The 72,089-nt window shown below is 42.9% G+C and overlaps 2 protein-coding genes across 4 annotated transcripts; one reads left to right on the top strand and one right to left on the bottom strand.

The window, feature by feature from the left end:
- Positions 1 to 5,132: 5,132 nt before the first annotated feature.
- On the bottom strand, positions 5,133 to 9,644 carry LOC117547939 (troponin I, slow skeletal muscle-like). The gene is made up of 8 exons (XM_034218851.1): positions 9,554 to 9,644; positions 8,981 to 8,990; positions 8,785 to 8,829; positions 8,387 to 8,428; positions 7,846 to 7,977; positions 7,659 to 7,748; positions 7,389 to 7,571; positions 5,133 to 5,493 (listed from the first exon to the last, which is right to left on the bottom strand). Exons 3-8 carry the CDS (start codon positions 8,806 to 8,808, stop codon positions 5,392 to 5,394), a joined length of 573 nt encoding a protein of 190 aa, XP_034074742.1. The 5' UTR covers positions 8,809 to 8,829; positions 8,981 to 8,990; positions 9,554 to 9,644; the 3' UTR covers positions 5,133 to 5,391.
- Positions 9,645 to 27,235: 17,591 nt separating this feature from the next.
- On the top strand, positions 27,236 to 60,391 carry st8sia1 (ST8 alpha-N-acetyl-neuraminide alpha-2,8-sialyltransferase 1). Of its 3 annotated transcripts, XM_034218840.1 has the most exons (7): positions 27,236 to 28,049; positions 31,576 to 31,720; positions 38,653 to 38,823; positions 38,944 to 39,121; positions 44,743 to 44,852; positions 54,760 to 54,852; positions 56,365 to 56,771. In XM_034218840.1, exons 1-7 carry the CDS (start codon positions 27,832 to 27,834, stop codon positions 56,467 to 56,469), a joined length of 1,020 nt encoding a protein of 339 aa, XP_034074731.1. In that variant the 5' UTR covers positions 27,236 to 27,831; the 3' UTR covers positions 56,470 to 56,771. The 3 variants fall into 3 exon arrangements, with proteins under 3 accessions (XP_034074731.1, XP_034074729.1, XP_034074730.1); XM_034218839.1 differs by lacking the exons at positions 38,653 to 38,823; positions 38,944 to 39,121 and having other exon boundaries at positions 27,242 to 28,049; positions 56,365 to 60,391; XM_034218838.1 differs by lacking the exons at positions 38,653 to 38,823; positions 38,944 to 39,121; positions 44,743 to 44,852; positions 54,760 to 54,852; positions 56,365 to 56,771 and adding an exon at positions 36,566 to 38,646.
- The last annotated feature ends 11,698 nt before the right edge of the window (positions 60,392 to 72,089 follow it).

Below are 72,089 nucleotides of genomic sequence, written 5' to 3'. Positions count from 1 at the left end.
GAGTGAAATGAACTGGCATTGCTTACAGCCACAGTGGTAATTATTTATTGTCAGGCTCCACTTGCTCCATCTTACAACTTGTGGAAGTAATGGTTTCTTTTCTCCTCCAAAACAGGAGAGTCACAGTTTTTAAACATGAAGGAAAAGAAGGAGAAAGTTTATTTAAATTTAGTCGAGAGATGTTTTTTCATAAAGCTCAACAACCTGGGCAAGATAACACTTCCAGCACTCTCTGGGTTTTGCTTAAAAATACAGTAATTGAGTCAACTTTACTCCAAAGATTATTTGATTGAAATCAGATTTTCCTATTTGAGATAGTGTTACATGTGTTTTCCTGTTTATAACAAAAATAAAATATACAAATTCATTATATTTAGAATTTGTCTCTTTATGAATAATTGTCTGTTGTCTGTGTTCTCAAGTTGAAATTGACCAAATAAAATAAATAACCCAGATTATTTCAGACACTTCATTTGTGTGTGTTGCACATCCAATCAAAATAAATTAAATGAGAATCTTAAAACTGACAGTTTTCTTGGATTTACCTGCATTTCCATAGCTTAACACGTTCTCTGGCAACCTTTCTAATATGTAAAATGGTACATGTTCTGTATTCCTCTTATTGTGGACTGCCACCAAGTGGTACTGACAATGAAGCACAGTGTGTTGCATCCCATAAACACACAAGTTTTGGCACTTCCAGCCACACCTGAATGTGCTTGTCATCCCCACTGGTTTGGTGGAAGACTCAGCGTCGTGACCTTTTGGCATTTTACGCTCGGCATGTGGCGATGACAGGAATGAACCCTGGAAGGCACATCTGGAACATGTGTTCAATGTGAAGGTCGCTCTTAGCTATTTATAGATCCTGAGTGTGTGTCAAGACCTGGGGCCTCATTTATAAAGCGTAGGATAAAGCAAATAAATACGCACAGACATTTTCCGATTCATAAAACACTGTCTATCATTGTAAATTGACAGTAAATTGCTGGCAACTCTTTTGCATTACTTTCACAGTACACATTGTAAATTTACAGTAAATTGCTGGCAACTCTTTTGCATTACTTTCACAATAGAAATGCTAAAGTACAGGCCCTTGTTGTAATGCATGTACAACAAAATGATGTAATTCCCCAGTAACATACTGTAATATCACAGTAATTCCTTAGTCATTGAAGCTGTGAAGTTACAGTATACAGTTTTACCTTTACAACAATGCATTGTAATATCATGGATGTGAAATTACAATACATTGCTGTGAAGACATTCAATGTATTGTAATATCATGGGTGTGAAATTACATACATTACCGTGAAGACATTCACAGTAAATTGCTGTGAATCTTACTGTGAAAGTCATGCAAAATGTGGCCAGGTATTTATTGTGAATTCATGGTGAATATTTTTACAGTGCAGAGTAGTAGCGTGGAGGTCGGATTGTCACCAAAATAAATAAATAAGTGGTCCGAAAAATGTAATGACAAAATACACATAACCTTCCTCGGCAGTGTGTCAGTGTGTTTGTGCCGGGGACAGGAGACCCCCCCATGATGAGAAACTGTAAGAAAGTATCGGGGAGTCCCTGAGGAGTGGAGTGGAGTGTTTTTTTTTTTCATTTGGTGGTTTGTGTTCCAGCTGTCGATCAGCTGTCGATCAGCTGTGTGCAGCGTCTCCACTGCAGCAACTCTATATCCACCATAAGGAAATACAACTAATGTGTTGAGTTATATCAGCTGCCAAATCTAACAAATATGGTGTTCTTAGTTTCCATACCTCCTGTGTTTTATGAGCGACTTATCAAGTCTTAGCAAACGGCATAAAACATGATTAAACATGATAGTATAAAACCATGCTCGTATACAACCATATAGAAATACAAAACGGCCTCTGTTTAGACGTAATTCTGTCCTTCTGCATACCGCATCATTTATGAGAATAGGTCATAACATTAAGACAACATATTTGAGGTGGTTTTCAATAACATATCCATTTATTTCTCCAAGTTATGTTTTTGTGTGCACTGAGGAGTCTCAAACAGGCGTTTGTTTAATCATTTTAAGATTGGCTTTAATCAATGTTTGAAAATGAATTCTTCATAGCCTATATGATAAATGAGAGGTATCATTTTATTTATGGTATTATTTCCACATATTTCTCTCCATTCTTCCTTCTGCCAACGGTGTCGCAGTTTCTCGTCTTTCCCGTGTTTGTGCTTAGTGCGTACGCATGGGTTGCAGGGGTAGGCAAGTAAGTTTGGCCGTGGGCCAATTTTTTGCTGAGCCGCAAGATGGCGGGCCAGAACATAATCAAAGCCTAATTCAAGGAATTGATTTTGGTAAGAGGGCGCAGCGCCCCTGTTCCCCGGTTCAGAAAAAACTCTGATATCGCTGATAAGCCTCCCCATCAACACTCTGATGCGCAGTCAGATCCGCTGATTGGTTCACTGATGATATAGGCGCCCAATCCAGAGCCTCTGGCTAGACCCGCCCAAAGGGAGGCTCGTCCTCTCTAGCCCCATTTCAGTCCCAAAGCCAGGGCTATTATCTGTATTTTAACAGACTTATCTTTTAAATTGAGATGTATTTATTGTTCTCTTCAAAGTTTATTTTTCTCTGAAATTGTAGGGAGGATGGTCCTCCCTTTCCTCAATGGACGAGCCTCCACTGAGTAAAGTAACTAGCAGTGTTATTTAACATACTTTTATTCTGATAAGTATTGTCAAGTTATCTGGGTTTTTGTCATTTATTTGAGTGTTTGCCCACATTTGAGAGGCTTGAGGGACAACTGGAATCCTTTTTCCTTTTCTTTATTTCAACTTTTCAAGGACACATTAGGATTCTTTCAGGTTGAAAACCTTTAAAAAATACCAAAGGACAAAATAAATCAAATACAGCAGTTTTGCTTTGCAATTTCATACATTATAGCCTAAATTAATCAATAACCAAGTATTTTACTCAAACTCAATGTATTTAATAGTTAAATAAGTACTTTAATTGACCTGGTTCCCCCCAACCACACATTTGCCATATGTGACCCGCTCTATCGAAATCAGTCGAAAGTCGCAACGGCTCATTTCAAAATAAACGTGGATTTGCGTAAAAAAATAGTTTTTTGGGGGATCGGGTGTTTTGTTTGATTTTAAAGAAACAAAGTCTTGGCTTTCAGAATATGACATTTTTATTTCCAAAATCACACGATAAATACATGTTTGAAGCTTGTAAAGGGAAGATGACAGCTCTCACTCCACTCTGCTCTTCCACAGCGCCGCTTCCCCTCCCTCCGCTGACATTATGAATGTAAGCGGATATGTCGGGACAGAATTGATTTTACCGGACACATTTGAAACTTACCGGTCATGTTTCAATAATAATAATAATAAGAATTGTGTAGCAGAGTTTCCGTTAGCAGGTAATCACCGGACTAGGACCGGATATGCTGATGTTTAAAACTCAGTTAATGGGGCTCATTTTTATATTGCTTCAGTTTATAATCGTTACAGATCAAAAAATTCAGATTTATTTTTCAATAAATGATTCCACAAACAACAAACAACATAATTATTACATTCAAACAAACTACTTGTAGTAGATGAAGTACATTATTCAAAAGTTTACATTAACTTTGAATAATAACACGGGAGAAACGGATGCTCTCTTTTGCAGCCCGTCAGTTTCTCATGCAGCTCGCTAAACAGTGGGCGGGGCTTCAGGTGATCATGCAGAGTTGCGTGTCTCCATCAGACTCAGCAGCTGATCTGATCTCTCTCTCGGGTCCGGTTACACTTCACTCGCGTTTATGTCCATATCGATCAGATCCAGCTCTCCTGATCTGCCTTTATAGAGAGCACCGATCAAACTATTAAGAGTGAATATCGGCCGATAATGACCGGCGGCCGATCGATCAGCGGCCAACGGAAACCCTGATGTGCGACTGTCGGGTTAGGGTTATGTTGTAAAAAATAAATAAAAATAAAAAAATAAAAAATATATTTTATTTTTGATTCTCAAAATTACGGGCCAAATATTATTGCTGGCGGGCCAACAATGGCCCGCGGGCCACCTGTTGCCGACCCATGGGTTAGAGTTTGCGTGGAGGACCGCACATTTTCCCGTCAAGTTTGTTTTTTATAAATCGCAAACATTGCTTAGAAACTGGCGTAAGCCATCTTTTGAGCCTACGCACCGTTTATAAATGAGGCCCCTGGGGTTGCTTTTGATTATCATCTTGCTAAGCCTGAGTGCTGAGAGGTCATGTATCAGCTTTTCATCTTGAATAAAAACACAGAGGAGGTTGATGCTGGGACAAAATGACAAAGGATGTCACTTTCACCATCAGGATTTCACACAGTCATCAGACATTGTTTGTGATTCCTATAGCATGTGTAAGGGATGTCTATCAGCTGTTTAAAACACAAACACACTGACACACACACACACACACACACACACTTATGCACACAATACACCATCTGAAGCTATTGTTGGGGTTGCGGTCATTCCTCAAATAGCAATGGCTGGACGCATCAGTCCCACACTGACAGAAGCATCGTGCCATATGGAGGACAGTAAGGCCTGTGGCTTTTGCTTTCCAAGGCTAGGAATAATGGAGGACAGTGTTATGGATTAAAATTCCTCGGTTGGGAGTTCCAGAGTCTAGGATTCAAGTCATGTGTCCTGTGGTTTAGTTCTATCATACTCTAAAAATATAATTTACCAAAAAGTGCTGAATCAGAAGTATCAGTCTATAATCAGTCTTTGCTTTTCTGTTTCTCATTATTTCAGAGGGTTTTTAGAGCCTGAAAAATAAGCAAAAATACAATTGTGTCGATGGCAGGTCCACTTTTTTCGAAGGTATTATCATGACAACAATTTTCCTTGTTCAAAATGTGTCTTGATTATTATTTGTGACTATGAAACATGGTCTTTCTTTTCTTTCATGGCTGCGTCACGATCTATTTTAACATTATGAGTATGAGTTTAGCTAGGTAACACCTGTTGTATCCCCCTCCCTAGATTTATCATCTCCCTTTTTTAATCCATCATGAGTTAAACTGCTTTCAATCCTCTTTACGTGCCTCGCATAAACCGACGGGTGCCAGTAAAATGAAACGTGATAAAGTCAAGTACGAATATGGAACATTGAAGACTGAAACTTTATTCATATCCACTTTAATTGTCTAAAGATGTCATATGAAAACTAAAATAATGTACTTTGGTAATATAAAAAACAACAATGGATGTCTCCCATTTTGAGTCATTGTACAGAAAATGGCTACAGCTTAGAGGTTGACCTTTGTGCTTCATTCAGCTTTCAGATAACTATTCCATATTTCTGTTTCAAGTACTTTCTTTCTCTTCTCATTTGACCAGCTTCATAATTTCCTCACAAGGTCTCACTGTGCCCCTCCAGCTGTGTCGAACATTTTCTTGCGGCCCTCCATGCCGGACATGGCCTCCACGTTCTTACGCCAGTCACCCACTTCACTGCCAGTCACCTGGGTCGAACAGAAACGAAACATCCAAGTTAAAAAACATCATATTCCTAAACAGATTGTAGTGTCTCTAACATTCCCGACATATCTTAAAGGGGACCTATCATGCAAAATGCACTTTTATACATAAATATGTGTCCCCGGTGTGTCAGGGAACTCACAAAGTGTCAGAAAATAAAACCCTCTCTCTTTTCCTCCGTACCCAAATCTCTAAAAACGGGGGTACAACGGAGCTGATCCAGAGTTGCGTCCAATATGACGTAATATCGGAAATGTGGGCTGGCTTTACACCCATGGCCCTATCAGAAACGTTGCGCAACGTGTTTTGGAAGTAATATGGTCTTTGTTTACATTAGCAAGCATCGCTAACACTCAGAGCTAACCTGTACTGGAGAGAATATGTGTAAAATAGCAGGAAATTAAAAAAGGAACTCACCTGCCAGAGAAAAAGAATTTGAGCTCCATCCTGTTTTAGAAATAATTCTTGGTGTGGTTTGGAACATGATATGGCGTTTCATCACGGCCAGGGCTGGTTCTAGACTGCCCTAGGCGAGATTTTAGCTGTTTATTCATATCTTATTTTACCTAGTTAACATTTATTTATTTATGCATATTTCTTTATCTCTCCAGTTTTAAACGATATTTTTGATTTACTTTCCTATACATTGAAATGGTTTCAAACCAGTTTATCCCAATAATTATAAAGGTGTGCCTTGGAAATATTTGTTTACATATAAATTGTGATCAAAACGTTTGAGACCAAGCGGATACAAGCGGCCGAGATGGGTTTTCTCCGCAGGGTGGCTGGTGTCTCCCTTAGGGATAAGGTGAGAAGTTCGGTCATCAGGGAGGGACTCGGAGTTGAGCCGCTCCTCCTTCGCGTCGAAAGGAGCCAGTTGAGGTGGTTCGGGCACCTAGTTAGGATGCCACCTGGGCGCCTCCCTAGGGAGGTGTTCCAGGCACGTCCAGCTGGGAAGAGACCAAGGGGTAGACCTAGGACCAGGTGGAGGGATTATATCTCTTCGCTGGCCTGGGAGCGCCTTGGGATCCCCCCAGTCAGAGCTGGTTGATGTCGCCAGGGAAAAGAAAGTTTGGGGCTCTCTGCTGGAACTGCTACCCCCGCGACCCGACCACGGATAAGCGGGAGAAGATGGATGGATGGATGGACGTTTGAGACCCACTGAGATAACTTAGACTAAAGTTAACTATCTGAACACTCAGAGTCATTTACCTCACTGAGCCTCTCAGTCTGTCAGGAGAGGACACTCCCTCCACCCTTGTTGTAGAAACATCTTCATCTTATATCAGTTAGCGCAGCTAGCACCAGATGCTAATAACAACAGCGCCGGTACCGGTGCGCCCTCTCTCCCTCGCTCGCTCGCTCCCACTCTCACTCTCACTCTCACTTTGGCTGTGAGCGGCGGACGCCTGATAAGCCAACATCCCCCACTTTCATCACTTACAGCGGCCATCATACAGGGCAAATGAAAAGTGTAACCGGGGTGAAAAGGGTGTTACATTTACTTAATTATGAATGTTGTCATGGCCGACAATTAGGATGAGCACCAACGGTCAAAAATGTTTTGTTACCTTCGAGAGCTACCAGCGCTGCGCCCCCCCCCAGATCTGTGCCAAAAACTGGCCCTGATAGCATTTAGCTGAGTATCTTGGTATAATTCTGAGCAGGCATAACTTCCCCCCTTTTTATTTTATTTTTTTTAATTTTTTTTATAAAGCTAAGGACCCAGAATCAGCCCTTTCCTAAGAGGGATATGAGGGATATCTAAAATGCATGATCTCTTTGGTATTTTGAGCATCAGACATGTTTTTTATATGTTGTTATATATCTGAGACCCATAAGCCTACAAATAACATGATAGGAGATCTTTAAGCAGTACCTTGTCCTGTTTGACGTCCTCCTTCTTCACAGACTTGAGGTTGGCTCTGAGGTCCATGGAGCCCTTGTGTTTGGAGCCCAGAAGAGCCCTCATCATCTCATCTGCAGACACCCTCACCTTCCTCAGGGCGGGCTTTTTGAACTTGCCTCCGAGATCCTGTATTTTCAGCTTCAGTTCATGGATCTGATCAATATGACAGAAAATGTATGAACATCTAATAAACGGATACAAAATGTGACTCAGCATTGAATAAGGTGTTCAGAGACTCACATCTTTGTTGTGTTTGCCCACTTTGAATTCGCAGTCGTATCTCTCTTCGTCTACAACGTCAACTTTTGAATAAAGCTCCTTGCATAAATTCTGAGGGAAAAGGAGGCTGTTAAACATATTACTGAAACATTGTCCTTTGTTTTCTGCTTTAGAAGTACATTTGCTGTTTTTGTTGTAGGACCCTTACTTGTAGTTCGTCCAGTGGTATTCCAGACAGCTGCAGAGGGGGCAACTTTTCTCCTAGATAGCGTGCCTTCTCCTCCTCCCTATCCTGCCTCTCCTTCTCCAAATCCTCACAGGCTCTTGTGAGGAGAAGCATCTGATTGGACAAAACAGATATCAATCAAAACTTGGCGAGTTGCTAATGAGTTTACTTCATTATTTGGTGTGTTTAAGTTGTACATAAGAACAGAAACTATACCCAAATGTCCTAATTTTCCATAATTTTCCTTATCTTAAAAGAAGTCATTCAAAATCAGGGGTAATTCCACAGTTGCCCCACATGGTAAAACCAACAAAAAAGTTCATGTTTGCATATTTCCTTACTTAGCCTACCTACGTGTTTGTGAAGTTAATTTAATTGATTTATGTTATTTAAGTGACTTGTAATGTACTTCATTTTGTTTATGTCTTGTGGATGTTTGTGTAATGTCTTGTATATTGTATATATATGCTAAATCAATAAAGAAAGTGTTTTAAAAAATTAAATAAAAAATGATATAACCCACCTTGAGGGAGAGCTTGCGAGAAGCCGTAATCTTCGACTTCGGCTGTGAAAAAAAAGAGTCTTATTATTATTTCACAATACAACACATTATTATATTTTATAGTCAAGGTTTTTCCAAAGAAGATGGACAAAATTCTAAGTACCCCAACTTTGCCATATACTGGACAGTACAGAATAGGCCTATGTATGGAAAGCCCCCAAACTCGCCCCCCCCCTGCTGCAGACGCATGTGAAAAGATAATGCTTTATTATTAGGATGGAGTCAAGGGGAAAGCTCTCAGTGATGCTGATAACAACTCCTGCCAGATAACCACTGCCAGATCTCTGCTTTGTGAACCAGGACAATGTGTCCCCTCTCCCTGCATGCTGGATTAACACTGTGGAATATAGATGGCTTACCTTTTCCCCCCCTTTGGGATTCATGGCTGTGGGTCTGTCGGGCTCCTAAAACCCACAAATTGTGCAAATGAGGGCGATGATTCTATAGGAAATGACATTTACTGTATAAGAGAGCTGAACAAATATATTTAAATTGTGAATAGAAACAGTCAACAACACAAATATCAACAGTAGCATAGAAGAATCATGTTCTTACCTCACTTGAACTGTAATCCCAGAAACAAACAACATGAGACAAACAGAAGTGTTTATTAGTACAGTCTAGGAGTAATGGCTTGGCCCAGTGAACCACAATGTAATTTGACACATTAAGCCGCCACATAGCAAACACTCCTCAACATCCCTTGACAACAGGATCAAAGCAAGGACAGGACAACAGCAGTTCCCTTCACTATATTCAGCATCATCTCAGTTTGGCTTTTTAGCAGTGCCTTTATATACTTTGACAAAACAGACAAAACCTTAACAGCAGTAGTCTCAATTAGAAGATTTGGCATATGTTATTTAGTAATCTCATCATATTTTTACAAAGATCTAGTCATTATTTCCATGAAGATACATATGCCATATAAAAGATTTGCCACTGTTAAACTGTGAAATATACTGTCTGTAATAACAGATATACTGGAAATACTCAGACTTTCAACCAGAACAAAAGAATAACAAACAAATACAATAAAATAGTAGATATAAAACTAAATAAAAGGTCACAACTGTACTGGAAGTTTTAAATACTTAACATGTAATAATAAATCAATGGTTGTTTTACCTGTACAAATGGTCGAGAGTCAAACAGCGGCTGCTGGAGACAATGGGCAGCTTTTATGTGAGCGCTGTGGCTCATGGACAGCAGATATAACGTCTGGCCCCAAGAATGTGCTGGCCCCGGACCGAGCATGGAATATCCCCCCCCCCCAGCCCCTGCCACTGTGACAACACCCGGGGAGGGATATAAAACATGGGTATTACCCTAATGGCATTGTTCACATTTTTCTAACTGTGGCTGTGAAATAACAGTAGCAAAAATAAATAAATCAATGTCTACAATATTGACAGAATACATTGTTCAAGCATAACTTCAAGGAAAACATTTAGATATATTTCCTATCTGACTAAGGAAACCTACGGAGCCCCCTAGGGGACATGGAGAAGAAAAAAAATATATTTAAAAAAATAAATAAAATGTTTTGCGAGATCTCGCAAAACCCCGTTGCAGTTTGTAGACGGTCCCTAAGCACTCCTCTCCCTCCTACAGCTGCAGATTGTGATCAATTCTTGATGTTTAGCTCGGATGACGGCGCGTATCGAACTGTTCTGATAAAAACGACTCTGTAGCTCGTTGTCTACCTTGGTATGATTGTAAAGTCATGTTGTTTGTATTTTTACAACGTTATGTTCATGAGTACTGCGGCATGGTGATGCTGGACCTACAAAAGGCTTTCGACACTGTCAATCACCCCATTCTGATTGACAAGCTAAAAGCAATTGGTTTTGATAAACTATCGGTGAGCTGGATGCAATCCTACCTGGAGGGGAGAGAACAGATGGTGGAGGTAAATGGTACTCTGTCCCCCCCCCTCCCAATGAGCTGTGGTGTTCCACAAGGAAGCATATTAGGTCCGTTACTGTTCCTAATTTATGTAAATGACATGTCATCAGCATGTGACTGCAACTTGTTCCTGTTCGCGGACGACTCAGCCCTGCTGGTCTCTGACAGGAACAGGTTGCAGGTTGAAAAAACCCTCAGCTCCGAGCTCGGCAGAATCTGCACCTGGCTCGCCGATAATAAATTATCATTACACCTGGGTAAAACAGAGTCCATTCTCTTCGGTTCGAAACATAATCTCAGCAAATCCGACGACTTCTCAGTTGCAGTGGGCGACATTATTGTCACAAGTAAGAAGGAAATTACATACCTAGGATCTATTCTTGAGGCAAACCTCTCCTGTGATAAAATGGCATCCAATGTAATAAAAAAAGTCAATCAAAGAACTAGATTCCTATACCGGATCTCCTCTCTGGTAAACAAAAACACCCTGAAAACTCTGGCAGGAGCACTCATTCAAGGGTACTATGACTATGCTTGCACGTCATGGTACCATAGCACCTCCAAGGCGCTAAAAATAAAACTTCAAACATCGCAAAATAAACTGGTCAGACTACTGCTTGACCTTTCATCTAGAACCCACCTCACCTCTGCCCACTTTGACAACCTAGGATGGCTTAGAGTAGATGACAGAGTACAGCTACTTGCAATGGGCCTGGTCTACAAGATCCACTACACCTCTATGGTACCCATGTACATGTCAAAATTCTTCCCAAAGGTCAAGGAATACCATGATCATAACACCAGAGGGAGCTCCACAAATCATGTGAAACCCAGATTTGGCACAAAAAAGGGGGAATACACGTTTCGCAATTATGCCACATCAAGGTGGAACGCTCTTCCCACAACTGTAAAGGAAAGTAAAACTATACTTACCTTCAAAACCTCTCTTAAAGAGCACCTTCGGGGGAGAGCATTGCAAAACTGGCCCCGGTAATGGTACAAATCTCAACCTGTCGTTCAATGGACAGCTTCCCCCCCCCCCCCATCTATGTATATACTCGCATTTTAGACTCTGTTACTAACTGTATATCTGTAGACTTGGTATGTCTTAAATGTCCGGTTAGGATGTATTAGAACGAAATCTAAAATGAAAATTGTAAATAAGCAATCTGTATGTAAAAAACCACCTGTATGTAAATTGTAAATAAGCCATCTGTATGTCAAATATGTCTTATATGTCTTAAATGATATGATGAATTGGAAATGGGGGACCCTGATGTAAACAAGACGAAAGTCTTTCTCTGGTCTGCATCCCCTTAACAATTGTATGTTTTGAGCTGTACTGTACTGTACCCAATATACAAGCTGTTAATAAACTTTTCAATCAATCAATCAATCAGTTATTGACCCGCCAAATTCGAATCTGTCAATAACTCAGCTCAGAGGGATGTGCATGTCCCCTCGCTCTGAGTGTTCTCTTGAGGTGTCTTCACTTATGTGAAACCCTTTATATATAGGCTACAGTCTATGTGTGAAACCCGTGCCTATCGCCAAGCACTGATGTTAGATCTTTATATTTAAGGCCAAGCTCAAAGTAAAATCGATGAACCGCTCCATTGTTGTGGTTTCTGTGTTGCCGTAGCAGCCGAACTGACCAGGAAGTACTAAATGAAAAGTATTGCGAGATCTCGCAAAGGTTTTGTGAGATCTTTTTTTTTTTCTTCTCCATGTCCCCTGGGGGCTCCGTAGAAACCAAATCTGCCACCAACACTCTTTGAAAGCAGAACTAAAGAACACGTGAAAACGAAAGCCGAGGAGCAAACTCATAGTTTTATGGAAGCTTATGTGTCTGAACCGTTTACATTACTTGTTAGTGCCAATTCAACAATTGAGATAAAACACGTTTATAAGTGAGCTTTAGAGATGCTGGTATTTGATTGTGTTACCTTTGAAATGATTTGTTTCCCCTTGTTTCCAGTTCTTAAGGCTAATGCTAAGCTAAACAAATATTCTCTATAAATTCATATTAAGCGTACAAACTATCTAATAAACAAGATAACTAATTAACTATGAAATGTACTATAAACTTAAAGGTGGGGGGTTGGTAATTTTGGAGAAACCAGCTCGAGTGCGCTAGGATTTGAAAATACACAGCTTAATACTAACTAAAATAACTGGATGGCCAACCTGCCTGTCAGCCTTCCATCTGTGCACAAACTTACCTCGTGCCCTCATTGGTCATGTGCGCGTTCGTGTGTGTTGGAGGAGGGGCTCTGTAAGGAAGTGGCAGATTTTTTTCCGGCTGTGTATTTTCAAATTCTAGAGCACTCGAGCTGGTTTCTCCAAAATTACCTACCCCACCTTTAAGGGTTAAGGTAAAAAAGAGTGAGGAACCAAAACAGGGCCAAGGGTTTAAATTATAGCTTAATCATAAAGCATTTGATGGGAAGAAGAATACACACCCAAAGAGCTGAGTCATAATATAAGAATATGTAAAGCTCCCTTTGCCATCAAAAGCTGTTTTTAACTTGTCAAAATCAATTTTCTGACTGTTTCTGACTACCTAGGACCTTTCTCATTTCTCTAACTCCCCTCCTCGACTCCTATCCTCGATACTTAGTCCCGCCCACAGGAGATGCGAGCCGAGGAGAGAGGAGGGGAAGCAGCAGGCGGTTAGAGAAATGAGAACTCCTCTCCTCTGAGCGGTCATTTTAAAGAGACGTCCATTAATGATGACAGGAGGCACAGCAGCCCTCTGTCTGATGGACAGATGTGTTCATGACCACTTATATATTTACTTTTAATTCATTCACAGTGCGGTATAATGAGACAATAACAGGCTACAGATGCAGACACACGCACACACACATATATATATATATATGTATATATTTATATAAATATATACAATTTCAGAATCAAACAGAGCACTCTCATAATAACGTAACACTATCAGAGACTGGATATATCCCCCCCCCCCCTCTCTGGTCGCTACAATGAGGAAATGAAATTACGGGCCAAAAGTTGTATTTACAAGTATTAAAAGTAAGCAGAGGACACCAAACCAACTGAGACCTGTCTGTCCGCTGCATCTACGCACACAATGTATCACACACACCTACACCACACACACGCACATACAGTTCCTAAAACAGGCTACAGCCGTTGTGTATTTTATTATGTGAAGCACTAAATGATTTTAGAAAAATATCGACTCTTTGTAGATTTACTAAACTAAAGCAAATAAAGAGAGTAGGCCTGTTATACTGAGTGATATATATATTATACACACTGCTCTGCTTTCTGCACGGACCTCACAGCTGTTCTCTACGGTGGCCCTGAAGTGCAAGACACCACAGCATTTCACAAAACGCCACAGCATTTTAGAAAACACCACAGCATTTCACAAAACGCCACAGCATTTCACAAAACACAACAGCATTTCACATTGGACGGAAAGGGTATTCCTTAGGGAGAACACTTCTTGTTTGTGATTGGACAGAGCCAGCCAGAGAAGCACTTGGTTGTTTTTGCTGCCAGTCAAGAAATGACCTTCGTGATTGACCCAACACATCAGTCCATCAGTCCAGTTTCTGAACAGATATGAGGAGCTGTGAGCTCTGAGTTTGTGCTAACGGCTAATGTGTTGGGACATATTGCGCTGTCAGGCGTTGACCAATCGCGAAGCGTCATTTCTTGACTGGCAGCAAAAACAACCAATCACAGTAGTGCTTCTCTGGCTGGCTCTGTCCAATCACAAACAAGAAGTGTTCTCCCTAAAGGCCCTGTCACACTGTCCCGAAATTGACACCCGATGGACACACGAATATGGAATTGTGAATTTTGCACGATGATGGCCCCGAACCACACACGAAGGCAACATTTACATTACATTTAAGACATACAACTGCAATGAAAGTACCAAAAACAATTATGTTACAGTACTATGATACTGTACTGATATCTTCAGACTTTGTTCTTTACTTTATCCGTCGTTATATGTAGAAAATATTACGTTTTCTCCGTAATGTTGTTTCCATAACAACAACAACTTCCTGTCAACTGTCCTTCAAAATAATATATTATATCCTTTTTAGTTTCACAGAACACAAATTGGGTTATTTACATAATATATTTACATGATTTTGTTGTGCAATAAAACAACCCGATGGACACACGATAAAGGAAATGTTCAAATTCGGCTGTGATCGTAGCAACATCGGGCCATTCGTGAGGGCATCTTAAGCCTTCGTATGACCGCCGGTGGAGTTTCTCAGGCTCCGGCAGCAACTTCGTGAGCGGTGGCAAAATCTTTGGCATGCCAAAAAATTGCCGAAGGACCTTGCGAAGGTTCATTTTCGTGTTGAATTCGTGTGTCAATGTTGCCCTTCGTAAGGCCATCGTGAGGGCATCTTGTTATCATCGGTGCCAACGGGCATTCGCCACGATCAGAGTGAGGGTGAATGCACCGATGATAACACGAAGATGACACGATTTGACAAGATGCCCTCACGAGTACCTTACGAAGTTGCCGCTCACGAAGTTGCTGCCGGAGCCTGAGAAACTCCACCGGCGGTCATACGATGGCTTAAGATGCCCTCACGAATGGCCCGATGTTGCTACGATCACAGCCGAATTTGAACATTTCCTTTATCGTGTGTCCATCGGGTGTCAATTTCGGGACAGTGTGACAGGGCCTTTAAGGAATACCCTTTCCGTCCAATGTGAAATGCTGCAGCGTTTCCTGAAATGCTGCCGTTTTGTGAAATGCTGTGGCGTTTTGTGAAACGCTGTGGCGTTTTGTGAAATGCTGTGGCGTTTTGTGAAAAGCTGTTGTGTTTTGTGAAACGCTGTTGTATTTTGTGAAACGCTGTGGCGTTTTGTGAAATGCTGCGGCGTCTTGTGAAATGCTGCGGCGTTTTGTGAAACGCTGTTGTGTTTTGTGAAACGCTGTGGCGTTTTGTGAAACGCTGTGGCGTTTTGTGAAACGCTGCGGCGTTTTGTGAAATGCTGTTGTGTTTTGTGAAATGCTGTGGCGTTTTCTGAAATGCTGTGGCGTTTTGTGAAATGCTGTTGTGTTTTGTGAAATGCTGTTGTGTTTTGTGAAATGCTGTGGCGTTTTGTGAAATGCTGTGGCGTTTTGTGAAACGCTGCAGCGTTTTGTGAAATGCTGCGGCGTTTTCTGAAATGCTGTGGTGTCTTGTACTTCAGGGCCACCGTAGTTCTCACTGTAAACATCGCGTCGCGATGAGAGCAGTTAATAAAATAATATCCAGGGGATGCATGCAGAGCTGTCATTGGCTGAGATAAGTCCGGCCGTGCGTCACGACTCTTTGAAACATCTCTGTTCCCGGAAATGCATCCACGAAGGAGCCGTGGAGGACCCATCAGTGTATCCTCGGTTATAGCTCCTCCAGAGAGCCTCCTCGATGCTCGATCCTCGGTCCTCGAAGTGCATTTAGAGAAATGAGATGTCCTTCAACATGGTGCGCTGAAATTCATTTCCGGGTCACTACCGGAGGACCGAGGAGTCGAGGAGGGGGATTTGATGAAATGAGAAAGGGCCCTAGTCAAACATGTAATCCGGTATAAAGTTAATAACATGCTGGCCGTAACAAAGTGTGTGTGTATTGCAGCCATGCAGAGACTGTTAGCTCTTGTCATTACCTCTGAGTTATTCAAGGGGCAAGTGCAGAGTGATCAAGGTTGAATAACAGAAATTATTACTGTGACATTTAATCTTCTCTAACCACAGTTATTATGATAAAAATGACTGGTTGGAGTAATTATATATTGGCCTAAAATAAGAAGAGGTTTTTTCACGTTGGCTCTGTTTCATTGGAAGAGATAAAGAAGTTAGTGGAACTGCAGGTTGTGAATAACTAGTGAAAATGTTTAATATATTGTATACACAGTCTCATTAGGAAAAGAAAAGTCAGAACACAGATCTGTATATTATTACTAATAACGGTATGAAATTAAATATGTCCTTTGTGAAATAAGCAGCAGGCCAAGCTATTCATCAAGATTGTAAAGTACAGATTTCAAAATGTAGAGATTCTGCCTTTGAACTGGGGGACAACATTCATTGTGTGAAAAAAACTACACACACATCTGTCAAAATCATGGAAACAGACACAGCACAAAATGAACAATGTGAAAAGGTTGAACTTGCCTTAGCTGCACTAAGTATTAAAGGTAGGGTAGGTAAGAATGGAGAAACCAGCTCGAGTGCGCTAGAATTTGAAAATACACAGCCGGAACAAATCTGCCCCTTCCTTCAGACTTCCTTACAGAGCCCCTCCTCCAACACACACAAACGCGCACATGACCAATGAGGGCACGAGATAAGTTTGTGCACATATGGAAGGCTGACAGGCAGGTAGGCCATCCAGTTACTTTAGCCAAATTGGAATATTTTAGCAATAGCACGTCCACATGCTAAACTCAGACAATAAACATAGTTATACCTGCTAAACATTGACATGATTGCAATGCATTGTGAGTGAGCATGATAGCATGTTCTCTATGTGGTACAGATACAGTGCATTATAAAGGAAAACATGTTCATTTAAAGGCCTGTGTTGTCTCTGAGCCTCACTTCACTTGACTTTGACTCTTGACCTGCTGCATGTGTGTTATTGTAGTAACTGCTGTCAACAATGACTTGGCCTGACTTTATCGAGATGTCAGAGCTGGAGAGCTAATCTCGGCCTGAGCTGCAGCACTTCATGCAAATCACCCCCCAGCATCAAGTTTCTCTTCTTTCCACTGGCTTATCCTGGAATAAAGCTGATGCAAGTGCTAAGGTGTTTTTGGTAAACAGAGCATTAGCTACAAGGACATCCTCTGAGGAGCAACAGGGAGGAGTTTACGTTGAGCCTTTGGCTCTATGTGAGCTGTGACGGCTTCTCAGTGATTAGAAACCAGATGAAGATGAACGAGACGATTTTCTGCAACAGGAATATCTCGTTCAAAGGTTTGGTCATTTCTTTCTGATTCTATAATGTATCCATGATTTGTTTCCTTGAATATTAAATCAGAAGTTGTACATGTACATTTCATAAAGTTTATTTGTGTCCGTCAACAAATATGTGACATCTTACATAAAAAGGTTATTTTCATATCATTTTACACATAGAGCCATTTGACCATGTAACATAAAGCAACAGTTTAAATGTTCTATTTATGAACACAAAACTTTTTGGACGCTGCATTCAAAAGTGATGTCATAGTCTCTATGGAAACGATCCCATTATGTGCTATACTGTATGTAATTATTAATGAATTGGTGCGATCCAAGCCATTGAAAAATGCTTATTTCCATCGTTTTACAGGCTAACAAAATATCTTTTGATGTAATCACAGTTCCTTATTAAGCATGTTAGTGTCAAACAGTGTCTGTAGGCTCCTGCCACTAATGCCACAGGGGGCAGGAGCTGAAGAGGCAACGCTTCTGTGAGCACTGAGAGGCAATAAAAAGAGGAAGACACAGGGGACAACAAATGTTCTGTCATCATTTTATTTTTTCGCTGATCCTCAGCAGGTGGGAGCACTATTTCTGCTGCAACCCAACTCCCCTCCATCTCCACCCCACAGACACATACGCACAATGACAAAATAACAGGGAGGCCTTATCTGCTTGAAATGCACTTTCTACTCTCACTGCTTTTTATAAATAGGTAGGTGACAGCTCAATGTGTCACCCCATAGTTCTCCTTATTCAAGTCAATGTGAACTATTTGAACCTGTGGGAATAAAAGAAGGAAAAGTGAACATCCGCTAAGGCCACATTAATCCCTGAGGCGCAGGCCGTTGATGCGTGATCTTCAAGTCTCTCTGTCCGTCCTCACCTGCTGCCGGAGTGATATTTGTTTTGTCAGTTGTCGCTCTATAATCCAGCTGAACCCATTGTCATGACCCAGCCAGCTCGGCAATGACCTTTCTGTAGTATCATTATAAACTGTTTTATAACATGACCCTAACAATGTTTGATCTTAAGAGACACAATGGCTACTATGAACACAATGTTTTAGGCACACATTTACATAGACTAAACAAGTGCGACTTTAAGGTAACTTTACTATTAATGCTATTTCATACTTATACTTCACTTTAATTCAGCTGCACATTTTGTAGTTTTACTTTTTAACAGATGTAATTACATTCATCATACTGTATACGATCCTGAGTATTTTGTCTTAGCATACTGTATTCTTTGGTATATCTATATTTTATGTAAATCATTTTCTATATCTTAATGTTATAAGATGTTTACCTTTTTTTCTTACTGTTTTATTTGTTTGTTTTTTCTTACAATGTATCTTCTTTAACTGTGTTTACTGTATGTATGCACCATATACACCAAATTCCTTGTATGTGTTAACCTACTTGGCAATCAACCTGTTTCTTTCTGATTCTGATTTATATGTATTTTTACAGAAGACTACAAAACTGCTTGAACAGTGGTTAGAATTAGCTCATTCTTGACTACAGTAAATGCTACATATGGATCTGTAAAACATTTTCAAATATATAGTTCCCACAGGGGCCAATACTTTTAATTAATTGATTATTTTATTGCTAAATGTACTTTAATAAAGGATCTGAATACCTTTTTAACTAATAATAATGATGTACTATTCTTAACATCTAACAAAGCATGTTGTTCATATACATTTTTCTTTTACCTTTCAAGCCTCTGCACCCCTCGCATGTTCCGTCCGGAACATGAACATAGCTCCACAGTGGCTCAGTGTTTGGACACGGGGAGCAGGGAGCAGCTGACACATGACTCCAGCCCAGTGGACTGCCATTACATCTCCCTGCCCGCCGCTCTGACCTTGACGCCGCCCTCAGAGATCCCAGCGGGGGGCAGAGGGTGCCCTGAGTGGCCAACATTTCTCAACTAATCGCACTTTCATCAGCTTGTACCGGGCTAAAGGGCACGAGGGCAGCGAGATAACTTTAGTATGGTTATTATTTTTATGTGTTTGGATGTAGACATTTCAATTGAGATGTCATATGCTCTATAACTATTCAGTTGTTTTTTACAGCTATATTTTCTTTTTATTCATGTGTTTTTACATGTTTTGTAGTAGCACAAGCAGAAGTGTCTGTTTATTTTGTGGTTGCCTATTTGGGAATATGTCTTTGTGTAAGTGAAAGGCTTTTTAATATATCATGTTTTTCAAAAATAATTGTGTTTTTCTTTATGTGCAAACAAATAAAAATGCAGCAATTCCTCAATCCAATATATTATGTTTTTCTCCTTCAACCTTAAACCCTGAAGCATCTGCATTAGCACATAGCGGGCTGGGCGAGGACAAGTCTATTTCAAATCAATAAAGCTATACACAGAATCGAATGCACACAAATAGCCTTGTGACACATTATAATTCATATCTAATTTCTAAATGTGTCCCAAACCTCACCCTAAATGTACAGCATGAGTGTTCAGAATTATAAGTCAAAGACTCCTGTGGTAACTTTAAATAAATAACATATAATATAAAGACATTTGCCATCATAAACACAACACTAAAGTTAAACACTTCTTCTTACACACAAAGACACATGCACAGAGCCACGGCTGTTAAAGTGCTCACATGTAATACTGACTTTGTCCACACGACAGCAGCACTTTACACAGCAATACTCTGCTGGTGTGCAGAAAAATCTGAATAGAAAAGAAAATGATGTAATATTTCAGGGCAAAATATGAAAATAACAGCGTAATCTTGTGTAAAAGAGATTGGTAAACCATGTATGGATTAAAATAAATCATACGGTGACCTCGGTGTAGAGTTAGGGTGTGGTAGCATGCTGTGACAGCGTCTCAATCATCCTTAAGTCTTTGTTCCTGCAGTGCAGAGAGCGTCCAGCAGGGGGCAGCAGAGCCTCACATCACAGACCCCCGAGTGCAGCCACCGGGGTCAAGCTTTTTATTTATTTTGTATTTAACCTTTATTTAACCAGATAAAAAGCATTGAGATAAAATATCATTTACAATACTGACCTTGCCAAGAAGGCAGCAACGTTACACATAACAAAAACATGCAAAAATACAGAGAACACAACTAAGAAAACAAAAGACGAAAAAGCAGTCAGCTGGCGGGAGTAAGTACAGGACTGTGAAATGCGACTTTCAAAATAAAAGACAAGATGCATTGGCTATAATCCCTGAAAACAAACTATTGCAGTCAAAAGTTGTTGAAGAGCAACATTCATCACATAAAAAGACATGGATGTATGGATCCATAATAAATTATGCAGACCCTGTTGCAAATGTGTTCAGAAAAAATATACTGGTAATTTCCTGATGTGTTTCTAATAAAACTACTCCTCAGGGAACAAATCACATTCCTTACATTTCTACATTACATTTTTATTAGAAATATTATACAGGTTTGCTCCTTTATTTACATTATCAGCTGGATTCTCTTGCACTATGTTATTGTATTTCTGTTCTGCTCTATTTTTTTAAATTATGTAATTATCTTATATATATATTTATGTTGCATTATTGAAGGAGCATGGAATTTAAGATTTTCATTGCCATAACTATACTACTGTTCATATGACAATTAAGACTTTAAATCTTGCTGTGGATGCTAACCAAGCCCTCAGGAAGTGCGCCGGACTCTGAGGAAAATATTCGTTGTGGCCAAACGGCGGTACTACACTTCCATATCAGTCGCTGGGCCCGGAAATACTTTTTCCCATTGACTAACATTGGGAAAGAGACGTCTGTAAATCGTATAGCCCTTATTAAAAACATTCGGTCCTCAAGTTGTAAAATGTGCGGATCTAACCCGCGGGACCGCGCCGCCCTGCACGTTCATGTGACGTGTTCACATGGATGTAAGAACTGGATACAGCGTGGGAGGCGGGGCCTCATTCATTCCTATGAGAGTTGCTCATTGGCGCATGAAGACAAAATGGCCCAACTTTTGAGAGAGCGAAACGTCACGAAAGTATTCATATAATCCGTTCTTATTGTGCATCCATGGGTAAAGGTAAAACTCATATAGTAGGCTACTGAACACGTTACATGAACGTGCCGGGCGGCGCGGTCCCGTGGGTTGGATGCGCGTTCATAATGCAGAGGAAAATAACTCTCAGAATAACGTTATTAGCACATTTTACAACATAAGGACTGAATGTTTTTAATAAGGGCTATACAAATGTTCATACTGGGTAGTTTATTTAGTTTTTAAAAAAGTATCCAACGATTTACAGACGTCTCTTTCCCAACGTTAATCAATGGGAAAAAGTATTTCCGGGCCCAGCGACTGATACGGAAGTGTAGTACTGCCGTTTGGCCACAACGAATATTTTCCTCAATGTCCGGCGCACTTCCTGGGGGCTTGGTTCAGTACTACATGCGTTTTACCTTTACCCAGAGCCGTATAATAGAAGAGTTACGACAACGGAAGTCCAAAAACGGTTATCGTCACGTGGTTCATGTAGACGAGGATCGTTCCCCGGAAGTTCATGGCGGGCAATGTGAATGCACTGATAACAGGAGATAGAACTACGATTTTTGGTAATTATCAGTGAATAAAGGTTTTGATTTGCAATATTTATACAACAAATCGATATGTGTATGTATTTACATCAATATGTTTTAAAAAATAAAATAGAATTTGCTAATATTAAGTGATAATATTAGGATTAGTGTGAACAACTAGTTTACATGGTAGGCTAACAGTGCCTTGGTTAAAGAGCCTGTTGCTGTTTATTTATAGCTTTGAATTCTTTAAAACCAATATTATCTTCTTAAACCTGTATGGTAGTCAGGAGCATCACTTTCTAATGTTTATTGATATATTTAGAGGGAGGGGATCTAAAGTAATGCTTTAAAATTCAGATTAGATTAATGTCTACCATTTTCTTAAATTCATGGTAGTTTCAATAATCCCATGGTAATTGAGGACACAAGTTATCTAAATGACTAATGTCATCTTTATGGCTTTCAGAAAGGACAGGAGACCGACAGGTGACTATCAAAGGACTAGCAGCAGCAGCATGATGATGATGATGTTAAATGTGTTGTTTTAGGAACATCCATTGCAAATACATGGAATTCAATAAACATTGAATAGCATATCATGCAGTTTGTCTGTGCCTTTTCCTCCGTGTTGTCCTGGTTTGCTGTGCTGCCTCCCAGTCGCCACCATGGTTTGCTGTGCTGCCTGGGGATGCTCCAATCGCTCAGAGAAAGGAGTACGAATGTACGGCTTCCCCACTGACACAGAGCGGAGGAAAAAATGGCTGGCTCAAGTCAGCAGGAGCAATTTCACGACCAACAGCAAAAAAATATGTGATTTATATACAAACACTGCATTTGCACTTTTTCACAAAACGAAAACCACACCATTGGGAAAGCTTAATGTTTTGTTTAATACAAAAAACAGGGAAAGGCTTGAAAAACACAGAGTTGAGACTCAGGGTGAGGGTCTCAGTGCAGGTATTCAGGCTCCATTGAATCCCCCTCTGGTTCTTGTGCTGAAAGAGGGCTAAACAGACAGGAGAAAGGGTTATACACACCTATATAGCACACCTATTGGATGGGAAATTGCCTTGGGGAGATAAGGTGTGGTCTTTGTTCCCAACTGAAGTTATGGAACTTTATTATTTGTGAATTTAATAAAGTATGACAAATGGCATCAGTAACATATGTGATATGAATTTCTATAAAGTTGTCTCACATTCTTGGTCATATTTTATATACAGTATGTAATGAGTATAACATGTCCAGTAAGTATAAAGTGTTTCCTAATACTGTGTATTCAACCACTATGGAATATGTATGTGGGCAGACAAGATTCAGACACAGTTGTTCTGTGTGTGAAGTAACCTCAAGTCACTCCGCAGGCACATTTTGATGCAGACCAGTTTGTCAAGACAAAAAAGGGCAAGACTAGGCTGAGAGCAGAGGCTATACCCACCATCTTCGTGCATCGCCCTGTGGTCAAAAAGAGAAGGGCCCCTGCACCACGATTCACCCCGGGACCTGTATCTACAAAGCCCATAGCTCATGATCACAGCTATAGTGTGAAAGGTGACACAGGTATAATAAGTATGAACTCTTAGTAACAAAAGTAATATTTCTTATTTTTAAGTGGTATAATATTTTAAATGTTCGAACATTTACAGTGCCATGTCTTTTACTTACATTAGTCTCAAAGATTGAGGGAAGAAGGGATGAGGAGACTGAGAGAAAGGAAAGTGAGGGTGAAGAAAGAGAGGACATGGCTAGTGAGGAGAGACAGGGAGGGCGGACACCACCCACTCAGCCAGCAGCCAGTCAGCATACGAGGGAACCAGCAGCCAGTCAGCATACGAGGGAACCAGCAGCCATTCAAACAGATCTATTACAACAATTAAAGAGAAAATTAAAGAGCCAAGAAGGAATCACCAAAAAAGCAAAGGCTGCACTAAGAAAAATCAGGAAGGAAAATGCAGCTCTCAAGAAAACAATGAAAATTAGGGACAAGAAATATAAGAAAACGTTTTCAAAAGACCAACTGAAGGCATTAGGCAGACTCACCACAAAGGGGATGAAATGGAGCAATGAGACAATTAAGAAGGCTTTAAAAATTCGCTTTGCGAGCGGACCAACGGGTTACAAAACTCTGCAGGAATTGAAGATTCCCCTTCCAGGAATAAGGACACTGCAAAGAAGGATGCAATGTGTTAAGTTTGAGCCTGGTGTGTTGACAGAGGTCTTTGATTTCCTAAAATTGAAGGCAGATAAATTGACAGACCTTGAAAGGGAGTGTGTGTTGACCTTGGATGAAATGGCAATCACACCAAGTGTGGAGTTAGACATGATTACAGGCAAACTGTACGGTGATGTGACTTTACCAGGTCACACAGGGGTGGCAACACATGCTTGTGTGTTTATGTTGGCTGGAAACACAACACGGTGGAAGCAAGTAGTGGCATATCATTACACTGGCAATTCTACCAATGGAGCAGAGTACAGGCCAATCATTATTGAGATAATACAGAGGGCAGCATCCATAGGGCTACATGTGCTTGATGTCACCACCGACATGGGTAGCCCTAACCGAGCCATGTGGAAATCCTTTGGGGTGGACCAAAATAAAACATCGGTGCCACATCCAGCAAAACCAGACAGGCAGCTCTATTTCATGCCCGATGTCCCACATCTGGTAACAAATTTAAAAAGTGCCCTTGTCCGTGGGCAGGTCTTCATAATTCCTGAGGATGTTGTTAACAGAGAGAACCTCCCCTCTAACGAGGTTTCTGTGGTCCCCATTAAGGACTTATTGACCTTTCAGGAAGGGATGGCCTTAAAAATAGCTCCCCATCTTTCAGCTGCAGCCATCGAGCCAAGTCACTTTGATAAGATGAAGGTTGGTCTTGCTCTAAATGTGTTCAGTAAGGCTACAAGTGCTGGGCTGAAATACATGGTGCAGCAAGAAAACCGCCCTCTGTCATACCTGACGACAGCGTGGTTCCTGGAGCAGGTTGATCGTTGGTTTGATCTGATGTCATCTCGCCATCCAATTACAGCCCTGAGCAGGCTCAAGATGGAGGAGTACCAAAAGGCCATCACCTTCCCCCAGAACATCGTCCATCTGTTTCGTGGGATAAAGATAGGTCAAAAGGGAGGTTGGAAGCCTGTTCAAACAGGGGTGATAATGGCAACAACATCAATTTTGGCCATACAAGAGGAGATGCTTACACAAGGACACAGGTTTGTGTTAACGTCAAGGTTCACACAAGACTGCCTTGAAAATACATTCAGCTGTGTGAGGTCTAAAAATCCTGTCCCAACTCCAGTGGAATTCCATCATGCACTGAGAATCATATCTGTGGGGCAGTTCCTCACCACCATCAGCTCTGGGAGCTACCAGGAAGACCACAGTAGCTTTTTGGCAGACTTCCTGGACACAGGGGAGCCAAAAATCACTCCATCAGTCAGAGTGGAACAGCTGATGGCGCTGAACAGAGCAGCAGCACCTGACCTCACAAAAACTGAGAAATGTATTCTCTTCCATCTTGCAGGCTACATCGTCCACAAAATCATCAAGTTTGCCAGCATCTGTGAAAAATGCAAATTGCAACAGAGCACCATGATGAGAGTCCTTCTGGTGACAACAGCTTGTTAGTGGACTTGAAAGACTTTAAGGCAGGTGCTCTTTGTCGTCCCTCCCAAGAAGCCTTTGACTTCATTCACCAAATTGAGGAACTATTTAGGACCAAGACTGGTTCCTCCCTCATGCAGCTCCCCAACGCAGTGGGTGTCTTGGAGAAAGAAGCTCAGGCCCTCTCCAGCAGGCTTCCGTCATGCTGTGGAGTACAACAAAAACTCGTAAAAAGATTTATACGGCTGAGGCTGAGAATTGAGGCAAAACAAATCAGAAATGACAGGAAAAAAATAAAATTAAAAGATGGCCATTTTGGAAGCAAGAGCCAATCCAAAAAGGTGAAAAGGAACAACAGCAGCCAAGCTACCACATCCAGCAACCCCCAAACAGATCCACAGCTGCAATCATTTCCATTAGCCGTTGCAATGGAAATATTTGGACTAAACATTGCTCTTCCACCTGCCAGCACCCAGCTAACATCACTGCCCCTCCACCCGTAACATCACTACCCCTCCACCTGCCAACATCACTGCCCTCTACCTGCCAGCACCCAGCCAGAGGAGAGCAAACAACAAAAACAAGCAAGGTGTCCCGTCATGTACCTGGAAGTTTGGGTTGGCAAAATGGAGTAAGAGAGGGACTTGAAAAACCTTGGTGGCTCTCTACTCCTGTTGTTACAGTTGTCTTGGTTACAGCTCTCACGTGTTTTTTTGTTGCCATTTCCACATCTTTAGAAAATATGAAATAAAAAATTGAAGTGAAATCAACCTCTTCTCTGGAGAACAAACTTTGATTTCTCTGTCTTGTGAGTTTGCAGTATTGCTCCTCCACCTGTAACATCACTGCCCCTCCACCTGCCATACAGTAGGTTACTAACAAGATTACTTATATAATACAGTGATAGAATACATGTTTAGTATGCTTACTTATATAAAACAGTAGTATTAAACTTACCTTGTGTTTTCACACTCACTTAAGTCCCTCTCCCTTTGCCATCAATCCAAAATCAGCTGAGCTGCAACATTATACAGGCAGGTAATAATCAACATAATCACAAGGACACAATATGGCTCTGCTAAAAACACTCACTCTTACACGCACCAAAGTTATATTTATCTAATATTTAACTCCCTCCACCCCCGCATACAATCCCGTTTAGAAGCCCCTCTTCTCTAATTCAACAACGTTGGACCAAATGACATTAAGAGAACGGAATTTACAATTAAAAGGTTGTTCAACGTCTGTTGCTAACTTGCTTCGGTATCCTATCTTGATCTGTTATCTGTAAACGTTCCCTAAATCTACTGATTTAGGGATAATCCACTGACATCCTTTAATACACATGTTAATTTGAATCAGATGTACTGATAATATCCGCAATATAAATCTTTAAACTTATTCTTACCTTTAAAAGTCCGTCACGAACGGTTATTATGCTGCAACTCTACCGCTCTGCTAGCCTTGGCGCTAACTTCCGGGGAACGAATGAGAGGCTCCACGATCCGCCATTGCTGTAAAAAAGTGGTCCATTGGAGTGAACGGAGATGTCATAACTCTTCTATTATACGGCTCTGCCTTTACCCATGGATGCACATGATGCTAACACATACCCTAGCATTTTAGCATTGTATGTAACCACAGTTACCACACTGTGCATTTTTGAATGCTGCTTATATTAATGTTAATGAATTAGCTCGACACAGTAAAAGAAAAGTCAGCTGGAGACATTTTCCACCAAGAATCGTGTTGTGCATGATTTTATTTTGAAGCCACGACTTCCGGTCTCACTAGTGCAGTCTCAGGGGAGTTTGACGCGCCTTCAGCAGCACAAGCAGCACTTTGTCTCCGCGGAGGGGGGTGTTGACAGGAGGAGACCGAGGGGGAGGTGAAGGTGGACTCAATTGGACTGGCCCGGTTCACTTTGCACCGCAGAGCCCGAAGAAGGACGCGGACAGCGGAGGCCAGAGAAGAGGAGCGGAGGGCGGGAGAAAAGGGGATCAACGTGAACCGATACATCGGGGTACCCCTCTTTCGGATTGGGATACGAAGGGACACCGGGGCGGGGAGGAGGGGGCCCGCATGATTCCTCACAATCAGGCTGTGATGATGGTGGTGATGCACCGGGAGCAGAGCGGAGGATTCCTGCAGAGCCCGACACACTGCACCACAACCCCGCACCCGAGTGTGAGCTGCTGCAGGGTCAGGCGCTTCTGTTTCTCCCCATCTGAGCCCCACCAACAAAAACACGGATTTTCAGACACAAGCTTCACACAAACAACCGGGTAACAGACTACCAGATTCCATTCAGCCTTCACCGTGTCTGGGGCGGAGATTTTGAGAAAGGGAAAGCTTTACTGCACCGGTGTGGGGTGCATGCTCCGGTTGTTTTGCGCTAAGACAAGAGGGGGAAACATGTTGGTTCGATGCTACCGAGGCAAGCTGTCGGTGTGGGCCGCTCTGTGCGTGCTGGTGCTCTGCTGGTTCTACATCTTCCCCGTCTACAGACTCCCCCGCGATAAGGACATCGTGGAGGAGGTGCTGAGGCAGGGGGAGGCATGGCAGAAGAACCAGACGGGCATCGATCACTACAGGTTCGTACCAGGTCTCACATTTCTCTCCATGGTTTAAAGCAGATTCTACTAGGTCCCTGTGTTTTTTTAAAAGAGAACAAGAAGGTCGGTAGAGATGTTCCTTTGTGTTTTTGATTTTGCATAGTAAAGGACACATAAAAGAATATTAAGCAGCAACATATCACCAGGGGTTCTTAGGAATAATTTAGTCTGTGACCTCCTTTCTTTCTATTTCCCTGAACATATGGGCATGTCATTATGTTGACACTGTCCCACAAAAAAGTATTTTAGAATTGCTTAAAATGCTCAAATCAATAATAACAACTGTAATTATACCAAAAACACACAAACAATTTTAAATCTGTCAAATGTTGTAAGAAATCTAACAGGAAAATAACAGTAATAGCCTACCTCAGGGGATACAAACATATCATCCAGACTCTTGCTTTAGTACCACAGACTTACTTAGAGCGATACTGTTTAATACACTTGATCAACAGAGCATGTTATTCCCTCTGTGGGAATACATCTTATTCCGCTGAGAATTGACAATTCTCCAATGGCAAAGCCGATTAGGTTAATCAGGAAAGGTGACACCTGCTGATGCTCACTTGGAGCTGTGCATTAATAAGTAACAGGAAGGTTTTGTCCAGTGGGTTTTTTAATTTGAACAACAACATAGTGTATAAGCTAAGACAGTCCCAAGTTTTTCATTTAATGAGCCTTTTATTGATATTCTTGATAATAATCTAAAATATGTGATAACTTCATGTGATGTACAGGCCTTAACCTTACAAAAGAGTTCCTTGTCCTGTCATATTAACACTAGGGCTGTCAGTCGATTAAAATATTTAATCGCGATTAATCGCATGATTGTCCATAGTTAATCGCGATTAATCGCAAATTAATCGCACATTTTTGATCTGTTCTAAATGTACCTTAGAGTAATATTTTTCAAGTTTTTAATACTCTTATCAACATATGAGTGGACAAATATGCTTTATGCTAATGTTTATTATCATTTGAACAATGACAAATATTCTCATGAATATTAAACACAACAACCTCTGAACATTATAAATATTCGCCTCAATTCTATGGGCTCAGAACAGACTCATAATACACACATGCACACAGAAGGATTCAAACTTGTATTTCCGGCTCCATACTTGTGTTTTTCAATGCACACACAAATGTATTCCGTTTCATATACATGTAAATAAAATCCAAATACAGAAAAAAGTTGTACATATGTATTTTTGATCCTCACTTATTAGTTTCCTGTTTAAATCCCCTGAACCTGCAAACACAAACAGCTTTCTGTGCGCGGATCGCTTTGCATTCGTGTGTGGGTTTTTTGAGACTCCCCTGACGGTCAGCCGATTCGTACTTGTAATTTTTTCTATCTATAGCCAATCAGATGTCTCCTTCATTCTAAGCCAATCACATGAGCGCGCCCCCACGAGGGTAAGATTACTTCATATACGCATTTTGCGCAGTCCGGTCAGCTCGCTAAACAGAAGGCTGAGCATCAGGTGATCATGCAGAGCAGCGTGTCTCCATCAGACTCAGCAGCTGATCTGATCTCTCTCTTGCGTCCGGTTATACTTCACTCGCGTTTATGTCCATATCGATCAGATCCAGCTCTCCTGATCGGCCTTTATAGAGAGCACCGATCAAACTATTAAGAGTGAATATCGGCCGATAATGACCGGCGGGGCTCCCCCCCGAGGTCACTGTCTAGCACTGGCTTCGTAGTGCACTGATCGATTAGGCTAAGCTAACCTGTAGCTGCTCCCTCCACACTCACAACAACTTCATACAGACATAAATAAAGCAGCTGTATTCGCAATCGCCATACAGGAAACACACATTTAAAACGGTTTTGCCTGCCGTTTTTGTGTACACAAGCATTCATCAATGGTTTGGAAAGTGGCGCTGTACCTTAATAATATAAAGGCTTGTATTTGCGTGCATTTCCTGTTCGGAAAGTGGCGCTGTACTGAGAATGGAGGGTGTCCTGAGATTAGCGCCTGCAGGCAGGCTCCATGGAGCTGTCAGCTCCGGACTGCGCAAAATGCGTACATGAAGCGCTACGTCATGAACGCAAGAAATCTACCCTCGTGGGGGCGCGCTCATATGATTGGCTTAGAATGAGGGAGACATCTGATTGGCTATAGATAGAAATAATTACAAGTACGAATCGGCTGACCGTCAGGGGAGTCTCAAAAAACCCACACACGAATGCACAGCGATCCGTGCACAGAAAGCTGTTTGTGTTTGCAGGTTCAGGGGATTTAAACGGAAAACAAATATGTGAGGATCAAAAATACACATGTAAAACTTTTTTCTGTATTTGGATTTTATTTACATTTATATGAAACGGAATACATTTGTGTGTGCATTGAAAAACACAAGTGTGGATCCGGAAATACAAGTGTGAATCCTTCTGTGTGTATGTGTGTATTATGAGACTGTTCTGAGCCCATACTATTCAACCTGGAACCTCTCATACAATAATACAATACAAATGGTGTGTTGTTGTGTGTGTGTGGTGTGTGTGTGTGTGTGTGTGTGTGTGTGTGTGTGTGTGTGTGTGTGTGTGTGTGTGTGTGTGTGTGTGTGTGTGTGTGTGTGTGTGTGTGTGTGTGTGTGTGTGTGTGTGTGTGTGTGTGTGTGTGTGTGTGTGTGTGTGTGTGTGTGTGGGTGTGTGGTGTGTGTGTGTGTGTGTGTGTGTGTGTGTGTGTGTGTGTGTGTGTGTGTGTGTGTGTGTGTGTGTGTGTGTGTGTGTGTGTGTGTGTGTGTGTGTGTGTGTGTGTGTGTGTGTGTGTGTGTGTGTGTGTGTGTGTGTGTGTGTGTGCGCGCACACGTTGGAGCTATGTGCAACTCAAGGCATATGCTCGAACGGGAGCTGCCTGGACGCTGCAATCATGTTGCACACTATCCGTGCTGAGTGTGCTTACTTTTCATACAATGTCCCACTGTCTGGCTTCCTGCATAAAGTCAAGTGCTCGGCGCAGTTGTGGCGAAATGTCGCTCCTCAGTTTTCATTTAAACAGCTCCTTATATCCGTTAGCGCAGCTAGCTAGCACCAGATGCTAACAACAACAATGCACGTAAGGTCTCTCTCTTGCTCGCTCGGGCCACACATACACACACCCTCCCGGTCCTCCCAATAGCCAGTCGGGGCCTGCCGGTGAGCGTGGAAGTGTGGTCTGTCACAAGCGGGCGGCAGGAGCGGGGCTGTCAGCATCAGCTTGTAGATGGTATTTTAAACTCGATGCGCTCTGAAACTACGGGGCGGCCGAGGAAAAAAAATACACATGCGTTAATCGCGTTAAAATAATTAGTGGCGTTAATTTTTTTTATTAACGCGTTAACTTGACAGCCCTAATTAACACACATCTTACTCAGTCTCCAGGCAAATAATTAAGCAATTGTTATAGCCTGCCTTTCATCAGAATCCCAGCAGCCCTGTTGAATCCAATTTGTGTCACAGATCATTACAGAGACCCGACTCATTATTCCCCACATCCTCTCTGTACAGGAAGCTGCTGACGGAGTGCTGCGAGCCGCGGAAGATGTTTGCGGTGACCAAGGAGAACTCGCCGATGGGCAAAGTCCTGTGGTACGATGGAGAGTTCTACCACTCGCGCACTGTCAACAATGAGACCTACCCCCTCTTTGTGCAGGTATGTAGTCTTCAGAAACACGAACGGCCCCGTCCACACGGCGGTGTGCGTTGAAGCTTCAACGCTTCTGCCCATTCACTTTGAATGGGGTGACGTCACGCTTTACCGAACTGCATTGTGGTTCCGTTGCTTCGCGTTGCTCGCTTCAAAAGTTGAGCAATGTTCAACTTTTGAAGCTTCGACGGAAGCGTCAGCTAATCAAATCAAATGCCATTACAAGCTCTAGCCAATCAAACCGCGTGCTTGTGTGTCCGGGGCGGGAGATTCATGTGATTGGTTGTTGGTCGAGTTTCAGACACGCCCGCCGGCAAGCTTCAACGCACACCGCCGTGTGGACGCTGCGTAAAGGAATAACAGGGTGCCACAAAACACATTCAGGCTGCAGGCAGGAAGCTGTGTTCTTGAAAAGCAAATAAGAACAGATGAAGTGATTTGATTATTCACACACTCGGCACAATACGACTGAGTGTGGGACTGTGGTTTTTAAAGGTCACCTATTATGCAAAATCCACTTTTTCATGTCTTTTATACATAAACATGTGTCCCCTCTGTGTAAAGAGATTCTGAAAGTTTCAGGAAAAAAGATTCTCTCTCTTTTTGTCCTGATCCATTTATATAAAAACCTGTCTGAAAATGAGCTGATCCGATTTTGGCCACTTTATGATGTCATAACGATTTTTTGGCTCGTGTAACCATTAGCCAATCACCAACCAAGGTAACCCCCCCCACACCTTATCACCTGAATCTCCTCCTAGAGCACCATTGTGTGCACATTGTGTTCTTTTTAACCAAATATCTCTCAGAGGGACGTGGGGAGTGGCACTTTTGAAACAGGGCTGAGACAGAGGGGATTATGGGATGCTACAATTATCTGTTTGGTATTTCAGCCAAACAGTTCAGAGACATGTTTTGTATCTGACACCTATATTGATGAACAACAGTATAATATGGAACCTTTAACATGTTTTTTTGGTGATCCATAATGGGGGCGGGGGTGGAGGACTGACATCCTCAGAAGGAGAGAGGATTACTGGTTCGAAGCTCTGCCATGTGAGGGGAGTTAACAATAAAATGTGGAGGCTGATTAGAGAAACAAACACAGCATCAGTTAAAAAGCAGAAATGAAAGATACTCTATCCATTTCAATTAATCACCACGATAAGCATCTAACACATCTTGTTTCTATAACGACCAGACATGATACAGCTGGAAAATTGCAGATAAGGCTAAATGTGAAGTGTTTTCTCTCCTGCTCTGTGTTCTCAAGAGGATATGTCCTGTGTTGTTTCCACTTCGGCCTAATCTAAGATGGAGATATGTTTATGCATGGGTAAAACTGTAGCGGTATGCAAAACTGGACCTTAAGTGTGTATTTCTGATTGTATACAGATAAGGGCTATTTTTTACTAGGGCTGTGCAATTCATCGTATTTTAATCTCGTTTACGATTTTGGCTTGCAACGATTATGAAAACAACGTAATCGAAAAAAAACGATTATTTTTCTGCATGCCCTTTCGCAATGATGCTCTCAATTTGTCTTGCGTTAATACATCCTGCGTTATACATCCTGTTATATAAGCCCTCTCAGCCAGGTTGTGTTGTGACTTGCAGTCTGTTTAATAAATCAATAAAAACCATAGACTGTATATATAAAATATAAACACGTTACAAGGGAAGCTTTAATTGCCGTGTCTTTACTCTCCGGTCTCTAGCGTTCAGTCAACTTTCACTAACCTCGTCAAGCCGGAGCCTCTTAACTACTTCCGGTTTCCAGATAAGGGGTTACCAAAATAAGAGAACTCTAGGGACGTCAGGAGCCGTCCCTAGAGGGGGGGGTACTGTAACATCCCGTCATGTCTGCTAAATCATTCATGTCATGTTAATCAGGTTCATGTTATTGTTTCACGTTTAGTTCATAGCCCAGGTTAGATTTATGTTTAGTCAAGTCTTTTTGTTCACCTGTCTAGTCCTGTCATTGCACTTCCTGTTTTAATTTGTACTTACCTCTCTCATTTCAGCCCCCATTACTTCCTCCCTTTGTGTGTGTTCCCGCCATCGTCAGCGTCTGCTGCTGTTTCCACCTGTTCCCACTTACCTCATGTATAAATAGTCCTGTCTCCCTTTGTCCTGTGCCAGTTCGTCTTGTGCCTTGTGCCATTAAGACCCCGGCCACACGAGGACGAAAACGGCTAAACGCATAGGATTAACGCAAACGCAATCGCAAACAAGCTTCCGTCCACACGCAATAGTTATCCGGATAGTGTCTGCCCACACGAGACCGCTCCGTTTAGCTCCAACCGCTGGAGAAGCTGCAGTACATATGCAGGAGCCTGTACGTGGCGCTGTAACTTCCTTCACAAAAGCAGCGAAGAAGCATGGTTGTCATGGTTGCCCTTCTGTTTATTCTCCGCGGTGGGGGCAGAGGGAACCGGGCAGAGTTTTTCGCCAGTCAACGTGTATTAAAGTTTAAATCTTCCGACAAAATTATAAAAGTGCCGGTCAAAGGTCTTCTTTGTTATTTATTGAGCTTTAAAACAAATGAATAATGACTCTATATAATATAATAATAAAAATACACGGAGCCTCTCTTTTTCCTCCCTCTCTTCGGACAGCGCCAGTATCTGTTTCATGTAGCAGCTGATCCAGTAATGAGTGACCCGGCCGACAGTAAAAATAAACATATTTATATCTAGTTTAGGTAGTTTGAGAGGTGTCTCCGTCCTGTCAGATTAGACTTCACTCGCGTTTATGTCCATATCGAGAGAAAGATAAATAATCTGAATTCAGTGTGCAGTTTACTTTGACGCGGGGGTGAGCAGCAGAGGTGGGGAGAGGCGGGGCTATTGCGCAATCAATCATTAGCAGAAAATGATCGCTGAAGCTGCAGTACATATCCACAAAAGCAGCGAGTAAGATCCCACCCGGATGTGTAAGTCTGCTGTAGATGTTGCACAAAGAACTGTAGCATGGTCAGTAGCGTCCGGAGCACGATAGCAACTCTGCGATCCGCCATTGTTGTTGTTGTTGGTGGCGAAACACATCAGCAATGGCACGGGGTACGCGGAGGTGAGCAGCAGAGGTGGGGAGAGGCGGGGCTATTGTGCAATCATTATCAGAAAATGATCGTATAGGGCGCACACACGGAGCTGTTTGACCCCCCAGAGCGTTGCGTATGCCGTTCTATCCACCTTGGGACCCATTATCGTTTCCTCAGTCGTTTAGTGCCGTATGCGGTCGTCCTCGTGTGGCCGAATGGTCTATATGACACTAAACAGTAACGCAAACGGACGTTTTTGTCCTCGTGTGGCCGGGGCATAAGAGAGCCAGCTTGTCACACCAAGAGTTTTTGTACTTTGTGATCAGAGTCAAGTTTATTTAGTTTGTAGTTTGCTTTGCTATGTTTTGCCTCTCAGGAGTGATTTTTTGTTTGAACTTTATACTTATTCAAAGTAAAGACCTTTTGAACAACAAACTTTCTTTTGAGTCGTGCGTTTGAGTCCAAGTGTCTGTCAAGGTTCCTAACAGAACGAACTGGCCACAAAATGGACTCAGCCGACTTCCTTTAACCTGTTAAACCCCAAGGTCCCCGTCGGCGGGGACCCTGTTTTTTTTTTCACGACACTGTGTCTCAGGGGATCTTAATATTTAAGAACCTATTAATGTGTTATACCAGATTAACGGAAATAATCTCAGCTAACTGACGATATAAACCATTTTTACCAAAACAAAACACAAGTCTCATAAGAAGCATCTAAATGACCCCTTAGCGAAACATGCTAACGGACATTGGCACAGAACTCAAGATAAAAGTACCCTTATTACTTATCGTAGCTACACATACAAGATATCCGATTAAAGCTGAGGTTCCACAGATTATTTAGGTATATAGTATCATCACTGAGTCATCCAAACTCGCGACAGGGGAAGCAAACACAGACATCACAACACGTACCTTTACGGAGCTTCTAGGGAGATCGTCTCACCGTAGCTGTCAATCTGATCAAAAGACGTGTTCAATGGCATTAAAACGAGAAAAAACGCGGCTGAATCGGTTAATCCATAGGTTTTTAACATCTCTGTATTAAAAAAAAATGATTTCATTTATAATCCATAATTCAATTTGTATGTAAAAATCGCAGAGCAAACGTTAGCTGCTAATGGTAGCCACCAGAGTGGCTGCTGCTTCCGGTCTTGGGTATGCAGCAGTCTAACACACACACATTACCAAATAAGGACTGGGTGGGAGTTCCCCTCGATTCCATTGGCTCTGACGGTCAGAAAGAGATGTCACATGTCAAAATCCAGCAAGGGGGGCCAGAGATATGGAAAATCCACCCAAATGGCCTTAGAAGAGGTTTTCTTTTGCTAAATCTGTCTAAAAAGGTCAAATATCACTTGTTTTGCATCAATCTTGATACAGGGTACTTATTATATGTTGTACTTTGGATTCCTAAAGCTTTTACTCTACTAACCCATCATCCAAGGTTAGTTTTCACTATAAGTACCAAATATTTTTTGGACGAACACTATAATTTACAGTTTTTTACCATGTTCAATCTGAATTTTCTTTAAAATAAAAAACATCTATATTTATTCTGACTTTTCTACATCCAACTCACAGGTTTATCATTGCTTTGAGAAAAAAGATTATTAATGTAACCCTTTTAGAAGGGAAGATATGGTCATTTGTTCTGGGAATGTCATTTTCGAGCCTGAAACCTGAAAAACAGGCTCGGGGTTTAACAGGTTAAGACCGATGTGTTAGCGCAGAAAGCTAAGCTAACCATCCATGCTGAACAGCTGTCTTCCATCAACCGAGGAATGATTGACCTCACTGATCGTCAGGTTGAATTCCAATCAGCTGTAACCAACCAAGTAAATCACCTGGCACTTCAGATGCAGCAAGTTCTCTCCCACCTCAAAGCCGGTTCCTCTGCACCTACTCCAGCAATGCCAGATCCACCGTCTGTTGTTGTTGTTTCGGATCACACCACCTCACCTGGATCGACGCTTCGTCTGGCTCCTCCGGAGAGGTTTTCCAGGGACTCTGGGAACTGTCGACCCTTCCTGGTACAGTGTGAACTACATTTTGCTCATAACCCTGCTGCCTTTGTTTCGGACCAGGCTAGAGTAGCTTTCATGTTGTCCCACATGTCTGGTAGAGCCGCTGCTTGGGCTACAGCCGAGTGGTCAAGAAACTCGCCCATATGTCAGTCACTGAACATGTTTACCCAGACCCTAAGCCGTGTGTTTGATCACTCATCACCTTCCAGAGAAGCCTCACGAGTCATTATGCAGATCAAACAGGGACAACAGAGAGTGACAGACTATGCAATATACTTTCGTACCCTAGCAGCAGACAGTGGATGGAACACCCCTGCTTTAATCGATGCCTTCATGAATGGTCTAAAAGACTCTATAAAGGACCAGTTAGCACCCCATGAACTACCCACAGATCTTGATTCCATCATTGCCATGGCAATTCACATTGATAACAGGCTTCATGAAAGGCAGGAGGAGAGAACCAGAACCAGTGCACGACCTCCGAGCCACATGGGGCGCTCACCTGCCTTTCGACACCCATGGAGCTCCAGTCCACCTTCATCAGCCTCGCCCAAGGAACCAGCGCCCTCTGCTGCACCGGAGGAACCCATGCAGCTGGGCAGAGCCAAGGTCTCTCCAGAATAAAGACGGCGCCGAGTCCAAAAAGGAAGCTGCTACTACTGTGGGCATCAGGGTCACGTGGTGTCTTCTTGCCCAGTAAAAGGAGAGGCTCATCGGCACGACGGAGGGCGCTGGTGAGCCAATTCTCTGCAACTGATTTCCCTCCACGTTCATTGACCATGGTAAATATTCAAGTGCTTGACCAAGACATTACTGTGGGGGCATTAGTCGATTCAGGTGCAGACGAAAGTCTGATGGACTGGAGTTTGGCAAAAAGACTATGCATCAAGACTGTTCCGTTGACTTCCCCTGTTACTGCCAGTGCCTTAGATGGCAAGTTATTATTTAAAATAACCCATGTATCTGAACCTGTCCAAATAACCATTGACAATACACACATAGAAGAAATGAAATTCCATTTATTTGACTCTGCACTACACCCCTTGATTTTGGGTTATCCATGGCTGATCAAACATAATCCGATCATTGACTGGCGATCAGGGAGGGTTAAGGACTGGGGCCCAGGCTGTAGGCTGACCTGTTCAGACCTTCCTAGGTTCTCCACAGAACATGAAAAGGAACAAGACAAACACACTCATAAGCCTGACTCCATTTCAGATTATCCCGACCTGACTAAAGTGCCCTTGTGTTATCAGGACTTAAAGGAAGCATTTAACAAGACTAGGGTCATGTCTCTACCTCCCCACCGACCGTATGACTGTCCCATTAACCTGTTGCCTGGTTCTCAGATCCCTAAAAGGAGACTTTACTCTCTCTCTGTACCGGAAAGGGAGGCTATGAAGTCCTATATTGACTCCTCTCTAAAGACTGGACACATCAGACCATCCTCCTCCCCAGCGGCCACTGGGTTTTTCTTTGTCGATAAGAAAGATGGCTCCCTCCGTCCATGCATTGACTATAGTCCCCTTAATGAAATAACAGTTACAAATAGATACCCACTCCCTCTCATGTCTTCAGCCTTTGAACTTTAGCAGGATGCAAAACTCTTCACCAAACTGGACTTGAGAAACGCTTACCATCTCATTAGGATACGAGAGGGGGATGAGTGGAATACCGGTTTTAACACTCCCAGTGGTCACTACGAGTACCTTGTCATGCCATTTGGATTATGCAATGCTCCGGCGGTTTTTCAGTCATTTGTCAACGATGTGCTGAGGGATTTTCTTAACAAGTTTGTATTCGTTTATCTCAATGACATCTTGATCTTCTCACCCGATGAGGAGACCCACACCCATCATGTCCGCCAGATACTGCAAAGCCTGATGGAGAATCAACTCTACTGCAAGGCTGAAAAGTGTGAGTTTCACGTTAAGACCGTCTCCTTCCTGGGGTACATCATCTCGGCCACCCAAATCCAGATGGATCCAGAGAAGATCAGTGCAGTGGCCAATTGGCCATCCCCCACCAACAGGAAGAAGGTGCAACAATTTTTGGGCTTTGCAAACTTTTACAGGAGGTTTATAAGAAACTTTAGTGGCATTGCAGCACCTTTACATGCTTTAACCTCTCCCCATGTCATGTTTGAGTGAAATATACAGGCGGATGAAGCATTCCAGAAGCTCAAGAAACTGTTCACGACTGCACCAATCCTCACAGTGGCCGACCCACAGAGACAATTCATCGTGGAGGTGGATGCCTCCAACGATGGCATTGGGGCGGTGCTGTCCCAAAGATCTGTCCAGGACAACAAGCTACACCCATGTGCGTTCCTTTCACGTAAGTTGACACCTGCAGAAAGGAACTATGATGTGGGGAACAAGGAGCTTTTAGCAGTTAAAACAGCTTTGGAGGAATGGCGTCATTGGTTGGAGGGGGTGTGAGCAACCATTTCTAGTTTGGACTGACCATAAGAACCTGGAGTACATTAAGAAGTCCAAAAGACTGAACTCACGCCAGGCTAGATGGTCATTGTTTTTCAATCGGTTTCATTTTGTATTGTCATACAGACCAGGCACACATAATGTTAAACCTGATGTATTGTCACGTTTGTACCATCCTGAACCTGTTGCCAAAGAGCCCGAGAGCATCCTTCCACCTAACCGTGTGGTTGGAGCAGTTTTATGGCCAATAGAATCAGTGGTGAAGCAGGCAAATGGTGAGACCCCGGCACCTAGTGGTTGCCCACGAAATAGGTTGTTTGTCCCTGTTTCCGTTCGATCACAGGTAATACACTGGGGTCACACGTCTGTGCTCACCTGTCATCCTGGAGTGAAACGCACAACCTTTATGATCCAGCAACGTTTCTGGTGGCCGGCTATGAGGAAGCAGGTGGCAGAATATGTTGTGGTCTGCACTGTCTGTGCCAGGAACAAGACCTCCACGGAAGCACAGATGGGGTTGCTGCAGCCACTTCCTGTTCCTCATCGGCCATGGTCCCACATCTCGATGGACTTTGTCACCGGACTACCAATAAGACGGTGGTGGACAGATTTAGTAAAATGAATACCTCATGTATAAATAGTCCTGTCTCCCTTTGTCCTGTGCCAGTTCATCTTGTGCCTTGTGCCATTAAGAGAGCCAGCTTATGAAGGTAGATATGGTGCAAAATGCGAGAGTGTAAAACCTGATGTGAGCACTTGCAGAAAAAAAAATCTGAGCTTGTGTGCATACATTTACATAAAATATCCACGTAACTGTGATCCAAATGTACACTTGTATAAAATATCCAGGTAACTGAACCAAATTTACACTTGTAAAAAATATCCACGTAACTGTGAACCAAATTTACACTTGTAAAAAATATCCACGTAACTGAACCAAATTTGAAGTCACAGAAGAAGAAAAAAGGTTTTGTAGCTTGTAGAAAAAAAATGAACTTAGTGATGAAATGTTCACTTGCAGAAAAATACATATTTTTTAAATATATTTTCCATTACAACTGCAACTTGGTTATTACAACCTCTCAAATCAGTCATTACAACTTGACGAATCTGCTCTGTGGCAGTATACATCGACGAATCTGCGGTCTTGACTTTTGCTACACTTCTTGCGATAAATGTGTCGCAAAAGTAATTTTCACCTGTAGATGTGGGGGGAGGGAGGGGGGTTGGAGCGAAGGGGCGGAGCTATCAGAATGACGAGGCTCGGGTCAGTCACAGTCACAGCCAGTCAGGTCGAACCGGATGACTGCGGGGCTAACGGTTCGCTAACGGTTCGTGTCGCTACCGCTGACATGGCGCGTCAATCAACGGTAAGTTTTGCCCACACAAGCTCAGATTTTTTTTCTGCAAGTGCTCACATCAGGTTTTACACGCTCTCGCATTTTGCACCATATTCATAATTAAGAGAGCCAGCGTGTCATGCCAAGAGTTTTTGTACTTTGTGATCATAGTCAAGTTTATTTAGTTTGTAGTTTGCTTTGCTATGTTTTGCCTCTCAGGAGTGATTTTTTGTTTGAACTTTATACTTATTCAAAGTAAAGACCTTTTGAACAACACACTTTCTTTTGTGTCTGTCAAGGTTCCTATCAATTACAGGTTGTGAGTGACATTAGTTATCATATTTATATATGTTTAGTAGGTTGTGGAAGTGCGCTCCAAAACATTTGTTTATCTTTTATTGGTATTTATTATTTTGATATTATTTATTTAAATGTGATATAAATGTATAATTTAACTTTTGTATTGGTTTTTCAGTTGAATTATACTTAAAGTTCAGGGTATTCATACTGTTCAAATTATCATTTTAATTTGTTTTAAAGTTCAATAAATGGATGTTTTCAAAGTCAATGAATAATCGTATTTAATAATCGTGATATCAATATTGACCAGAAATAATTGTGATTATGGTTTTTGCCATAATCGCACAGCCCTCATTTTTACATGTCTTTACATGCTGTGTGTGGGTGTGCATGTGGATGTAGGGTGTTTGTGCTGGGAAACAGGACAGAATGAGAAGCTCATAAGTGTTGCTGTGGTTTTTGTATCCAGGGGAAATACACATTTTAAAGGGTTAAAATCCTGAAAATGATTGAATGTTTGGTAGTTTTGAGTACGTTAGAAGTTGTTTAAGTGATTCATGAAAAAAAGAAAAAAGAAGTAGAAAAAGATATTGATGTATGATGATTTAATAACAGTTGTTTTGGGCGTGTACATTTTTGCCACAAAGGTGTCCAGAGGTAGTATCTGATACTGCGTAAACAATAATAATGCAGTCAAATCAATTTTGTTGCTAATCTTTGACACATCCAAGACTCTAATAACCACCAAAGTTCCATCCCTCTACTAATTATTATATTGACATTTTTTCATTTTTGTGTTTGTTTGTCATAAATAATGAGATAATTCAAATAATGAAACAGGCATTTAAAGGGTTAAAATCCAGAAGATTATGGAATGTTTGGTAGTTTTGAGTATGTTAGAAGTTGTTTAAGTGATTCATGAAGAAAAAAAAGTAGAAAAGAATATTGATGAATGATGATTTAATAGCAGTTTTTTGGGGCTTGTACATTTTTGCCACGAAGGTGTCGAAAGGAAGAACATTTGAGGAGGGCACAGGGGTTAAAGTTCAATAAATGGATGTTTTCAAATTCAATGAATAATTTAATAATCGTGATATCAATATTGACCAGTTAAAATCGTGATTATGATTTTTGCCATAATCGCACAGCCCTAATTTTTACATGTCTTTACATGCTGTGTGTGGGTGTGCATGTGGATGTAGGGTGTTTGTGCCGGGAAACAGGACAGAATGAGAAGCTCATAATTACTGTTGCCGTGGTTTTTGTATCCAGGAGCAATACATCTCACTAATAAAGAAGATTGGATCCCCATTTCTGATGCAGTTTAATATCCTGGTTGGTAAATGCGATGAATTTGTGACCCTAATTTGCAAGCGAGAGCCGGGCATGTTAATTCATGAGGGGTGGGGGAGTTGAGGGCCAATAAATAAAGAAATGAGAATATGAAGCGAGAGTGGGCGGGCTGAACCACAGTGAGCACAGGAGGTTTTAAACCAAAAGTTGTTGTATTGCTTGTATGTGTTTATAAGTGAAATACACAGTTTTATCTCAATTAGAGCTTACATGTTCAATTAAATGTAAAGGAGAAGAAAAGGAACACATTTATCACCAATTTGCATTTTCGTAAATGTTGTCCCTAACACAAGAACATATTTAACTCTTACTGTATTCGACCCCTCCATTTTAAGTTGAGCAATAGGATTTTTTACATTGAAAAAACTGTGCATCAATGTGTCTTCCCAGAACCATTGTCCTTATTAACAAAGTATATTTTTGTAGTGATAGAATCAATGATTCTAATACCTGAGCTTATTTGTGTTGCAGCCACCCTATTTATTGGGATATGGATGAACCAACCCTTTAGAATCTAATATAAAAATCCATTCATGGCATTATATCCATGACATCACTTGTCTTCCTTGAGTGATATTAATCTTTACACTTTGTGGTCTTTTTATGTTACATCTATAACTGTCACCAGGATGTAGCTGGTGGTTTTCTTTCTGTGTCAGACTCCGCCCTCTCACCCTGCCTCAGGTCATGGTGACTGCTACATTGTACAACTTTGTGTTTGTGTGAGTCTAACACTTGCAATGATTCTTTTTTGTTGCACTTTCTGTACAGTACAAGCCTATAAAGTGATCAGGTGCATGTGTGTTTCTCTGAAGGAACGTAACTACTAGTTAGGCAGGAAGCACAGAGCACAAGCTCACCCACACACAGACACACAGACACACACACACACACACACACACACACACACACACACACACATATTCTCATCCCTCTCAACTACCAGTGCTGTAATTGCGGGTTTGAACACAGACAACCAGCCACACTTCACCAAGCTGGCAGCAGCTCCAGTATGGGCATCTGCCAGGGAATGTGCCAATTAAGGCTTTGACAGTTAAATACTGGTTATTCAAACGGCTCAAACAGAGCGTCCATACACAGAGTTCTCTCCACTGTACAGCAGATTATCTATTCGTATCTCTACAGTATCCTAAAAGTTTCTGATGAATTATTCCTTTATATCATGATAACACATTTGCAAGCTCATGAATGATCCTCTTCTCTGTGGGAAGTCAAACAGTATCTGGTTCCAGTTTTGTTTGGAATATTTTTCCCTTGTCGGTGAGACAAAACAAGAATTGTGATTGTATTGTCCTCTGACTCACCCCCCCTGTCACGGTCTAAAAGAGCCCCCGAGGCGCGGAGGGTTGTGCGTGTGCGTTTATGTGTGCGTGTATTCTCAAGTGTGTGCACTCCGAGGGGAATAATGAGCACAATTGTTTCCGCCGTCCCTCTTAATCCATGCCTTTGACTTTAATACAGCCATGTCAAAGAGAAGGGACATTTTTGGCCCATGCCTCGTGGAGCTTGGTATTTCAGCGTTCTCAGGAACAGTTTTAATACAAATATATCCAAGGCTTTCATTTAGATGATGATAGGACTGCTGTGATTTCCACCCCCGGAGTTACTTCTGCAGTGGCTAGGGTGTAGTAGAGAGTGGAGAGATGGTGGAGTAGCTCTACTGTATACAGAAAATACAAATTGATTAAAACACTATATATTCACATTTGTAACAGCTCAAGATAGTTAGCTAAAATCAATGGAAAAACGGTTACAATAACTATCTTTAAAATGAATCAACAGTTCCAAATAGCTAGCTAAAACATTGACGGATTACTTTTATTGCAAATATTGTAAAAATATCCACTTTGTTCACGTTTAAAATATGGTATGAAGGGGTTCTTGAGTTTATCTGAGGGATTTGTGGGTACTTTTAAAAACACTGTGCAGAGACAAAAGAAAATACATTTACCAGAACACAAATTTGATTAAAATGGAAGAGTAGGAGCAGAGATTATATAATCATATTTTGTTTTTTGGTCTTTGACATTTGTTTTCCCTGAGAAATAATGTGGGTACATTACATTCAAAGATCACATTAACATGTTATAGTTATTGGCCTGATGCACTTTGCAGTTCCAGAACGTTTTCTGTTTACAGGCATTAGAAAAAAAGTGTTTGCTGGGTATTTAATCCTTGTATTTTGCTGATTCATCTAGGTTTGTTTAAGATTTTTGATTCAATAATTCTATGTATAATATAGACTTTGCTCTTGACGCAAAAGCCATGACAGAACCTGATTTATGAAGTTTTATGACCTCTACTTGTCCACTTCCTCACTCATATATCCAGGCTTGTTTGTCCTTCAGCACTTTAGTCTCTTAAGGGAAATTAGAAGGTCATTTTCTTTCCTGAACCCAAGGTCACTCATGCACCTGCCTCCATTTTGGTTTCTAGGTTGAGTGAAAATGAATATCTGTTTCTTTGTGTGTGCTAACAGAGCTGCATGTTTCCCTCTGCGCAGGAAAACCCCCTGCAGCTGCCCCTGAAGAAGTGCGCCGTGGTGGGCAATGGTGGCATTCTCCGGAACAGCAAATGTGGACGAAACATCGACCAGGCCGACTTCGTCCTGCGGTGAGAGACCAGGGGACTCAAAGGGGCTGGTAGTGCATGAGTCTGCATTGTATATAATAATAATAAAGCTTTATTTATATAGCACTTTTCATACAACACATGCTTTACAAAATGACACATCACAAGTTAAAAATAGACAACAAGAAATTCCCCTCAGATTATTTGTTAAGAACTTTACAGGTACATGCAGCAAAATATAACATTTGATTAGGTTAATAGACACAAGGAGGTAAAATGTATGATAATACAAATAAAATAAATAATGGTTTCTCTCTGACAGATAAGACACAAGACAACTGAATCGATGCAACAATATAAAATATAAAACCCCATAAAACAAAGTGAACACGTAGGTACAACAGAAATACAATTTAAAAAATAATAGTAATAAAAATGCCATAATTATAATAAAGGTTAAACGATTAAGAAATAAAAAAGACCATTGTAAAAATAAATATTGCTATTGAAGCATGTTAGATCAATAAAATAAGATAATAACCTTTAAGACCTATAACATAATATAAAGGTAGGTAAAGAATAAATACTAAAAGAACATTTAAAGTGGGGGGTTGCTAATAAAAAGCTAATCTAAAAAGATTAGTCCTCACTGGTCAAACGATATGACTGCTTCACTGCTCAAATGTGAGTGTGCCGTGCCCATGAGCCCTCAGCCCATGGTGATAATGAAAGCTGGTGCCGACTGTAACCGAGAGAGAAAGGCCTGGAAAGCAAAATAGGACACAGCAAAGGGAGGAGGAAAAGGAGGTTAGACGTGAGTAAGCAGAAATAGGGACACACTGAGACGAGGGAGGAAGAGGAGAGGCAGCAGAGAGGCATAAAGCAGAACAGATCCGGAGAGCACTCATTGAAAACGAGATGCTGGTTGCTGGATTGGGACATATTTTTAATATGAGATAAATATGTTTTTCTTTGAAAAACTAGTGACCAAAGAGATTTTATATGGGTTTTGATTAAGGAAGAAATCCCCTCTGATGGAGCTGGTATTCCTTCTGAGGACGTGACAACTGATCCAGACTGTTGAAGCAGAACGGATTAAAGAGAGAGCTAATGTTTTGAAATGTAGACCTTGAGCGTGAGGAAAAAGTGCATGACGTCGTGCGGATTCCAGCTCAAACAGAAGACCCTTTAAGAGCATGATACACATCTTCATGGGTGATCCTGTAAAAAGATTGAAATCGACAGATCAGATATTGCATTTTGAACAGGGTGTCTCTAAACACTAGCACTACAGGGGTCATCTGATAATGGTGGTGTGGCAATCCAGCACTCACAACAGGAAAGAATGAGACAGAGAGGAATAAATAAAACACAGACATAGTTGAAATTAATCATTATTATTTAGTTGCGCAACACCAAATGGGAAAACATGACCTGCTCATTCAGCAATGCTCCCAGCAAATACAAGAAACACAGGGCAGATATATGTTTTCTAAATGACACACAAACATGTTCCCTAAACATGTTTAACGCACACACATTGTCAGTTCTCCTAAACTTGGACATGTTCCAGATGTCGAAAGGTCATTATCTCACGTCTTTAGGAGTCTTGCAGGATATGAATTATCCAATTAACAAACTATATATACACACGTCTGCACATGAACGCACATACATTTCTTTACATTAACTAACACACAAACCTCAATGTTTTCCCTCTAACTCTATTATAATCTAAACATCCTCTTTGTCAGCTCACTTTAAGTGAATAATTAGCAAAGAGACAATTAGCCTCTTGGCTCTGAAAACTGTCATTTAATAACATACCTAGTTACTATGACTAGGTCCAAGATTAATATAACAATGGGTTTTTATATCAATCAATGAATTTAAAGGGTGGTTAAACCTGTTGATTCACAATATAGTTGCATAGAAATGTCTCCATGCACAAGATGCAAAATATATGCAGTAATATTCAAACGGGCAGCTTTGACTGCACCTAGTATGTCGGTCACTGATTCCAAATAACACCTGTGTACAACTGCTCAATGAGACCTTTTGATATTCACTGGTCAAACTGACAGTGCTTGTTAAATTCCAAGACAAAAATGTGGTATTCAAAACAAATTCACTGTTGCGTGAAATTTAAGAAAAGGTTTCCTCAAAACTGTCACTCTTTGTTCCATAACCAAACTGTCAGTACATCAGAGGAAGTGATGTGATTGGTCGTGATTGCAACCAGCCCAAAAAGCCCACTCATACTGTAATGTAACAAACCCCTTCTCTGAGTACGTGTCTCTGTGTTACAAAGTACGAGTGGGTTTGTCCTAAAATAGACAGTAGAATGTATGTCCTGCAATTTCCCGTAAAAAATTGCTTTGTTGAGATAACAGATAAATATTTACAATATACCCAAAGTAATGTAAGTACAAATCCATCTATGAACACAACAGTCTATTCGGGGCTTAAGGAAAAGATAGCACAACTGTTACTGAGATAATCTAAACTCAAGCAAAGCAGGGCAGATAAACCCAGATAGAGGAAACACTATGGCAAGGACACAATGGATATGTTCATCATTCTCAAAAGTATCCTCTCCAGCTGTCCTTCATGTCCTCCATCTGCTGATATAAACAGCTCTGATGTGATAATCAGCAGGCGGTCATTATTTCATTATTTTCAAATACTCAAAAACGATAGTTACGGCTGTAACTACGGTTCTATGAGTCCCGGATGACCGCCAGAGGCGGTGCTTTAGCACTGGGGATGTGTCCATCGCGCGCATGCGCAGCTCGAGTACCAATACCAACAAAGTCACCTGTGACCCACGTGACACCGGCTATATCAGCCGGTGTCGTCAGTGGATCTGTTCCCAGAATCTTCTCGCGAGCACACAAGAATTCTGAGTGACAGGATACTCTGGCGGTCATCCGGGACTCATAGAACCGTAGTTACAGCCGTAACTATCGTTCTATTTCGTCCCTACTGACCGCCAGAGGCGGTGCTTTAGCACTGGATGACCTATACCAACCATGTCATGAAGAATCCAAGCACTTACTCACCTAGCTGGAAGCAGCGGAGCTTGGCAACAGGACCACACCCAGAGGGTGAGGAGTGGCGACATTGACTCGGTAGAACCTGGAGAATGTGCCAGAAGACGCCCATGATGCCGCGGCACAGATGGTCTCCAGGGGCACCCCTCTTAGGGCAGCCCACGATGTTGAGATGCTTCTTGTAGAGTGGCATCTCACCCCTGATGGCAGGGGGCGGCCACTGGCCCCATAGGCATGTGTGATGGTATCAACCACCCAGTGGGACAGCCGTTGCTTAGAGAGAGCACGACCCTTCTTAGTGCCGCCATGGCAAACGAAGAGCTGCTCTGACTGCCGTATACCGGCTGTAGCATCAATATACGCCCTCAGGGCACGCACAGGGCACAGCAACTCAGGTGTGCCGCTCTCCTGTGGAATGTTAAAGCGTGCCAGCTGGATAGGCCGATTGGAGTGGGCTAGTGGAAGCACCTTGGGCAGGAACGCCACATTCGGCCAGAGGGTAACGCCCGAGTCATCGGAGTTCCACCTCAGGCATTTACTGCTTACGGAGAGGGCATGAAGCTCTCCGACTCGCTTCCCTGAGGTTACGGCAAGCAGAAATGCTGCCTTCAGGGACAGCCACTTAAGCCCGACCTGGGCCAGGGGCTCGAAGGGAGGAGATGATAGGGCATTCAGCACTAGGGGCAGGTCCCAAGCCGGGGCCCTTGGGGTGCTAGGGGGACGCTGCCGTAGAGCCCCTCTTAGAAAGAGGGACACCAACCTGTGGCGCCCCACTGTGGCGCCATCGACTCCGACATGTCGGGCAGAGATCGCAGCCATATACACCTTCAAAGTGGAGTGAGAACGTCCACTCTCCAGAAGGGACTGCAGGAACTCCAAAATGGTGGCCACGGAGCAATGCCCCGGATTCTCAGCCTTACTCACACACCAGTGGGAGAAGAGCTTCCATTTGCACTCATATTGTGCCCGAGTGGATGGAGCTCTGGCATTCAGGATAGTTTCCCTGACTGATGCCGTGACACCGCTCAACAGTGGGTTGGGCCCTGCAGAGGCCAAACCCAGAGCTGAAGGCGGTGAGAGTCGGGACGCCAGATCTGACCCTTGAGCTGTGACAGAAGGTCCTTCTTGTCGGGGAGACGCCAAGGTGGGCTGCAGCAGAGACTGCGCAGCAGTGGGAACCAGACTCTCCCCGGCCAGCGGGGGGCGACCAGAAGGAGCCTGTGCCCCTGAGTAAGGACCCTCTGAAGCGTCTGCAGTATCAGAGGCAGCGGCGGGAAGGCATACAGGAGAGTGTCCGGCCAGTCGTGCGCCAGGGCATCCTGACCCAACGGGCTGGTCACCTCCGTCCAGGAGAACCAGAGGGGGCAGTGCCTCGACTCTTCTGAGGCAAAGAGGTCCACCTCGGCCCTGCCGAAAAGGCTCCAAATTGTCTCCACCACCTCTGGGTGAAGCCTCCACTCCCCCGGTGGAGGCTTGCGCCGTGAGAGGAAATCTGCGACCTGATTCAGGTCTCCTGGCAGAAAGACTGCCTGCAGACTGGCGAGGCGGGGGAGCGCCCAAGGCAAGAGGCTCTGTGAAACACGGAGCAGCTGTGTGGACCTGGTGCCCCCCTGGTGGTTGATTTGGGCAACGGCGGACATGTTGTCCGAACGAATGAGCACATGCCTGCCCGCCAGTTGGGGTAAAAAGTGCATGAGTGCGAGCAACACAGCCCGCAGCTCCAGCACATTGATGTGGTGTGCACCTTCCTGGGCAGACCACTGCCCCTGCACAGTCCTGCCCTGCCACACCGCACCCCACCCCGAGAGACATGCATCCACAGTGACCGTCTCCCGGCGGGATGGGATGGCGCCCATAGGCACACCCATCAGAAGATAGGCCCTGTCCCTCCAGCGGGACAGAGAGTGGAGGCACCGCTGAGACACCCTGACTCTCTTGTGCCTGTGCCGTTTGGCGTCCAAGCGAAAGTTGTTCAGCCACATCTGCATGGGGCGCAGTGATAGCATGCCCAAGGGCACAACGGCTGAGGCAGCTGTCAGTCTGCCTAAGAGCCGGAGGAACTGGATGTAAGGCACCCTCTTGCCCAGTCTGAAGATGCGAAGATGGTGGGAAATGTCGTCCACACGACGAGGTGTCAAGTAGGCCCTCATGGCGACCGAGTCTAGGACCATCCCCAGGTAAGTGACCTGTTGGGAAGGGTCCAGGCAACTCTTCCCGGCGTTCACTGTTAGGCCCAACCGGGCTACATGGGATGAGAGGTGCGCCGTATCCTGGGCCACTTGGGCCCGGGACGGCGCGCAAACTAGCCAGTCGTCCAGATATGGCAGGACCTTCATGCCCTGTGCCTGCAGGGGAGCGAGCGCTGCCGCTACAACCCTGGTGAACACCCTTGGAGAGAGGGAGAGACCAAAGGGAAGCACCCGGAACTGATAATGTCGGCCCTGAAAGGCGAACCTCAAGAACTTCCGGTGATGGGATGCAATTGGCACGTGGAAGTAGGCGTCCTTCAAGTCCACGGTTGTGAACCACTCCCCCTGTGTGACAACACGAAGGGTGTCTGCTGTGGTTAGCATATGGAAGGGTAGTACCCTCAAGAATCTGTTGACTCCTCTGAGGTGCAGAACTGGACGGAATCCGCCAACTTTCTTGCTCACAAGAAAGTACGCCGAGTAGAACCCCCCGCCCTGAAGCAGGGGGTCCACTGGCTCGATTGCGCCCTTGGCCAAGAGGACGGACAACTCTTGGGCCAGAGCTAAGGCCTTCGCCGGGTCGTTGACAACTGTCATACTGACCCGGCCGAAGGCTAGGGGCCGGCGTCGGAACTGCAATTCGTAGCCCTGGGTTAGGGTGGAAATCACCCAAGGGTCGGAAGTACAGGCAGCCCAGTAGCTGAGCTGCTGCTGGGAAAAACAGCCGACAACCGGCCTCGAGACTTCAGGGCCTAGCCCCCCGGCCCCTGGGGCCCCCTGGGGGGCGCCGGTAAGGCTCTGAAGCACGAGGCCGCCTGGAAGCCAGGCGACCTGGGGCACGAAAGCCATCGGCCGGTTGAGTGGGCCGCTGGGACCTCTGCAGACCACCCCTGTAAGCCGGTGGCTGAGTGCGGCTGCTAGAGCGGCCCCTGGGCCTGCTGGGAGTGGCCACGGGTCTGCGAAGACCCGAGAGCTGCTGCCTGGTCTGCCTAGCTTGGGCAGCGCGCTCCAGCGCCTCCAGGGCAGCTGACCCAAACAGCTCCCCTGGCACGACTGGTACGCTACGGAGGACTCTCCTACATGTCTCCGTCAGTGGTGACTGAGCCAGCCAAACCTGGCGACGAGTCTGTACCAGAAAGGACATAACTCGTCCCAATTCCCTCGTCATTAGGGCAAAGGCCTGCAGTGATGCATCACTGAGGCCCAGCAAAGAAGGCTCGGCCGGAGCCTGCTGCAGCGAGGCGGAGACGGCCAGCATTAGATGGGAGAGGGAGTTCCCGATATGACCCATGCGTGCTGATGCGTCGTAGGCCCTACAGAGCAGCCCATCTGTGACCCTGCACTGAGGCTGAGGGCACCTGACCACAGGCCTTAGAGCCTTGTCAGGAGCCAGAATCAGGGAGGCGATGGCAGGCTCAATGGGTGGCATGCCACCCAGCCCCACCCTCGCCGGGTCCTGCATGGCAGCCAAGGTCCGGGCATCGGAGCCAGCGTGGCCGAGGGCCCTGGTGTTCCTCCAGCATGCCTGGAGCTCCCTCAGGTACTCCTCTGAAGGAGGAACGGTGAGGGGGACAGGGGCTGGGCTACGCCTGAAGAAGGCACTAGCCTGAACTAAGTCGGCCTGCGGAACCGGAATCTGCAGGTGCGCCAGGGCCGTACGAATAATGGCCGCCATGGAGTCGTCATCCACGCCCTGCCGAGACCCCTGAGCAGAGGAGAGGGAAGCCTCCTCGAGCGGGACCTCGTCCTCCGTCTCTTCATTGAAGAGGTTAGCCGAAGCCGCTAGCGACAAGGCATCCTCATACAGAGGTGCGGCAACCGAAGGAGGGGCGGCAACCGAAGGAGGGGCAGGCGGCACACTAGCAGCACCTATACCGGGCCCTGGCTGAAGGGCCAAGAGGAGCGACTTCATTGTGTCCATGTCGGTAGCCAGCTGATCCACTTTAGAGGACAGCCTGTTTCTAGTCCTCCTATTGGGGGGTGCACCCATGGCCATCGCTCCCTCAGGTCGCCGGGGACGGCCGAACTGATCTGGAGGAGGATGTGACCAAGAGAGGTGTCCGTTGGCTGCCGCCAGCTGTTCCACCTCCGTGAGTCTAGCCATTCTGAGTGCCCGGGGCATGCAGCTACAGTTCATGCAGGCCCCTACCGTGAGAGTTTCCCTTAGATGCTCGAGGCCGAGGCAAGAGGGGCAGCGGTCATGGCCGTCCTCGGGCTCAAGAGAAGCCATACAGGCGCTACATGCATGAGCCATTCTGTAGGTAGCCAGACGCAGCGTAGCCGGGAGCGGGTGCGGGAACACAGCCTTCACCAGCTACCTGCTTCACAGAAAGAGTAGAGCCGCGCCGCTACTCGCCAAAAGAGGGATGTAAGTATACCCACGTTACCGGCAGAGGGAGCGGGAGCGAGAGCACTGACTTCACCTAGCTGGGTTAATAAATAAGGCAGTTTACCAGGAGCGGGGGCGAGAACACTGCCTTCACTGGTTGAGCTAGAGGCGAGTGCCAGATGCAGCGTAACCGGGAGCGGGTGCGGGAACACAGCCTTCACCAGCTACCTGCTTAACGGGAACCGGGCAATTTAGCGTTTACCAGGAGTGGGGGCGAGAACACTGCCTTCACTGGTTAATTTAAGACAAATGCCAGATGCAGCATAACCGGGAGCGGGTGCGGGAACACAGCCTTCACCAGCTACCTGCTCAACGGAATAAACGAGGCAGTTTAGCGTCTACCAGGAGCGGGGGCGAGAACACTGCCTTCACTGGTTAATTTAAGACAAATGCCCGATGCAGCGTAACCGGGAGCGGGTACGGGAACACAGCCTTCACCAGCTACCTGCTCAACGGAATAAACGAGGCCGTTTAGCGTCTACCAGGAGCGGGGGCGAGAACACTGCCTTCACTGGTTAAATTAAACACGAGTGCCAGATGCAGCGTAACCGGGAGCGGGTGCGAGAGCACAGCCTTCACCAGCTACCTGCTTAAAGGAATAAACAAGGCAGTTTAGCGTCTACCAGGAGCGGGGGCGAGAACACTGCCTTCACTGGTTAAATTAAACACGAATGCCAGATTCAGCGTAACCGGGAGCGGGTGCGAGAGCACAGCCTTCACCAGCTACCTGCTTAAAGGAATAAACAAGGCAGTTTAGCGTCTACCAGGAGCGGGGGCGAGAACACTGCCTTCACTGGCTAAATTAAAGACGAATGCCTACCTGCTGAACGGGAAGAGTAGAGCGGTGCTGCTACTCGCCGAACAAACAAAGGGGATGTAGCTACACCCCAAATCAAGAAGCTTTACACAAGCTAAGACCGGAAACTGGCTTTTAAAGAAAAAACAGCACGGGAAACTCCGGTGCTTAACACGGCGTCAGCCGAGTGGCTGCAGCGCTACTGCTAACTAGCTCAATGCTAATGAAGTTCGCAGAATAAGTACAAAAGCACAGCAAGGGCAACTCCTGGGAGAGGGAGCGGAAACACCTCCGTCACCATAAAAGTTGAAGCCCAAAAAGCAAAACAGACAGTAACGGGACAACTAGGTTGGGAGAGGGAGCGAAAACACTGCCATCACCAACCAAGCCGACACCAACCTGTCCGAACGAAGTCTCTGCGCAGCCAGCCACAGCTCCTGGAGGACGGGTAAACCCGCGCCCCCGACTGGATGAGTCGCGAAGCTGCACGCAGCCAGCTGTTTGCAGAGAATCCTTAACAAATATTCCAACCGAACGAACGCTGTAGGCTACAAAAAATGTAGCCAAGGTACTCTCGCACAGCGAGAAGATGAAAGGCAACAGATCCACTGACGACACCGGCTGATATAGCCGGTGTCACGTGGGTCACAGGTGACTTTATTGGTATTGGTACTCGAGCTGCGCATGCGCGCGATGGACACATCCCCAGTGCTAAAGCACCGCCTCTGGCGGTCAGTAGGGACGAAATAGAACTAAACACATCTTGCAAACACAAAATGAACTTTAGTTAGTCCTTGTGGATTTATATTCACATTGTTGCTGCAGCTGTTTCTTGGTGAAAGAGAGAACATAAGGGAACGTTATATTTGGTGTTAAATATGGGACATTGTCACTCCAGTTAATTAAGATTGAAACCATTCTGCAGGCGTTGTTGTTTAACCACTTCTAAGCAATGTCATTCCACTTTAGAGTTTAGAATCAAATCTTTTTAAGAAAGACATTATTTCAGTCTGAAGTCATCATTTCCCAATGACCTTAAACTGAATATATTAGATTTTTGGAAAAACGAGACATTTTGGGGGTTGTGGGATACGCTGCTTGACATATTGCACTGTTTTTCTACTATTTTATATTTCTATAATAGATTTTATTTATAAGATTAATCAAGAAAAAAATCTACAGATTGCCAAATACTTACAGCTCTAGTCCACATCTAATGTCTCTTTAGCTGTTCTCGCTTTTAGTTGAATTATAATAGCTCCCATTACCCCCCTTTAACCTCTTAAAGTATCTTTGACCTGCTGTAAACACACACACACACACACACACACACACACACACACACACACACACACACACACACTACAATGGAACCTGTCTGTTTGATAGCGTAATCAGATCAGATAATCACGGAAATGACCTCGAGGAATCCTGTAATTGTTTATTCTGTCAGTGCATTTTGTACGTGGAGTGTTTACAAAAATAAAATGAATAATAAACTGGCTGTGTTTTGTTCACTCAGGTGCAACCTGCCGCCGCTTTCAAAGGATTATGTGGAGGATGTGGGAACCAAGACGCACATGGTCACTGCCAACCCCAGCATTGTAGAGAAGAGGTGATCATAAAAACATTGTCCTCTCAGGAAAACATTCATCACTTATCAGAACAAAGTGCATGCATGGTTTGAGCAGGCATGGCTGAGGGTGATGATGCGTATATTGTGAGCTATTGGTTATGGTTTACTGTAATTCAAACTTTATGTGGCGCTAATCTACAAATCAGGAAGGCATGACATTCAAATATGCATTAGTCAAAGCGAGCGCTCAAAGTGCACCAAATGTGAGAATGAAGAAAGGCATTATGAAATACAAACATGATTAGGGTTTAAAGAGTCAAATAAACTATATTGACTGAGGCATATGAGTTAACCCTGAACTTTAAAACTGAAACTCATGTAGCGCTGAATATAGTGGGTACGAGCCCGCCACCCATTGTGCTGCAGTGCGGAAAACAGGAAGTTCATTTCCTCTGTAGACAGAGAGGGAGCAGCAGATGAGTAAACCAGGTCATGGGTGACTTAACGTTTAGTGTCAAAATGACAGATAACTTAACTGCAACTTCGACAACTTTGATGTCCTTTTCAGAATGTACTTTTTTGCACTAAAACTAAGGGAACAATTTGGAGTTGGTATTGGTTATTATGCTACGATTTTACTGTTCGCCCACTTCAGATCAGATGTGGCTGTATGTGGCCCCTGAACTGAAATGACCCCCCTGCTTCCTCTAGCAAGAAGGCCATCACCAGAATGAGGTTAAAACCAGGAGAAGCTACTTTGGATGAGTGGACTGACATTGTTTATGATATTTTCAAGATGGAAAGGATAACCCTTGCTTTGAGACTGCAACAGGGAATCTTTTTGACGAGATGGGAAAAATTGATAATATATGTTACACCAATACGACCATCATTTGTCTATTAGGGATTCTTATGTCTTATATTTGTATTTTTTTCTATGAAATAGAATAATAGGCTGCAGGTATACCCCCATAACCTTGTTTGTGTTTATGTTCATTCTGTATGTTATAGCATGATTGAAGAGCCTGCCTCTATTATCCACAAATATGTATGTTTTCAATTTGTTATTTTATTGATTTTTTTCAATAAAGGTACATAAAACAACAAACAATCAGGTTATTAATACAAGACTGGTCCAGTAAAAATGCAAAGTTAAATGAGGCAAAGGACAACACGTAGACAACCAAGCATGACATGTTACAATGACTGTATAATACATAGGGAAACAATTATAAACTGACCATTTCAAATCCAGCATTCTTCCAAAGATATTGTCCAGTGTTCATTTAGATAGCTCCAAACAATATTTAACACCGAGAGATTCCACCGGTTTAGACTTCCCATCCAGACATTGTTTTATTTGTTCCCGTCTCATTACCTCTGAGATGAGTGTTTTCCACATGGAGATAAATATGTATGTTTGATTTGTGATTTCACTGTAAACTACAGAAGGCTTACAGAGAATAGTGTATTGTCTATGATTGTGAAAAGCTGAATACAAAAATAATTTCAAAAAAAGTCTAACTCTTCCTCTGTATCACTCTATCTCAGGTTTCAGAACCTCCTGTGGTCCAGGAAAGCGTTCGTGGACAGTATGAAGGTGTACGGCTCCAGCTACATCTACATGCCAGCATTCTCCATGAAGCCCGGCACTGACCCCTCGTTGCGGGCCTACTACGCCCTGGCCGACACCTCCTCCAACCTCACCATGCTCTTTGCAAACCCAGAATTCCTGCGCTCGGTGGGTAAATTCTGGAAAGGGCGCGGGGTGCATGCCAAACGGCTCTCCACGGGGCTGTTCCTGGTCTCGCTGGCCCTGGGGCTGTGCGAGGAGGTGACGGCCTACGGGTTCTGGCCCTTCTCCGTGGGCCTGGACGAGCAGCCGGTCAGCCACCACTACTACGACAACATCCTGCCCTATAAGTGGTTCCACGCCATGCCCGAGGAGTTTGTCCAGCTCTGGCAGCTGCACAAAAGCGGCACGTTGCGCATGAGAGTGGGATGCTGCCCCCCTCAGGAATGAGGGAGTTAGAGCCTCCTGATGGAGCGATAGCGGTCAGTTCAGTGGGCTACAGGAAGCAGAGGAGGATTGTAAAGCGGTAGGAAGTTAGTGCGCATATTTCCTCAGAGGAACCTCTGCACTCTTTCCACACACACTCCTGCTGCCCCCCACCAGAGCTAATCCCTAATTATCATAACAAAGTCCTCCACCCAAACCAGCAGCATCGGGGCACACATTCACACAAACATGCCATATCTCCTCTCAATTCGGAAATGGTGTGTGTTTATGGTATGTTGTGGAAAGCCTCAGCTGGTAAGGTGTGGGGTTAGATGGGTGGGGGATGTTTTAGTTTTTTTTTTTGTGCTGACTAATGTATCTGAATGACATATGGGGCAGCTGGACCAAACCCCCCCTCTGGGTCTTTTCAAACAGAGACAGAAGGAGCTGAGGACCAGGGGGGATAATAAAAGGCACTGAAAGGCAGGCGAAATGCGAACAAGGGAGAGATAATGGAATCCGGGTACCTAGTAGCTTGAATAGGACTGAAATGTAATGGAGGAGGGAAACAAGGACTGGCAGGGGGGAGAGAAGAGTGGAAGCTGGCTGGTATGTGCATGAAAGGATCTTTCTCTCCCTGCTTTACTTCAACCAAGCGCTTCATTGGCATTTTCTGGTGCCAAATAGAGCGTCAGTTCAGGAGCCATTAGAAATGGAGTCTTAAGTAATATACATCCCAGAATGTTTAGCCAAGTTGCATTTGAACACTTCACTGGAAAGGGACATTGAGTAAACCATTTATTGTTTTTGACAAAATTGTGATTGTTGGGATTAATGTGAATTGTGCTATTTTTCCGGTTCCTCCGTGGCCAGGACAGAAGAGAGAATCGACAGATGTAGTAATAAGACATGTTTTGCAAACTAACCTCACACATAGGTACCTCACCTGGAAGCGGACATCCTCACTGACTTTATGGTACAATTCACTCTCAAGAAGGCTCCTTGGTTTGAAGAAAATCTGAGTCATCTTGGAATCTGTACTATACTTGCCAAGGGAACAGAGCTCTCTTTGATGCCCACTCTGACACTGTCCTTGTTCTCTCAAATGGAGAGACACTGATATAAAGAGAGGAAGTGACAGAAAAAGACTCAATCTCACAAAGTGGCATTTACAGTAAGTGGCTGACTTGTTCGTGCAGTTATTATAATTGTTGCGTCCGGGTGCAGGGAGAACTGAGCCTCTGTCCTGTGCATCTTTTATAGTTGTGATTTGTATTTGTTTGTGCACAAGGGAAAAACAACTCGCTGATGTAGAAGCTAACACTACGAACACAATCGTTGTTGTTTTTTGTACTTGCAGGCCTTGCAGATGGAAAATGTGATATGAAATGTCTTTAAGAGTGATAAATGTGACGGTGCCATATTGTCGATACTTCAACACAGGATCACTCTGCATGGACAGTGCATGGAGTGTCCCACTATCCTTGAAAATACTCCTTAAGACTCAAGGTACGGAACATGTTAATAGTTTAGTGATTGATGCTGTGACTCCTCTGTTAAGCTGTAAAAGGTCCAGTGCCTTTTGAGACATATTAAGGCATAAAGGATCATCTAAACAAGGGATATCTCCAAAGCTGACCATGCTCTTAAATGTTTTATTGTTTTATTTTGGCCCTGCGGATCAATCGTTGATATTGAATAACTTAGAAGAACTACAAACTGCTGGACCAAGTTTTTTTTTAAAACATTCGGGTCCAAACGCAGCATGTGGTTCAAAACTTGATCAACACTTTTAGCTATGTTTCTTATTTGCACCTTTCTGTTTTCTCTCTCCTGCCCAGTATTGTGAATGAGTGACACTGGACAGAGTGTGAATTGTATATCGAGCATGAGGATTTTTAAATGTGTACGTGCTTTTTGTACACATGTTTTTGTATCTATTCCCATTACTGTCTGATTCGGGCCTTTATTCCATCCTCTGAGTTTTCTTATCAAAAGGGAGTTGAATCTGTGACTTGAAGGTCTATGTTTGAAACGCTTTATTTTGTTGATTTTGCATGGAGGAACTTATAAGAGCAATCTCACCATCGCAATGAGGGCAGAATATCATTTATTTACATTCCAACTGAAGGTTCCTTATCAAGAGGCTGAACACGCCACTATGTTCTTGACAGTTTTATGGTTGTGTTTTATCACTTATTGTTGCATTGGGAAGGTACTGTTACGCTTTTTTGCTGAGAAGATTTACACCACTTCTGTATGTCAAACATGGAGCTAGCAGCCAGTTAGCTTAGCTTATTGAAAATTGGAAACAGTGGGAAACTGCTAGTTTTACTTAGAATTTACATTAAAACAAGATCACAACTTAAAAAAATACACAAGAAAATATCAACACAGATTAGATTTACAATTTCACAGTTGTGGTTTTTTGCAATAAATCTCCCAATGTGGCTATGAGCTTGGCGGTTTAATAACCGCCAAGCTCATAGCCACATTGGGAGCCATGATCGATCCTTCGGATTGTAGGGATTACGTTTAAAACAAAGTTACAGTGATAACGATATTTAACTGGCTGCTTGCTGTTGCTTCATATTTGTTTCAAAGTGTTTCTTTAAAGCTGTCATGGAGTCTGTGAAACTAAAGTTGAACGGCAGATAGAAATGGCAGTATTGTCCATTGTATTGTACACACTTCTGAATCTGCGGTATGTGTGACCGCAGGGAGACCAATTTGTTCGAGTCTGTTCCTGGAAAGGTCACATGTTTGATTCCAGTCGCAGCCATATTACCAGCTGATCTCTGACGTGATTATCACTATGAGAAGGGCCACTGTGTTCGTGCACATCGATCCGTTCCGTAGCCTTCCTTCATGTCATGATGGTGAAGTCTTCTAATATTTGTCGTGGGTTTAACACGATGTGGAGATCGTTATTGTTCAAAGTTTTTATATCATATCTTCACCTGGGCTCATGCTGACACAAATCAATCTAAAGTGGGTCAAACAGTTGATGCAAACACATCTTTTGCATTTGTTTTAATCCGATTAAATTACTGCATTTTTTTTATTTTGAAAGCCAATTATGTAGGATTTATAATGCAATACAATTATAGCATTTTTCAAATTATTTGATTGACTTTCTTTCTTTAAACGTAAGACATTGATGCAGTATTTCCAAGTTACTCTATACTATTAGATTAATAATTTGTAAAGACGGTTTGACTCACTTTTTGATATCAGTCAGGAGGGCTCATCTTTCTTACATATTTAAATAGTTGATGTTTTGCCAAGCTTTGTTATTTTAAACAACGGATGTAAATGTGCTTTTTTTTTGCCTTGACAGTCTGAATTTTATACATATAAAAAAACGTCTTGATGGTATTGCTGTTTGCGCCACCCCCACTGTCACCTCCTGTGCTCATTCATGTCATCTGATTTAAAGAATCTGAGCATGTTAACAAATAAAAGTAACAGATTGGATGTGCCATCTGGATTAAACTGTGAAGGATGAATAAGTGAAAACAACCATATCCATATAAAAGTCAAACTGGTATCAAATAAAAGGAAAATGTTTCCACTGTGGTTTCTTTTGATTTTGAGTTCCAGATGTGCTTCTGCTGATTTCTTCATCTTGTTTTATTGCCAAATAATAATTTGATACAGGAGACAAATGTTGCGCAGCTTACAACTGAGGAAAACATTTTCTCCGGATTGAAGCTCAGATAAATATGTGCACCACTTTTTTGACAGGAAATCACTTTTCTTTGGCTTTTCCCCCCATTTGAATGCTTGCCCTTTGTGTGGGAGGACAGATAGTTTGTTTGGTGGTGAGGGAGGTTAATGTCGTCACTGAAACCCTCTGCTGACCTGTTTTCTGGGGAATTACGTTTTAAAGATCTCTCAGCAGCTGTCTCCCATGTTCCCATCCGGACCCTTCAGCTTCACACAGCTGTTTCTGTGATCAAGCCCTTAATGTGTCTATCTGGTGTGGTGAGATAGGAGGGGGCGTATTAGGGATGATAGAGATTTGGTTAATGAGTATGTGTTTTTGATCGGCTTCTGCCTGGAATAAATCCTTCATTACTGTAAATATAAAGGAACAGTACTGCCTTATAGGAATGATTAACCCAGGATCAGACAGTTCCCAAACGCACTTAGGATGTACAGGAAAAGTATGAGCTAAAAACGTATAAAGATTTGTATGGATTCTTACGGCATTTCATTACAGATGGCCTTAATCTGTCTGTTGGTCAATCAACTACTTTGTTCCCGAAATGAATCCTGATAACTTTGGGGATCCTTAAGGAACTCCAGGAAATGTTCTGGTTCATATCTTCGATATCAGCATGTTAGCACTGTCAGCATAGTAGCATGTAGGAAAAGGATCAAATAGCTGCTGGCATGGCTGTATAGTTTAATTCCTTTATACCCTCTATGAGACAAATGTGCAACTTATCCGTGTAGTTTGTCCGTGTTGTTATAGGTGAAATTTGCTAAATGACTGAATGGATCGGAAATATTATCTCAGCTTATCTTCTGATAGTTTATTTTATAATATGGCCGAGGTTCCAGACTCCAGAAATGAACTTGCATGTTAGTTTATATCTCACTTTATGTTATGTTGCTTAAAAGTTACAGCCCAGACGTGTGGCAGTGTCAGAGCAGACGTGCCTCAATTTTCCTCTGCTTGCCAAGTCTATGTCATATGTCTATTTCTGGCACTAAAGCAATAAACCCATAGAAAGTGGCAAAAGTTTAAACTTGAGAGGGATTAAGAAACTCTCTCTCACACATGAATAACGCCTCGGCACTATTAGAGCCTATTTTAGGAACTCTGGACACGGATGAGTGTTTCTCGCCTTTCCACAGCAAACAGCTCAGCTCAACAATCTGAATCAAATGAACCTGAAAATAAACGGTGTGTCGTGATTTGTATGTTTATTAAGCTAAGAAGTAATTACCCTTAAATCGGAATTAGCCATGTTTGTCCGACGAGACACCACAGTGACACAGCTTCTGCCCAAACCCTCTCTGAAAATCTTTCCCCCATACTGCTCCTTTATAAGCCTGTAATCAAACATTCCACCAGAAAGACATAACTTTCTTGCAGAGGTGAAGGCTTCTTAAGGCCTCAGTCAGATAAGGTTTACTCCGACACAAAGCATGTTTATTCATATCATTATCTGAAGGAGAGATTGTATACAACCTTCCAGTATGCATATTCAGAAGTAAGAAGAAGGTCATCTAAGAGTAAAAGGAAACAGATGCCAGTTTATTGTCGTACAACAGGGCGCCAAGCCCCAAGGTCAAATAGCTGCTTTCTGTACGGACAGAGAAACATGAACTGAGGCGAGGATAGAATACTCCTATCAACTTATGTTTCATTTTCTTGGTCACTTCTTGTCACAGATGTGATACATACAAAGAGCTACATTCTCAGGGAGACTCATGCTCTGCTGCAAGTGGTGACTGGACAGCAGAACAACTTAACACACTATTTTGGACGGCCAGATCACCTCCTCTGAGTCCATAATGAAAGACTGAGCATGTCTGAGTATGTCTTGCTTTCATTTGCTTACCGTAGCAACAATGGTGCACTAAGTGGCGATTCTTCTTGTTTAAGAGGCTTCTTGAATCCAGTGCCAGTGATGCCAGCAGATAACAACAGAAAACATTGGCTTTTTATTATGAATGGATGGTTAATTAATAATTGATGTAGGATTGTTAAATGCCTTCAGTGCATTAATTCCTTAAGTTATCATACTATTGTGATACATACAGTAATCCTGTTGTGTGGTTAAATGATTGAGGACATGTTGAGGAACATTTCAAAGAAAGAATAGCATGAATAAAACGTTATGGTCAGCTTCAACTTTTGTTGCATGGAAAATATCTTCATTCTGGTTTATAACAAGAACTGAATGTTATGTTGTGTATAGCCAGTATCTGCTGCATAGCCTCATGTATAGTGCATTGTATGTAACATAAGTGTCACCTTTACACTTACGAATCCCTGTTTTTTTAACACCACTGCTAGCTTACATAAATATAAGAGTAAAAGAGGTTACAGCTGCTCTATCAGGAAGGACTTTGATCTAAATACTAATGCTAGCCTAGCAACATGCATAGAGAAAAGGACATGTATGGTATTCATGTACAGGGACTGTAGAAAGGTTCCTGGTAATACTTTATAGGGTTAGGGATAGATTTCAGTCTGGTCCGAGTGTCACAGCGCTATCAGGGTGAAAAATCATAAACATTCATTCAATTTACGAAACATTAAATGTACTTAAAAGTGCAATAATCCAGTCAACGCCATGTGATACTCCCCACCTTCGCCATATCAGTACATTATGGAGCCTAATGATTTCCCCAACTCGCTTAGCCTGCTGTACCGGTTTAACTGATGCGTCATGCTAACTCTAACATACGTTTTCACTTTGTGCTTGTGGTATGTGTTATGGAAATAATTATCATAAGACGCCAATTTGTAACATACAGGACAAACCTTGATGTCTGTTTACCTTCTTTAAGGACACAGGCGGCTTAGCCAATAATGTTATTGTTCCCATTCTGTGACCGGTCAATACTGGGATACAGATGGTCTGTGTTGTGGGTACACTGGGACACTTCCTTCTCTGTATTTGTGGACTCCAAGGTAAAATCTTCGAGGTCATAAGTGTCCGACGCAAGTAGCTCAGTGTTCCCACACTGTTTAGGCTATCTTCTCAAATATGTTGTTTACTCTCTGCGAAACCAGTTAGATGGGCTGGCAAGAGAGAGGCTCTCCAGAATTGACGTGGCAACTCTACCGTGAAGTCAGAACCTCTGACTCTTGGATTTGTGATGTGAATCCTCCGGCCGTAACTCCAAATAAATCACAGTGGTTTGACATCAAAGCTCCGACTCTTCCCGTGTCTCCTTCCTGAGTCGGTGACTCCATTGCATGCTACACAGAAGTTTCCTCTACAGTATGTAAAACTGTTAACATAGCAGATTCATGACCAAAAAAAGATCCGCCTCCACGCCTTTAAGCTCAATACCTCAGCAGCTGAGTGTTCCTGGTTAATGGTTTCCACGTAATCGATCAGGTCCAAGTAGTTTATGAATATTGATGCACTGTATTCACGTTCTATATTTAAAATGTATTCCCTTCACATATGGACATGCTGTATAACTGACAAAGGGTTTCCCTCCAATTTCCCCCTCTCAGCGCTTCTTGAATATAAGTGGTATGTACATATGATGAGATGGTTCGATAGGGAAACCTGTTTTTCTGCTCTTACATCAATGTTCTCAATGTATGGTCCTTTAACCCTCAATGGAAACCAATCTAACAAGTAAGACAGCTTTGTGAACATCTGCCATGGGTTGCCACATTTCTTTCCTGCGAAACTGCTGACAATGGAAATGTTGTCTTAAAATTGCACTGCATGTCGTAAAAATTAAGTTGGTAGCACTACAGCTGTTGCCTTTTCAAACCAGCAGTGTCACAAAAAGACATAATGGCTATTTAACCATTATTTGACACATCTTGTATATCCATTAAATGTCAAACAGCATTTATATGAGAAATGTACATACAAATGCATGTGGCGCAGTATTAAAATCTGTGTCTGTCTTTTCATTTTTCATGCCCCATTTATATTTAATTTCCTCTGTTGATTTGGGACTGTACTCCCGCCCTTTTCATGTGCACACATGCAGCCTCGCACACAGGCGAGTGCCTGAGCTCTCTGGCATCCTGTACAGAGAGGACAGAGGGGGAGACCCAAACCTAAGGAGAAGCCGATGAGATCTGCAAACGAAAACATGTTTCCCCAATGGTGCCCAACGTCAGCTCTCATTACAAACAGCAGCAGAACCCACTGGGCCAATTAGGGTATGGGACTGCACTCCTAAAAGCTGTGGGATTGGCCCGTCACTGCAACACCCTCCCAAATGTTGACATTATGGAGAAATAATAAAGGAGGACTTGTGGGAGGTCAGCGTTGCACAGGAATGTTTCAATTAGTGAAGTTAGAGGCACTGAAACACACATATAACTAGTGTGTAATATCCATTCATGCACACGTTCTACTTTGATTATCCTGCTAGTATTTTCATATTTAGAGTTGTTATCTTACTCTTGGCCAAAAGTTACCTGGGAATGAGAGATAGTCAAAGCCTGTTATTGAAATCCAAGGGTTGGAGGGGACCGTCTTTTTAACAAGCTGTCTGTGATGTTTCCAGTATTTTTTAAAGGTAGCTTACAGCATTCAAACATTTTAATAATTTATGTTTTTCGAAAATGTGACAAACATATATATTAACTATTGGTTGTGAAATAAGAGGAAGAAAAGAGCTATGATCTGTTCTCAGTAATCTAGCTCTCTCCCTGGTGGCATGCCACATTTATCCCCCCATCCAATCCATAATGTATCATATAGCCAACAGGGGGGGAAGTGGAAAGCCTCTGGGATGATTTCCAAAGAATGGAGGGTAATTTGGAAATGGCCCATGTGGTCCATTTCAATTGACTGAAAGAGATGAGATTTAAGAGCTGCAGTTAAACTTTGGCCACTTTGGAAATGAGCTAATTTAGCAGATTGGGGTCCTAGTAATGATCCCAACCAGGAGGGGGCTAACAAGATAAATAATGTACGTATCAGACACATAAACAGACTCAATAACTTGATGTGACCAATGGCTGAAATGTCTGTGTGCAATGTGAAACAGACGATAGTGATGAACCCAGAATATGCAGATCCCTGCAATTTCACACAGACTTTCTTCAGTGTCTATTGACACCTAACTGTTTTAGGTCCATAACTCACACATTTGATGTATGGTCCACTCTCAACGCTCTCATTGGCATTGTTTCTCGATGCAGAGGGCAGCAGTGATAAACCCCAGCACCAAACAGAAGAAAGATGATTTAGCATTAGCATAGCAAATAGCAGCCATATATTCCCCTCAACAGTTGGTAGAGGGTTAAAGCGAGCTAAAAACAGTGAATATTCGACACAAATTCCTCAGGCGTGACACAAACAGAATCCCAAATCAATGTCAAAGTTGCTGCATATGCTTTTCGTGTAAGTCAGTAACTGTCGGCTAACAAGTTAGAAATAGCAACTTAAAACGAGAAGCCACAGTTTGTTTCAGTTGGTTTACTAAAGCTCTTTCATTAGAAAACTGTGTGTCAATAGTAAGTATTATAACGGTCAAGCTCAAACCTTCTTTGGTTCTTCATTTATTTTTGATATGTTTTGGTAATTTGGCAGTTTCAATCCAACGTTTATCTTGCGTAACTGCTGTCTGGGCAGTTTGTCCTTTTATCACTTCCTAATATACGGCTAAGATACGTCTGGCAAAAGAGTAAGATGAGTCACAACAGGACATGAACAGAGAGAGGAGTAGGATAAGACACAGTGTGCCTCTGGAACAATCAAGCTTTGCTGCTCTTTCTGGAACAAGGACACCCCCCCTGACCCAGCACTCACTGTATCCGAGTTAACGACCTGGCCTGGCGCCAGCTGGAGGCACACGCTGAGCATAAGGAATGAGAATTACTAATTCGATTGAGCTGCTGTATGACCTTCCTTAGGGCAGACAGAAAGAAATCAATCAATGTGGTTAAAAGCATTGGTAATTGGAAGGAAGAGGACAAAATGCAGCCCCTGACACACAAGTCCAGCCATTCCTCTAAGATTTTACTGACAAATCAATGCACAGCACTCTAAATCAGAGAGTAAATATGCTATCTTTATTTTTGTTTCATTAATTGGAACAGGCAGGATATCTCTATCCAAGTTTGAGACCCAGCTAAATGAAAAATACATTCCTCCAGTTTTAATCCTGTCCCTTATTATTCATTTATCTCTCGCTAGTTTGATGACTCATCCTGCACTGAGGGGCATTTACGAAAAGTCTTCCAATCAAATGAGACTTTGAGCTACTAGCTAGCTATGTAAAACTCACTTCACTGTTTGTGGGTCGTAGGAACTAGTAGAGAAATATGGAGAGATCTAACAATAGATGAGGGAGGTGTGTGAGGAGCCAACAGTCTGTAGCTCTGTATCTTGACACTCTAAGCCGCCTATAGCAATCCAATCAAATGCATTGGATTTGATTTAAATTCCTTTTGTAACTGTACACCACAGCGACAGTACTGAAGCTAAAGACACTCAAACTTCCATTTCACTCTGACATTAAAAGCCTGGCCACCAACAGTGTTTTAATCTGAGGCCTGAGTGGTATGATATCATGTTACTGTAAAAGGCTTTTTGCAGTAGCAATAAGAAGGGTATATTCAGTCTCGCAGACTACACTACACGGCCACTTTACTACCCAACACCCCCCTGATCACATCCAGGATTAATTTATTTCATCCCTAACACATGCGTTTTTTCTAGACTTAACCGAGTAACCATACTGTGACTGTTTATGTCATGTAGCATGTCTTGTAGATGGATACTGTGGACCCTTTCGGTTTTGGATAGCTGATCAACACCATTGAACTACAACTGCTTTAGTGCACATTTTTGTTGTGAGTTTTCAGGACGAAAAGCTTTTGACGATACCATAAAATAACTTCAGGCGACTATATCATTAAATATATTCGGCGTGTTTCAAATGGAAGTCTGCCCTGCATGGCATGAGTGTGCAGAATGGTTAAACTGCTGAAACCACGATTTTCTCTACAAGACAATTTGACGTGCAATTATTTATTTAAGTGACCTAGTTTTTGTGTCAATGCAGCTACAGGGTTAAAAGGGCATCTGATGGCTCAGCTGTAAAAGGCAATGTAACCAGCATAGGAACACACTTTCCTTGGTGTAAACCCATCCTGGAACCATAGTCACATGTCACCTCCTCCTGTACAATATAACAAGCTACTTTCATTTCATTTCATTTTTATTTGTTCCGCTCATGGGACGCAAAACCCAATGTACAATAATTGCCAACAAAACATGTCTCAACAAGCACACCATTGAGCCAAAAGGAGCAGGGTGTCAGGGTTGGGGAAAAATAGGACCCAAATGCAGTAAAAGGTCAGGTAACAAAAAGCGAGCTTTATTTCCCAAAGCTGAATGACAAAAGAAAACAAGGAACAACTTAACATACCAAAACCGGGGGAGTACGAGGAAGGATCAAACATGGTAGCATTGACAAGAACAAAGAGACTACATGGTATCATAGACGAGAAACGACGACGAACAGACATGGAGCACAGGGGAAGACAAGACTAAATACACAGAAGGGTAATCACAGGACAAGACACAGCTGGGCAGGGGAGGCAGAAACACAAGGGCAACAGGTGAACACAATCAGACAATCAGACACACCAGGGAAACTAAAGACAGGAAGGCAAACACAGGAAGTAGGACCAGACAAGACACAAGGAGGAAAACATTTCAAAATAAAAGGTGGAAAATGAAAACAACAATCCAAAACCATGACACAGGAAGAAGATAAAAAATCTTATTTGAAAGGAAACAAATAATAATAATAATTATTATTATTTTTATTTTTATAGCGCCTTTCAAGAGACCCAAGGACGCTTTACAATGGGAAACAAAACAACAACATAATAATAGTCACAAGGATACACAGGTTAGAAAATAAATAAAAATAACCGGTTGATGGGTATTGCATTTTAGCTGAGGCCAAAGGCCCGGGTGAACAGATGGTGTTTGAGTTGTTTTTTGAAAGTGTCCAGAGTCGGCATTCAAAGGCTCTTTCAAATGAGTCAGAGCCTATCTTGTTATAAAGAAGTTCATGTAAGTCATAAAATGTGTGATATGCGCTCTTCCTATCTACACAAGATAAGCCTCCTGATAATAATTCATATTTCCTCGATCCATAAAGGAAGTCTTAATCCTTGTGTTTTCTTTGGAGATCAGAAAAGTGCTTTTGTCTGCTGAGGGTGACATACTCAGTTAGTTTGGAGCTTCTAAAACATTTCTGCCAGATCCAATGCTGCTTGTTTGTAACCACAGCTCAACAACAACCACCTGCAGAGAGCAAAGCCCCTTAATCATAATTAGTATGAGCCTCTTTGGAAGGGTGCTTGCTAGTGTGTGAGTAGTCCTGTGTTTACTCAATATAGCCTACAGTATGAACAGCCTGGATCTTTCTCGTCCTCTTTCATTTACTTCTGTTGTTATCACGGATATTGACTGGGATGTTTTGACTCCCACACCAGCAGCAGTGACTCATAATGTAGTAGCTGGAAGGCAAGTTTGGAGAATAATGGCAAGACGAGTAGGTGGGAGAGCAGGCGGGGGGGCTGCGTCTGACTATGCTGAAGAGCTTTGTTCATGATTTTTTTTTTCTCCCTCTCTCCATCCCTCCCTCTCTCTCTCAAACCCTTTTTTTTCTTGCCATCCTATGTGGGAGGGGCAATGGGAGTAAGTGCATGCATTCATGTGTGTGTGTTATTATGCGTGTGTGTGTGTGTACAGAGATTGCAGTCTTACCAGTCAGGTCTGTTCTGGGATATTTATAGCTCTCATTAGACACATCCCGCTAGAGCCGGGGTCACAGCAGACACCACACACACACACACACACACACACACACACACACACACACACACACACACACACACACACACACACACACACACACACACACACACACACACACACACACACACACAGGAACACCATGTTCTACAGCAGGGGTGGGGAACCTCCGGCCCCTGGGCCGTATACGGCCCGTGAGACCATTTGGTATGGCCCTCGAGGTAATTTATAAACACACGCAAAAAAGAAAAAAATTATAGAAATCTAGACCGCAAAATAATTAAACAAGCGAGTGCCTGTTTTTCCTGGCAACGGTCATGGTCTTTGAACACAACACGAGCCTAACGTGTCATCACGTAGTATATGTATCATCTGACAGGGGTGCAATTCTGACGGAGAGCACCAGAACGCTGCTCCGGGACTTCAATATTTAAAAATAAATCTTCCCGGGGGAGCATGCCCCCCTGGACCGCCCTAGAGGAGGTTAGATTCCCCCCCCCCCCCCCCCCCCCCCACTTAAATCATGTCCACATGGATAGGAAACTAAATACATTTGCACACATCTTGTGTCCATATCTTTCTGTTTGGTGATCATGCCACAACCGTGCACGTGCATGCATGCGTGAGTCATGGCAAGATATCTGGATTAAGAGGTTTCTTTTTCTTTGCACAGCATGAAAGAAAGGCCAAATGAAATGGGCTGTGATTTTTAAGCAGAGGTCAATAATTTGTGCGGCCCTCGGAGGATGTTGAAAAAATTGAAATGGCTCTTGAGAGGAAAAAGGTTCCCCACCCCTGTTCTACAGGATACTCTTACCCAGAATTCCTAGCAGAATAAGAAACCTCCTCCCATCCCATATTTTAAACCTATTGTGGCATGTTTTGCAGACACACACTTAGTAAAAGCTGATCATCTGTTCAATCTGTGCAGTTGGGAGATCCCAGCATGCATTTGGTGCACCAGGTGGCGAGTGGGCGTAGAGGGAGTGGAGGAGCAGGATACGGCCAAAAAGAGACATTGAGGAGTGAATGGAACAAAACAATGTGTGCACACACAGTCACCCACGCGTCCATGTGTGAAGCGGAGTAAATCACACACAAAGGGAGCTGATGATGTCCCTCTGCTTCCACATGAAGGATGGAGATATTTTCCTTGGCTGTTGTCATGGCAACAGGTATCAAACTCGGGAGAACAGGCCTGTTTGATTGGAAACATGTTGGTTCTGGCACAATAAAAAAAAGATAATAATAACACTAGATCAAGTCTGTTTAGAGAAATACTGGAGAACAGAAACAAAGTCTCAGAAGACGATTCTTTCTTAATCAAATATTTAGTCTTTCATCACCATCATAAAATCTGAGATGCTCTTTTTGTCTGCCAAACAATAATACTCATGTCCACAAATATTTAATTATCCAATTCATTAGACAAATTGTTGACAGATCTGAGGTTTAAGTGGCCGTGACAGACCTCACGTACGTGCACCTACCTCTATTAAATGTACCATTTATAAAAAAAACTAGGGCTGTCAGTCGATTAAAATATTTAACCGCGATTAATCGCATGATTGTCCATAGTTAATCGCGATTAATCGCAAATTAATCGCACATTTTTGATCTGTTCTAAATGTACCTTAGAGGAATATTTTTCAAGTTTTTAATACTGTTATCAACATATTAGTGGACAAATATGCTTTATGCTAATGTTTATTATCATTTGAACAATGACAAATATTCTCATGAATATTAAACACAACAACCTCTGAACATTACAAATATTCGCCTCAATTCAACCTGGAACCCCTCTCATACAATAATACAATACAAGTGTGTGTGTGTGTGTGTGTGTGTGTGTGTGTGTGTGTGTGTGTGTGTGTGTGTGTGTGTGTGTGTGTGTGTGTGTGTGTGTGTGTGTGTGTGTGTGTGTGTGTGTGTGTCGTTGGCGCTATGTGCAACTCAAGGCATATGCTCGAACGGGAGCTGCGTGGACGCTACAATCATGTTGCGCACTATCCGTGCTGAGTGTGCTGACTTTTCGTACAATGTCCCACTGTCTGGCTTCCTGCATAAAGTCAAGTGCTCGGCGCAGTTGTGGCGAAATGTCGCTCCTCTGTTTTCATTTAAACAGCTCCTTCTATCCATTAGCGCAGCTAGCTAGCACCAGATGCTAACAAAAACAATGCACGTAAGGTCTCTCTCTCGCTCGGGCCACACATACACACACCCTCCCGGTCCTCCCAATAGCCAGTCGGGGCCTGCCGGTGAGCGTGGAAGTGTGGTCTGCCACAAGCGGGCGGCAGGAGCGGGGCTGTCAGCATCAGCTTGTAGATGGTATTTTAAACTCGATGCGCTCTGAAACTACGGGGCGGCCGAGGAAAAAAAATACATATGCGTTAATCGCGTTAAAATAATTAGTGGCGTTAATTTTTTAACGTTATTAACGCGTTAACTTGACAGCCCTAAAAAAAAGTGCTACATTGGCTTTAGTTTGGTTTGATGGAAAGGAAGTATTTCTCAATAATGTCTTACTAGACATATGAAAGCAGAGATAGAACATCCTGAACTTTTGATCTATGCTCATTGAGCATCTTAGAATGTGCAAGCCAAGCATAAAGTTGTTTTTGACACCTTGAGAGCAGTTACAACGGTTGGCGAAGACAAAGCACACAGGATGCAGGTGGACTGCGTATAGACTTGAACCAACAAATCTTAGAGACAATAGAGACAGTTTTGTTAAGTTTGTTTCTGTTAATAAATTAAAGAATAAAGTT

The sequence above is a fragment of the Gymnodraco acuticeps genome, unplaced genomic scaffold, assembly GCF_902827175.1.
Source record: "Gymnodraco acuticeps unplaced genomic scaffold, fGymAcu1.1, whole genome shotgun sequence".
Classification (NCBI taxonomy): Eukaryota; Metazoa; Chordata; class Actinopteri; order Perciformes; family Bathydraconidae; genus Gymnodraco; species Gymnodraco acuticeps.
Note: the sequence above shows the minus strand (reverse complement) of the source record. Positions and strands in the feature narration are given on the sequence as shown.

Excerpts from the sequence above, each read along its gene's own strand:
- LOC117547939 (XM_034218851.1), bottom strand. The coding sequence starts at position 8,808 with ATGAATCCCAAAGGGGGGGAAAAG. Across the intron at positions 7,978-8,386 it reads CTCGCAAGCTCTCCCTCAAG|ATGCTTCTCCTCACAAGAGC; the intron begins GTGGGTTATATC and ends TTGTCCAATCAG. Across the intron at positions 5,494-7,388 it reads AGGACGTCAAACAGGACAAG|GTGACTGGCAGTGAAGTGGG; the intron begins GTACTGCTTAAA and ends TGTTCGACCCAG.
- st8sia1 (XM_034218838.1), top strand. The coding sequence starts at position 27,832 with ATGCTCCGGTTGTTTTGCGCTAAGACAAGAGGGGGAAACATGTTGGTT. Across the intron at positions 28,050-31,575 it reads ACGGGCATCGATCACTACAG|GAAGCTGCTGACGGAGTGCT; the intron begins GTTCGTACCAGG and ends CTCTCTGTACAG. Across the intron at positions 31,721-36,565 it reads CCTACCCCCTCTTTGTGCAG|GTTGAATTCCAATCAGCTGT; the intron begins GTATGTAGTCTT and ends ACTGATCGTCAG.